Raw genomic sequence first — 72089 nt, forward strand, 5'->3', positions numbered from 1 at the left:
CCACCACAGGATTCAGCAAACAAGTTTTGAGGAGGAACAACTTCATCAGTACTGCCATATCATCCACGAGATGTTTCTTCTTTCTTTCCCAGCAAACTGTTCCATCAGTAGCTTTCCTTCCACTGGCAGTTGTTCAGTGTGTGACACCGGAATGGAGATCTCTGGCTCAGTCAAAGAAGTAGCAGTACACTCTCCTTCATTAATCATGATTTCCTTAATGTCAGCACCTGCATTCTCATTTAATTCTGCAGCATGGTCATCAAACTCACAATTAATAGCATCTGTTATACGCTTAGAATCTGTCTGTAACACATAATCAATTTCAATACAAATCGGGCAAGAACCAGATTCACAATCACATTCAAAGTTCTCAGAGAACTGTGTCAGATCAAAGTTCAGTCCTAACTCTATAGAGTTATCAGATTGCACAGTTTCCACCTCAAAATCAATATTGATATATGCATCATCAACAGAATCAAAGGTCAGTTCAAGGCTATTATCATTCAAAATTTCATCACGGCAATCATGTCCATTCAAAACAACCCTTAGACCAATGGGTTCAATGGCTGATACTGAATCAAAAATTTTAGAATGGTCAATCAAATCTGTATCAGTATCAGTCATGAATCCTATAGAATCAGTGTGCATCAAATCACAGGCATTTGAATGCATAAGCAAATCAGGTAAAGTGTTTGGAATCTCAAGTTCAGAATAAACCTGTTTTTGCTCATTGAAAATTTTCTTACCAATCTCCAAGTCATCAGCTGCATCCTCAAGGCTATCATTTAAATCAAGGTCAGTGCAAGGATAGTGAACATCAGGTATGTCAATGTGCTCTACAGGGAATAATGAATCCACAACATGAGTGTGCACATGTGTATCAATATCAGAATCCAGAACAGGCTTAAATGGTTCAAGTTTTACCAATTCAAAAGCATTAAAATTTACTTGAACCTCAGATACATGAGTAGGGATTTCAAGTTTACAGTAAACCTGCTCAGGTTTTTCCTTTACTACCTCACTTGGATTTTGACCCGCCAGCTTGCAGAGCAACTTCTTTGCCTCTGTTGGAGTTCTGTCCATCAAAGATCCACCAGCAGCTACATCCACTAATATCCTTTCATTGTCCAGGAGCCCTTCATAAAAGTAAATCAAGAGCAAATGCTCTGAAATTTGGTGGTTTGGACAGGCTGTGCAGAGCCTGTTAAACCTCTCCCAATAATCTGCCAGGCTTTCTTCTTGAAATTGCTCAATGGTAGTGATCTCCCTCCTAATGCTGATTACCTTTGCTGCTGGAAAGAACTTGTTGAGGAATCTCTGTTGTGTTTCCTGCCAACTATCAAAAGGATACTGGTATAGGAACCAGTCTCTTGCTGCACCTTGAAGGGACATTGGAAACACTTTCATCAACACTGTCTCCTTTGAAACACCAGGAGGCCTCATCGACAAACACACCAAACAAAACTCCTTGAGGTGCCTGTATGGATCTTCATGTGCCAACCCATGGAATTTGGGAAGACTCTTGATCAGATCATATATCCAGTCTTGAGAATCTGTCATCTCCTCTATTGTAGTGCAAAACCTGTCTCAGACCTGGACTTCCACTTCAAACAAAGATTAAACCAAACATATAGAAACATAACATGGGGGAAAACCATTATTTACATAATTTGAAACTTCCAGAAACAACAACTAAATGCACAAAATACAAAAAATGATAAAAATCTAAAAACACAAAAATCGATAAAAGAAGTAAACCCAAACAAGACTAACTAAACATCCTAAAACACATCACACAACACAAGACACTGACACAACAAAAGACCTAAGACTGAACCGTTGGTCCCCAGCAGCGGCGCCATTTTGATGAGAGGGTCGCACCTCCCACAAAAGTTGTGCATAAAAGAATGCAGTATAAACTAGGAAGTGACTCCTAGGTCGTCTCACAAGGACCAATTTGGGTTCAGTCTCAGATCAACACGTAGTGGGGGGGTTTCAAAAGGTTGCTTTGTTTTTGGTACGGAAAAATTAAAATTTAAAATCAAACACAACCTAATATGACTAAAAACATTAAAATGAAAATTGCTTAGAACAAATTAAACATGCAACAAATCGAAAGGTATCAAACTGACGATTCCATAAACGCAAGTAGGCGCCAACTCATACGCACATAATTAAGCAAAATAAAAAAATGCGAAAGTTGGTAATTGGAATGCACCAAAAGTCAATCACGCTTCAATTGGGATGTATGCTAAGAAAAAAAAAAAGGGAATCCACTTCCGTGCACCCCTGTTATTCTCGTCCAAGTGCTCCCTTCTACTTCAAAGCAATTGAATAAAAATTCCCTTTCTCAAGCTTACCACCGTACACCTACCACATCTAATCACTTCTTCAATCTCAAACAAGAAAACCTATTCTCTTTTCTTCCAGCCGTGACCCTACTACCGTGACAACACCCCATCTATTCTTCATTTCTCAATCACCATGCACATTACACTACTCCCATCTAATCACCTTGTCACCACTTTGCTGGATCAGCTGCTGCCCGTCCCATCACCTAAAACTCCCACCTAATCTTCTCTTCATCTATTCCCCTCACACGTCCACGTGCACACCGCTTCTCCTCTCAATCTCCATTTCATTCTGCCTCTGCATCCAAAAATCACCAACCCGTGAGCTGCTTCTGTGTGCCTTCCTGCTCCACGTGAATCAACGTACGCCTGGACAAAGGAAAAGAAATGCCTTTCCCCTGTCCGCACACCATGCTCCAACACGCACACACATTGCTCTACGTTCCCGTGCACACCTCCAGGCCGTGACACCTTGCGCGTGCCTGCTCCTATTCTAGTCTTGACCGAGCTGCTTCCAACACGTTCCAGCGCAACACGCCTCTGCATCCACTTCCCGTGCACAGCTCAACACGCGTGATTTTCAAAATGGAAGAAACCGTGCACATCTTATGCACACCACTGCTACTTGCCACTTCATTCTCCCATGTCGTGAAACAACACTCCCATTCTATGCTGGATGTGTTTCTCTCAACAACGTTCCACTTCCCCAATCATTTAGAGCATCAATCAACAATGCAATCAAATAATGAAAATACCATTAAGATTCAGCCAAGAAAAATAAAATTAAGCTCTTCATTCCATTCGTTCAAAGACCACGTTCCATTCTCCTCATTTTTTCAAAACCGAGAGCCCCCAAAACAAAGGAGTAACCCGTGCCAAAAGCTCAAAACCGAGAGAGTGTGGGAGCGTGTTTTTCAAGTGGTGGCTGGGCTCTCTTGTCTTAAGGCCGTGTGTCCCTTTTTTAGGGTAGGGTCCACACACTAAAATCCTAGGGTCCAAGTCACTAACTTCTAATTTTTGGGTCTAAATTAGGTTACCAAAAATTGACCCAAAATGTAAGAGTTGATACAGAAATTCTAAACTACTGAATTACAATTTAATTAATTCAAAAATGTCTGTCTGGAGAGTCTTGAATTTATTTGGCATTCTTCCTGATGTCCCAAAATGTATTTCCAAAATTTTCCTGCATTTCAAAAATGCACTTAATCAGCTCAAAAAATCCAAATTAGCACAATTACAAATTTCTGACCGAATTAAGCGGAATTCGGAAAACGGGGAAATAACAAACAATTAAACACAATTCCCTGGTTTATTTAAGTGCAATAAACTAAATATAATTCAAGAAATAACGACTCATCACTTTCCATCACTATAGACCCCTATAGGAGGTGGTAATGTTAGGTAAGTACTTACTCATGTTATGTAAGTACTTAGTTATGTTATAATGAGTACACATGGTTGGATACTCTGGGGTGTTGTTTGTGTACGTTAAAGTGTCATGGATGCACTTTAAAATCATGTATATTGTGGGTATGTTGTCCAAGAGTGCGGGTAAGAGGGTTTGGAGTATTCTCTTCCATTGTTTGAAGAGAAAAGAACTAGTTTTAACTATGACAGGAGGGAAAGTGAGGTTTTAGTGAGTAGGGGTTGAGAAGGAGAACAAAATGTGGGATAGCTTTGGCTTCAGTACAAAAATGTTAGAGATAAACATAAGAAAAAAAAAAGGAGACGGTGAACATGTTGCAGTGCTTGACGTTAAAAGAGGAAGGAAGATAGGTGCTTGCTTTTGACGTCAAATGGGAGAGGAGAATGAGAGAGCTTTTGAGATTGAGAAATGGTGATGTACAGCTGCACATAAATAGCTATGTGCATATTAATTTAGAGTGATGTGAGAAATGGTGATGTGCATAAATAGCTATCTGCACATAAGGACAAAATAATTGTGCAGTTTGGATTGTTTGGAGCAGCACTGTATATAACAGAAGAAAGCATAAAGGACAAAAGAGAAGTAACCTTTGTGGGTGGCAGGAAGAACAGAATAGAACAAGTGACTAAGAAGGATGAAAAAATTAACCAAAAAAAAGAAGACAAAATGAGAATAAGATGCATATCTTGTTCATCACAAAGGGAACACACCCACAGTGTAACATCATACTACAAATTAACTAAAATAGAAACAACACATGTTAAAATTAACATACTTTACTACATCCATAACCAAATTTAAGAGACTAACGACAATGACACAATGCAATTGAACATCAAACAATCACAAGGCAAATTTATCTCCCCATACTAAATACAAATAAAAGGTTAGAACCACTTACTTGAGTGTTGATGTCACTGTTTTTGCTACAAAATTGGTGGAAATTTTTACCTAATAATTAACATACTTCAGAGTCAACAAAAAATAGGAGAGACTGACTAAAATAATAATCATCAAAACTATTTATTACTTCAAAGATGGTAGGACTATAACATTAAGCATACCTTTCAGGAATTGTGGACAATCTTCTTTGCTTGTTGCCTTTCCCTAATCACACCTTCGTACACTACCACCTTCAAATCACAATTGAAAAAGAATGTAAGACAAAAGCAAACAGAGGAGCCTTTGCAAGATGGATTGTGCCTAAGGAAAAGATTGAGAGAAACTAATATAAGGGCCATAGTGTGACCTGCACAACTATAATAGAACACTATGACTAATGATGACATGACCTAACCAGGATACAACTTCAAACAGAGGATGACAAACTGAAACCATGTTACCAATTTTTTGACAAAATAGGATGAACTAATAACAAATAAAGTGTTGTAAAGGTTGATTATGAGAAATATGATTGAGTTAGATGAGATTTCCTACATCACATGATTGAAAAAGTAAGCTTCTACTCTAAATTTATAAACTGGACAAGGAATGTTTGGGGTATTGTTTACTAAAGAGTCAAAGTAATAAGTAAGGATTCCAAACCAACCAGTGGGTGCTGCTTGCAACACTCATTCTAATGTGCAAGAATTTTTGAAACATGTCATATATTGAGCACAAAACAAAATTCAACCAAGGTTATAAATTGTTGATGACGGCCTATGGTGATGAGCCAAAAAAAATACAATAACAATATGGCAGAAGGCATTATAGCCAACAGCAGACAAAAAGAATAATAAATATATCTATAAAAGCTAAATATAGAAAATAGAATAAAAGAAACATAAATTAATTAAAGAAGACAAAATCATTTACTAAAGTCCAAGAAAACATCACAACTCCAACATTACTTTGGGAACTTGACCTTGTAGCTTTGATAAAATAAAAAACACTCACACACACACAACATGATTCTGAACTTCTAAAATCAGAAACATAAATTTAAAAAAAACAAGACCATAAAAGCATGAAACAAATCAAGAATCAGAATAGCCACCATGGGAATGAGAGAAACCGAAATGAGAATAGACCACAAAATTATTCATCTCTTCATTGCAGATTAACAAAAGAAACAGTATATAGCACTCTATCTCCTGAGATATCAGTACTACATTATCCTCTGCTCATACTAAGCTCAAAGTTTAAAGGATTTCATGGCTATTTTTGTATTCATTTGGTGAATATATATATATATATATTATATATATATATATATATATATACACCCACACACATATAAGTAATATTAATTTTATTTTAGATATTAGTCATGCAGAATATATTGTTTTGGTTTATCTTGAGGGATGCATTATCTTGAGGAATCATTACTCAGGCTCTTTTCTTTGCTTTGAGATATCATATAACAACATAGTATTAATTTGCCTGCTGTAATGGACAAACAATGATTGATTAGCATAATGAATAAATGAGCAGTACATTGTGACTTAAGGAAATTTACCCTTCCTCTTTTGACAAAATTCTTTTGTTTTGGGCAAAAATACATGCCCTGTGGCAGCAAATTTCCAGACTCAAAGTTTCGAATTTATACTACTCCACCCAATTCTACCCACATGATCAGGAAATGAATTATATCTTAGTTAGGAAATGAATTATATCTTATTTTAACTTATGCTTCGGCAAGGTTGAGGACATTGTTATTATACATTTTGCGTGTTAGTGGTCTATTGTTAAGAATATTTGTTCATGTCATCTTTCGTATTCTATATGATCTACGAAGCATAAATTTTGCTAATATTTTTGTGTGGTTATTGTGTCAGTGTTGTCTTGTTTGTGTTCCAACCTCGTCACATTCAACAACTTGAACTTCATCTCTGGCTTAATATTATTTTGCTTAAATTTTGTATTAGTTTCTCCATCATCCTCTCACTGAAATCTTTTACCTTTGTCATTGTTGGACTGTTTTATTATTAGTAAATTTGCTGATTATTGGGAAGTTATTTGAGACATTGGATTCGGCATACTGATAGTACGTTATTTTTCTTCTTATATGTGGTTATTTGACATCAAATTGTTATGACAGGTTTCTTACTGCTAACATGTAACCCTATTTGATGTAATGAAATCATACAATACTTCCCTATATACCCAACACAAATTCAACAGGATTTGGAAACCTAATTAATCAAACATACAATGATTAATAACAGCCATACATGTGAATTGAAGATAACTAATATGTCAAAACTAATAACACCCATACATGTGAATTGAAGACAACTAATCAGAACACAAGACAGTAAAGGATAACGATGAACAACATGTGAATTGAAGACAACTAATAACAGCCATACAGATCAACACAACACTGAATCAAACAAACACAGAATTGTAATAGTCCAAACGAACTCACTCACCTTTGCTTCCTTCACTAAGGGCCTTCGCAACTCCAAATAGTATATGTCTTCCTCCTTAATACGAGTAACAATCTTCTTAAACCGCCACACAGTACCCTCAATGGATGCTTCCTAACACTCCAACCACGGCTTGGGAGCCGAACCACAAATATGTCAAAAAAAAACACCAGATTAGGGTTCGACATTTTCACTATTTAAGATCAATTGCTCAAAATTAGGATTTAATTACCAGATGCAGGTACTCTTTCAACACCGAACCGAACCGAACAATGACGCCCAATAACAGTGTTTGATGAAGGAGACAGCTCGAGAGAGAGGATGAAGAACCAGAGCGCGATGGACAACGAAAGTGGAAAGGGCTCGAGACAGGGACAGCCAGACGAAAGAGGGCTCGAGACAGGGACAACCAAAGCTCCAACAGAGAAAGATCAAAATGCTACTGCCACACTGCAACTCAGCTGCGACAGCTCAACGAAGAAAAAAGCAATCTCGTGATTGGGAGAATCGAAGGACAAGTAAGAGGGAGCATTTTAGGTTTTCTGAAGAAAGAGCTTTGTCGAGAAAGAAAGGGGAAACATTTCGAGAGAGAGAGCACATAGCATTTTTGGCACACTTTCAATTTTTTAATTTTTTTTCCTTATATCCGTATGTATTATCAGCCGGTAAGATTTTAACCCCTTTCATACGGAAAATACATACGGTTTATCCTTGGGAAACTCCGCAGTCAAAGGTGCCAACCTTACATACAGATTTTATATACGGCAATTCCGTATGTAAATATTTTCTGTCATTATATACGGAATTTTCCGTATGTAACTCATCCGTATATCACATCCGTATATAATGAATATATTATATACGGATCTGAATCCGTATATAGTGATCCGCAGATAACTGACTAATTTCTTGTAGTGTTCATAATTCCATATCTACCACAATAACATGAATTCATCAGAAATTTCCATTTCAACAAGATTTAAGTTAAAAGCTTGTCGAGTAGACTTCTAAGAAAGAGATGTGCGTCACAATGGACAACTTAAGTACCAAGTCTTTTCTTAGCCAAAGTGTTCCTCAACTAGTTTTAACAAATTTCTTATTTACAGATTCAAAACGACAACATATAATATTAACACAGAAATTCAATATAGATAGATATCCAGTAAGCATTAACAATATTCACACAGAATTTCAAGACATGAATAGTAATAAAACAATACTAAATCATAATATAAAAGCTTAGAAAGGTTAGCTCCCGTACCTCTATTCCAGACTTCTCTTGCTCCGAATTTGTTTTCCCCGAAAACCCTCTAGAGCCTCTACTCCTCTTGAAACTAAAAATTTCTTCCCAACTCTTTCTTCTTTATTTCTCAAGGTTTCTCACTTGATTCTTCCCCTCCTTGTGCAAAATAGCCTCCTCTCTCATGGCTATTTATAGTCCAAAAATTTTAATTGTTACTATTAAGGTAAATATTTTTCATGGGTGTTTATGTTGCTGACAGGGTAGTTGGAGAGTTAACTTTTTCAGCCATGTAAACGTTCGTTAGAGGACCCCGACGTTTATAATATTATAGACGTCCGGCCCCCCCACAACGGACGTTTATGTTGCTGACAAGGTAGTGGAAGAGTAACTTTTTCAACCACTTAAACGTCTGTTAGAGCGCCCCGACGTTTATAATATTATAGACGTCCGGCCCCCCCACAATGGACGTCTAGAGTACCACTTATTTACGAATATGCCACAGGTCAATTATTTATGTTGGTGTTTTGGTGGACGGACGTCTATTGGGTGACGTTAAAGGTCAATTCTACACTAGTGAAGGAGACAAAGTTTTTAAAGAGTGATGAGATTATCTGAAAATCAAATCAAGGAAGTATACCAAAGGTAGTGTTTTTTTTCATTGTTGTGTTTTATTTAGCTAATCTTTGAATTGAAACTAATTGAATTTTTAAACACACCTTTATTAGGAATTACAGCATTGTCTTTTCGGACATCATAATAAGGTGGTGGAGGAGTCTACATGGACTTCACGTAATTCTCTCCTCTTATTTTCTTGAGCTCCACTCTCATAGATGAAGTTGTTCATGCAACAAAACGTTTATTTTGAACACTATTAATTGGTTCGACGCTGTGGACACTCAATGGTGGATCAGTTTTCGGGGATTCCTCGCCAATTAAGGTACGCTGCTTTTACATTATTTTTACATTTCACCAATTCACGCCGCTCTTGGTGTGAGAAATTAAGCCATTCTATTTTCAACAGTCACCTTCATCAACTATAACTTAGGACGACATTGAGCGATGATAATATCTTATAAATTATGTGGGCTTGTATGTAGCTTGTGGGGTAAATGCAAAAATTCCAAACATGTTTGGTGGACCACAAAAAGGATTTGGTTAAGTAGGAAAGATATTATGTCTATGAAATCCCTAGGTGTGGTGACTGAAAAGACATGTTTTGGTGATGGTCTGTGTGTGGACATCGGAGTTTGCTGGAGACTACATAGACAAGACTAACCAACTTTATGACCATGAAATTGTTAACCATAAGAAGAAGACCTAACATGCTGACATTAAGATTGAGGCTTTAGTGGAATGACATATTATGGGAAGGGAATGAAAATTGGTTATAAATAGAAAAGAAACACACGAGTAAATGGTTTAGGAATTAAACTTACATTATCACTATATTTCGGTTGGGGAGGTGATACATAATGGATTGTAGGTTAATGTAGCATTGCATATAAGAAAAATCGTAATTGTTATCTTTCGTAGGGTATGAGATTAAACAACTCACTCTATAGAAAAAATTAATGGCTTTGAGATCATAATTCCACCAAAAGATATCTAGGATTGATCATATTCCATTAGAAAAATGGACTCAAGCATACAACGATGGTAAGAGGTACGACCACATGCTGACAAACCTAGCCAAATGCATGAATTCAATTTTAAAGGCCACACAATCCTTACCAATTTATTCTCTAGTCAAAGTGACATTTGAAAGAACAATATCTTGATTTCTTGAACAAGTACCAAAGATCGAGTGCATGTTATGAGTAGGACATAAATATCTGAAAGATATTACCACTATATCGAGAAAAATGATCAACAATCTATAATCTATCATGTGCAAAGATTTTATCGATAAAATTCAGAATTTCTTGTTCAAGAGATCGCATCTCCCCAACTTAGACAACAGAATAATGCTTGATACAAGGAACAAAAAGCTCTATGTGGTATCTGGACAGTGGTTGCTCAAGACATATGACAAGAGATCCAACAAAGTTCATTAGTATATCTCAGAAGACTTCTAGTTATGTCACATACGGCGACAACAACAAAGGAAAGACCATTGGTATAGGTAAAATCAAAACTCCTTCTTCTTATGAAATTAAAAATGTACTTGTTGTTGAAGGGTTAAAGCACAATCTACTCAGCATCAGTCAACTATGTGATAGAGGGTTGAAGATTACTTTTGAACGTAAATATTGTCTAATCAGCAACGATTCAACTGATGAGTTATTACTTGTGGGGAAAAGGCATAATAATATCTACATAATCGACTTCAAAGAAATGTCATTCAAATTTGTCGTTTGTTTGATAACTAAGGAAGATGATACTTGGCTATGGCACAAGAGGCTGACACACATTAGGTCAACTGAACAAGCTTGCATGAAATGATCTTGTCATTGGTCTTCCCAACATTCACTACGCTTCTGAGAGATTATGTAATGCATGCCGAAAGGGAAAACAAACTAGGAAGTCCTTCAAGAACAAAAGAGAGATGTCAACTTCTAGACCTCTACAACTTCTACACATGGATTTATTCGGTCCCTCAAGGGTGAAAAGTATAGGTGGAAATTCTTATGGATTAGTAATTATGGATGACTATTCTCGCTTCACTTGGACCTTCTTCATCCCTGTCAAGTGTGACACATTCAAAGTGTTTAAGAAGTTTGCTGCCATTATTAAAAATGAGAAGGAACTCAGAATCAAATCGATTAGAAGTAACCACGACAAAGAATTTCATAATGAAGCATTTGATGAATATTGTGCGGATATGGGAATATCCACAACTTCTCAACACCTAGAATACCTCAACAAAATGATGTGGTTGAAAGAAAGAATAGGGCACTAGAAGAGCTAGCAAGAACAATACTGAATGAAAGGAACATGCCAAAGTATTTCTGGGAAGATGCAGTAAGTACAACATGCTATGTGTTGAACAGAACTGTAATAAGATCAATGTTGAAAGTAACTCCATTGAAATTTTCAAAATGAAAGCCAAATATATCACATCTAAGGATCTTCGGATGCAAATGTTTTGTACTAAACAATGGAAAGGAAAACCTTGGTAAGTTTGACTCCAAGGCTGATGCAGCAATTTTTATTGCATATTCACTTACAAGCAAAGCTTATCGGGTATACAACAAGAGAACAATGTGTGTTGAAGAATCAATTCACATTGCGTTTGACGAGTATGTTGAAACAATGGTTAATTCTCAACAGAATAGAAAATCTATAGAAGCTGACAACTCTGCTGGAGAAGAGGAAGAAAATTAGGAAATTTCAGAAAAAGAGAATTTTGACGACGTAATCAATTCTCCCAGAACCTAATCGATTAAGGAATGGAAAGTTCCTAAAAATGTCTCTATAGGCAACATAATTGGTGATATTACAAGAGGTGTGTCTACAAGAAGGAAATTGAATCAGTTCTGCATGAATGTTGCATATGTGTCTAAGATTGAACCAAAAAGGGTTGAAGATGCTCTTGTAGATGAAAATTGGATGATGGCCATGCAAGAGGAACTTAACCAGTTTAAGAGGAATAATGTATGGGAACTGGTACCAAGAACAGATAACCTGCATGTCATAGGCACAAAATGGGTTTTCAGAATTAAGATGGATGATTCAGGAGAAATCATAAAAAATAAAGCAAGATTAGTTGCAAAAGACTATTGCCAAAAGGAAGGAATCAATTATGATGAAACATATGCAACCGTAGCTAGACTGGAGGCAATAAGAATTCTTCATGCTATTGCATCAGTGATGAAATTCAAGCTATATCAAATGGATGTCAAAAGTGAATTTCTAAATGGATATATTAAAGAGGAAGTTTATGTGGAAAAGCCACCAGGATTTGAGGATTTTGAACATCCAGACCATGTCTTCAAGCTCAAAAAGGTGTTGTATGGGTTAAAGCAAGCGCCAAGGTCATGGTATGAGCGACTAAGTGAGTTTCTGGTAAAGAAAGGATTCTCCAGGGGTAAAGTCGACTCAACTCTGTTCATTAAAAGTTCAAATAAAGATAAATTGTATGTTCAAATTTATGTTGATGACATTATCTTCGGATCAACTAATCCTACTTTGTGCAAAGAATTTTCAAAGACTATGCAGGATGAGTTTGAGATGTCCATGATGGGAGAGCTTAATTACTTTCTTGATCTTCAAGTCAAGCAAGCTAAAAATGGTATTTTCATTCACCAATCCAAGTATTGTACTGATCTGTTAAAGAAATTCAAAATGTTGGATTACAAGGAAGCTGCAACTCCTATGGCTACAAACTGCTACCTAGATCTTGATGAAGCTGGTAAGGACGTTGATCAAAATATGTAAAGAGGTATGATCGGATCTTTGTTATATCTAACTACTAGTAGACCTAACATCATACACAATGTATGTCTTTGTGCTAGATTTCAGTCTTCACCTAAAGAATCACACCTAACTGCTGTAAAAAGAATTTTGAAATATCTTAAAGGAACCAAAAGTCTCGGACTGTGGTATCCAAACGGTACAAATATTTTTCTTGAAGGTTATAGTGATTATGACTTTAGAGACTGTAAGCTAGATAGAAAGAGCACTAGTGGCACTTATCATCTACTTGGATCTTCTTTAGTCTCTTGGCATTCAAAGAAACAAGCTTGTGTGACATTATCTACAACAGAAGCTGAATACATAGCAGTTGGTAGCTGTTGTGCTCAGTGTCTTTGGATCAAGAGCCAACTGGAAGATTATGGTATATCACTAGATCACATTCCATTAAAATGTGATAACACAAGTGTAATAAATTTGACTAAAAATCTTGTTCTTCATTGTAAAAATAAGCATATTGAAATAAGGCATCCCTTCATACGAGACCACATCCTCAAGGGTGAAATTAAGGTCAAATGTGAAGATACCTTACATCAATGGGTTGATGTTTTTACTAAACCATTGAACAGAGAAAGATTTTATACTATTCGAAATGAACTAGGAATCTTAAATGACAGTAGTATAAAATAATGATCTAAATCTGATTTAAATCGTTGTGTGGTGTATGAAGTTGATTGCTTTAATGTTTATCATTGCACTTATACATTTACATACACAAAATATACCTGTAATAATTCTTGTATTAAAATGATTCTAAAATGCTTGATCTGGAAAGGTTTTGTAGGAACATTGCTTCTGGATTAATTAATGGAGATACAATTCAAATGGAAAGCAATGAAGTCGATTGCAACAGTGGATCAATCAATTACTGATTAACAGGGGTTATAAATTCCATGATTTGGAATTTGGTTATTCTGCTATTTGATCATATACTGTTGATTGTTTCATTTTCAATATATCTCTATTCTTATTACTCACTCAAATTACTTTAGATAATATTGAGATTGTTGATTGATATTGTATCTATGCTTCATTGATGTGTTTGCACTATTTCTGATTTGATACAATATTGTCACTTGCTCATACATGCTATGAAATGTTATGTGCAAACGACATTGTGCATTTGGATTTTGTTTATAAAACGTGCATAATGGTAGGGGGAGCATTGCATAGGATTTTAGATAATTTCACATGCCTACACTTTAGGGGGAGATTATATCTTTATCTTGTGATTATCTGTGATAGGGGGAGCATCATTATTTGATTAATATGATTTACTGATGCATCTCTGAATATCTGTTTGTCAGCATATCATTATCATAAGGCATACCATTTTTGCTAATGCACAAAGAGGGAGGATGCTTTATTCTGATATATTCTGTTTACTCTTATATGTTCTGACCGGGAGAATACTTTGATATATTTTGATTTATTATGTATTTTTTAAGCTGAATCAAATGAGTATATCTCAATGTTTGCTTTGATACATTTTGATCATTTACTAATCTTTTGCACTGATACATTTTGACAAGATATGATTTGATTTGTACAACATGGTTGTTTATTAATCATGGTTGTGCATCATAAAGAAACGAGGAGATTATTGATAGGAGAGCACTGGTTTAGCTGAACCTACAATCTCAAAGCTTCTGGTTTTTTATGATGACCACATAATTAATAACACATGATTGATTATGTGTTACATGTTTTATTCCTTACATGCTATATGTTTTAATCAATGTGTAAATATGTTTAAAGCATTGAGAACATGATTGTTTTGATACATCGCATTTCACTGTGCTATATAATTGATTTTATTGCTGAATGTATGTATGATGTTTTATAGAAGGAAAACCACAAGCATTCACTAGTGTAAAAACAACGTATAATGTCACACATTCAACGTCGGACCACTCAATAGCCAACGTTAAAAATGACCGGTGGCATTTTTGTAAATAAATACAATTATTAAACGTTGTTTAGAATTGTAATCCGACGTAAAATAATATAAAACGTCGAATGCCCCAACGTTAAATGTCATAATTAGTGAATTCAATAAAAATTTAAGTGGGAGATTCAAAATTCATTCACTTTATCTTAGCGCGAGACCCTCTTCTCTGCTCAAACTTTTCACGAACGAAGTTTGACGACCATCACATGTAATATTTCTTTCATTTGATACAAATGCATGTTAATTTACTACTTTAGGTATGATTTTTGTTTGTTTTGACCGATTATTTTCGTGTTGTTATCCTTCATAGGCGCATTCTGCTTTCTTTCTCATGTGTGACAACACTTTATTCCGATGAACCAAGGTTAGTTTTCGTTTTCGTTTTGAAGAACTTATTTGTTGAACTTGTTTCTTGTTATTTTTTGTTGAACTTGTTTGTTGTTATTGTTTGGGTGAACTTGTTTGTTGTTGTTATTTGATTGAACTTGTTTGTTGTTTGATTGGACTTGTTTGTTGTTTGTCATTGTTGTTTGTTGTTGATACTATATTACACGTTCATAATTCATGCTTTACAAAATACCAAAAACTGAAATTTGTTATTTTTCTGCTTTTCAGATCTCGTAGAGTTGTAAAAAAGGATCACAATTAATTTTAAAAAATAAAAAAATTGATTAACGTTGTTTATTGATAAAATTTGACGTCAATTTAACGTCTCCCGATATGACGTCGTTCTCGAATTCGACGTGAAAGGTCCAAAACATTCAACGTTTTACGCTATTTTTGTACTAGTGACTTATGTTAAACTTTTAATTGTGTGGAAAAACAACAATTTTAAGTCGACTTCATTATGAAGTGAGTCAATTAAAACTCGGGGCTTTGCAAAAACCATTTTTCAAAACTTTGTTTAACTGTCTTACATAGTCGATTACATGCAACCTGCATTCGACTAAGTCTCTTATAGTTTTGAAATTTTGTTAATGCTTGTATTAAATGATACAACAACTATATTTTAAAATATGTTGACAAAGCATTAAATGTGATTCGACTACATTAAATGTACATTCAATTAACTGCATTGATTGCTGCTAACTATTATAACAGAATTGTTATATTCGACTACATTAGTAACTAAGTCGATTAGAATGCGTCAGAATTGTGAAAATCTATATATTGACGCGAACTTGATTTCTGTAAGAACTTTTGTGAATCTAACAGTTTTGTGATATCTTTTGTAGAAGGTGCATACTTATAGAAAGAGAGAAAGAGCTCCAAGAAACAAGAAGTGACCGTGGTGATCATCTTCTTGTGGATTCTTGAAGAGCAAGTTAACTACACTTACAAAGGCAGATCAAATATGCACATTGGGTGTAACTGAGAGCTTAGAGGCTGCAATCTTGTGAAGATTGGATTTAGGTTCCCTGTTGTGATTACAAGAAGAAGAGCATGTTGCGTTCTTGACTTTGAGGGTGGCTCAAAGGGTGTAGACTGAAGGGGAGGGGATCCTTGCTGCTGGTCCGTTTGTATATGCCTATATTTTGATTAGAGGGTTAGAAAGGTGTTTTATATTTTTGACGTGAGGCCGCTATAAAAACCTTGTTGTAAAAACCTTGATCATTATAGTGCATTGGCTTCCTACAGTTGGAAGGACACTTGATGTAGGCTTGGCTGAACCAGTATAAAAACTCAGCGGTTGATCTTTCTATCCCTGCACTCTTTTTTTCAGTCAACTTCTTACTATACTTAATCGATTATATTTCCGCTGCATAAATAAATCCTTTTCCTTGCGTTTCAAGAAAGTTTTTAAAGGCATCCACTTTGCGAAAAAGATTTAAAGAAAACATTGTTTTTACATTTCACCAATTCACCCCCTCTTAGTGTGAGAAATTAAGACATTCTATTTTCAACAGTCACCTTCATCAACTATACCTTAGGACGACATTGAGTGATGATAATATCCTAAAAATTATGTGGGATTGTATGTAGCTTGTGGGGTAAATGCAAAAATTCCAAACATGTTTGGTGGACCACAAAAAGGATTTGGTTGAGTAGGAAAAATATTATGTATATGAAATTCCTAGGTGTAGTGACTGAAAAGACATGTTTTGGTGATGGCACTAGTGCAATCAAGGTATACCGCCTCGATCATTTTCACTTATAGACACCGGTTCTACGACCGGTGCATATTCAGACGAGGTAAAAAGAATGAATTTTTTGGCTCGGTTCTGAACCGAATCAAAAGGATTCAGATTCTGACTCGGTTCACAGACAACCGAGGCAGTAAAGTTTTTTAATTTTTTTATTTTCAACCGAGATCAGTGTTGTTATGTTTGTTTATTCTCTTTGTGGTTAAACTTCTTTCTCTTTTCTGCAATTTTTTTCATCCATGTCTTTGGACAAAATTACTTTGACAAACAAACTCAAATGTCTAACAAGGGGGAACAGGAAGCAGAGAGAGCAGATGGGAGATCCAAACCAAAATCAGAGATCCAAACCAAAAACAAAAAATCAGAGATCCATTTCGCCATCCAGCTACAAAGAAATAGAACCAAAAACCAAAAATCAAAAACCAAAAAATGCAGAAAAGGGTTTCCGCCATTGCAGCCGTCGTCGCGGGCTGTCTCGCCGCACTATCGCGTGCTGTCTCGCCGCACTGTCGTGTGCTGTCTCGCCGTACCGTCGAGATCTCTCTCGCCTCGCCGCGCCGTCGGAGCTCTCACGCCTCGCCGCACCGTCGCGATCCGTCTCGCCTCGTCGCACCGTCGCGAGATCTGTCCTCGTCGCACCGTCTCGTCACCGTCATCGCCTCGTCTCGTCATATCTCATCTCGTCTCGTCTCGCCTCGCCGCATCGTCCTGGGGATGTAGAGGGAGAAGTCATCTGGTGAGAGAATGATGGAGTTGAGGGAGAGGGGACTGGAGAATGGGAGGGGTTGTAGGAGAGGAGGGAGGGGTTGTAGGAGAGGAGGGAGGGGTTGCAGGAGAGGAGGGGAGGGGATGAGGGAAAGTGAAACGTGAAATGGGAAATGAAACATTTAGAGTAGAAGTAAGAATAATGGAAGGGTTTGAATGGAAAGCCTGGCTCACTGAAAAGGTGCAACACGTTACGCCTCGGTTCTGTTATTAACCGAGACCGTAGCTCTTTCTGTCAGATGGAAACCTTGCTTTACTGGAAAACGTGCAGGTCCTTGTGCCTCGGTCTTGCATCAACCGAAGCAGTATTAGATCCTTATGCCTCGATCCTCCATCAACCAGTGTCGTAAACGTTTTATGTCTCGGTTCTTTCTATACCCGAAGCATATAACTTCATCTTAATTTCCAAACTGCCATCGTGTCTTTAAATGCTTTGGTTTTTACAAAACCGCGGCATATATCACAAGTTAAAAAGGTGTTTTTTTACTAGTGTGGTATGTGTGTGAACAACGGAGTTTGCTGGAGACTAGATAGACTAGACTAACCAACTTTATGACCATGAAATTGTTAACCATAAGAAGAAGGCCTAACATGTTGATATTGAGATTGAGGCTTTGGTGGAATGGCATATTATGGGAAGAGAATGAAAATTGGTTATAAATAGGAAAGAAACACACGAGTAAATGGTTTAGGAATTAAACTTACATTATCACTACATTTCGGTTGGGGAGGCGATACATAATAGATTGTAGGTAGGTTAACGTAGCATTGCATATAAGAAAAATCGTAATTGTTATCTTTCGTGGGGTATGAGATGAAACAACTCACTCTAAAAAAAGAATGAGATCATAATTTCACCAGACAATATCTTGGATATATCAAATTCCACTAAAAAATTGACTCAAGCATACAAGATGGTAAGAGATATGACCACATGCCGACAAACCTAGCCAAATGCATGAATTCAATTTTAAAGGACGCAATCCTTACCAATTTTATGCTCTAGTCAAAGTAACATTTGAAAGAACAATATCATGATTTGTTGAACTAAGTACCAAAGATTGAGTGCATGTTATGATTAACCCACACAATTTTCAGCAATCATGCCCCATTCCATTTTTCATGTATTGTCGTTTCAAACACCCTTTTAACCTATTGTAGCATCCTTAATTATTTAATGAATTCGTATATAGTATAGGATTTCTATCTATCAATCTATGTTAGATCACCCTATCCACTTAGCATCCCAAAATCTCATCTTATATTTCCTTTTCCAACTCTCCAAAACAATTTTCCTCGTAACACACCTTTCAGATATCTCTCCTTCACCAAGATTGATACTTTCAATTAAAACTACGTTGAAGAGCAATAAAAAAAAATCTGATTGAAATTTCCTTATCTCCTTTCCCATACGTGCCGGGCATTTTGAAAACCCATAACAAGAAATATAATTACCGTCATGTTAGATTCTCTTACTTATATTTACTCCTGACTTTTATCTGACACTAAATAAATTAAATATATGAATGAATAATTCGCAACTATATCATATACATCACATCAAAGTACTATACTTTCTGCATCATGTTATGTTAAAGTTAAATTGAACAAAATTTATTTACTTAAGGTAAAGTAAAATTTAATTAGAGGTTACTAGAATACTCGCTAAAATCATTAGGTTTATACATAATATATACTTAAGTGTCTCAATTCTTATATATATATATATATATATATATATATAGATCAACATGTGAAATGATTGATCAGACATTAAAACAAAGTTTATCATTTTTTATTTTCGAAAGACCAACAAGACCACCTTGTATACTAATACTCTTATTGTGTCAATACATCATCTTATACATAGATAAGTAATCTTTTACAACAATGCAAATACATGTAATTGGCAAAAATTAATTATAGATAAATGCAGCATTTTTAATGAGAATTTGCTTCTCCTTTATATTATCATTTGATCATATTAGAGTTCAATACAGTGAAGATTTCGATTTGCGTCCTCGTGGTATAGTAGCGTCTTTTCTCCATTTGGTTTGCACTTTTCCCGGCTTTCCCAGTATTCTTTTTGTTTTCAACATTTTCTCCATTTTTCTCTATTATTTGCCAGTATTCACCTATTTATTGTAATATTTCCAACCCAAACTGACAATGAAGAAAATAACTTGAACCTGCACAGTTTAAGCACAGAGACGAAATTCATCAATTGATAAATTTAGAGCTTCAACTTCAGTGAAATTTGAAGCAACTGCAATCAAAGTTTTCAGTTAATATAAATTACTTGCCTACAACATTGCTAGAAGTAAAAGTTGAAACTAACCACTTAAAAACAACCTTCATCCATTGATGTTCGTTCCGTTAGTCAAAAGGTTTTATCCAAAATCAGAAATATACAGTAAAATCAGTAGCATGATCATAGTGTCAGCTTAATATCAATGCAATTTTTTATGAAAACTAATTTATATTATTGTGAGCACAAAATAACAAAACAAAAAATATGCATACAAACAAATATTGGTGTTGAATAAGAGTAACTAGAAATCAGGTACCTTTGGTACTTCCCTAATTTGATTTTGAGAAGAATATCCTCACTCTTGGAAAAATATATGTTTTCGATCGCTTTATTTTCTTCATTTTTGCTTAATTGTTTCTGTTCAGAACTCTGAGAATATCCTCTTTATATAGATACAAAACGAAACATATGAGATGAATAGCTCAAATAATAGTTATTGATATTAATTATATATTTTAATAATTTTAATTTTTTTAAAGTGAGTCATTATTATTATTAAATTATCATTTCAGTTTCGTTGAGACTTCTATGAATCTCCGTTTCATAGTATTTATTATTAAGCATCATCTATTAATTCTTTATATAAATTTAATATATATTCATATGTTACTTTTTCATGGTTTTAATTTTAAGTATAACTTGTTCTTTCCAATCTTTTAATTGTGTAATATGAAGATAATATATAAATATTGTAGACAGTTTATTACAATAAAATTACAATAAACATTAAATAATATAATTATTACATTTAGCAACTAGAACGTGTAATTAAGATTTATTCTTTTTGTAATATACATATTTAATATTTATTTTATGGAAGCAATAATCATAGTATTAATGATCTTATTAATTAACTATGTGTGCATGTGTATGTGTCTGGTAGGTGTGTACCTGTGAGTATGTTTGTGTATTGTATGTGTGTATCCGTGCCGGTGTGTAATATGAAGATAATATATAAATATTGTAGACAGTTTATTACTATAAAATTACAATAAACATTAAATATAATTATTACATTAAGCAACTAGCAATTAATATTTATTCTTTTTGTAACACACATATTTAATATTTATTTTATCGAAGCAATATCATAGTATTAATGATCTTATTAATTAAATATGTGTGTGTGTTGGGGTGTGTGTGATTGTGTATGTATGTGCGTGTATACGTATATGTGTATATGGTTGGGTGTGGGTGAATATGTGCATGTGTGTATGTGGGTGTATACGTGTGTTGGTGTGTGTGTGTTTGTATGTGTATGTGTGTGTTTAGTTTTAATGATAATTTGACACTTATATATGTTAATCATCCCAATTTTACGTGTTTTGTTGGTTTTGATTAAATTCACGAGTCAAAGTTTAATTTATGAAGATAATAGAGAAAGTCTAAGTATTTTACAACAACTCCTTAACAAACAATCTATCAGACGACTCCTTAACAGACGACTTCTTACCAGACGGCTCTTTATCAAACGACTCCTTATCAGACGATTCCTTACTAGACGATCTACCAGACAAGTCCTTTCTAGATGACTCCTTTCCAAACGACTCCTTCCTAGACGACTCCTTCCAAAACGATTTCTTCTCAAACGACTCATTACTAGACGACTGCTTCCCAAATGACTCCTTACCAAATGATCTACTAGATTTTTAGTACAATAAGAGACCAACTAAGCCCGAAATGGCCCTAAGACCGTTCTCAAAACTACAGACTTTCCCCAAAACTGTAGACTTTGTCCAAAACCCCGATCTTAGAAATTTTATGTGTCATGACTAGGGATGATAGCAGATCGGGTCAAGTACGGATAGTGTGATACTCGAATCCGACCCACATGTAAAAAACTGTATTCGTACCTGTCCCGCTACTTGTCGGATACTCGCACAAAAAAATCCGAGGATTTTTTTCAACCCGCAGATACCCGTTTCAACCCGCAAATTTAAAGAAAAATATTTTATGATTTTTTAAAAATGTTTAAATTAAATTAAAATAAAAAAACATATAACTTTATGAAACAAAATTGGGCCAATGTTCAAATAATTTATTTTATGAAAATAGGTCAAAGGTGCAAATCATCCTTTTTATTATTAATTTTTTTCTTGAAAATGGGTCAAGCCCAAACCCTTCTTTAGGGTTTCCTCCTCAACTTCAAAGTAGTGGTCCTTTTCCTCCCCCATCTGGTGCTGTACGAAAGTAGGGGAAGGATGCCACGTGGTAGTCCTCATTCTCGCCCAAAAGATTAGGGTTCAAGAATGTAGAGAGCTTGCGGCGCAAATTGGACCAAGGTAAGGATGCTTCATGGCAGTTGTAGGAAATTTTTCCCACGTTCGAGGTTCTCTCGTGATGCTAGGGTTTCGCCTCTTCTCTTCTGTAGTGATGGCTCCTTCAAAGAAGGTGGTGGCGACACAAGTTGCGTTTTTTTTTTCTATAAATCTGTATTGATTTAGGGTTTGAAAAGGGTAGACGACGAGATCTGTGGAGAACAACTAGAGGAAATCCTAGGAGGAAACCCTAGGATTGAACTTCGTTTTTTTCTCTCTTTCTCTAACGATAATGTGAATGAAAGGAGAGTGTAGAAGAAAAAAATTGAGATTTAGGGTTTGACGGCAGAGACAGGATACAACACCTATTTAGAAAATAATTTAATGGACGAAGGATAAAATTGTAAATTTATTTTTCAGATGGATAACAGATACCCACATATACGAATAATGTGATACCTAAATCCGACTCATTAGCAATCGGGTATTAAAATACCTGCTACCTGCGGATACCTCTTATCCACAAGTACTAAATACCTCTTATCCACAAGGGTTTCAGCGACAAGTTGCTTCAATTGACATTGGAACAGAAGGCTTTGGTGCCACAATGCGATGTTACTGGAGTGCTCGCTTAGGCTCTTGGATATCTATACTCCTGCTAAAGATTGCCTTCTGAAATCAAAGGAAAGCTTGAGTTTGCTTTCCAATCTTGATTTGTTAGCACTCATTGATGTTTGGTTAAGATGTGAGACTCCTTGCATATCTTCAATAATTATATTTTACTATTATCTATGTATCTTATGTATCTTGTAGATATATGATTTGTGACTGAAATACTTATAAATAGAATCACACATTAAATGCTTAAACACTTCGATTTCTAACTTGAAGTATTATTAATTTTGAATCATATTATTCGGTCTTTGTATTTTTCATCCACGATTGTCAGCTTTTTAAAGGAACAGTAGTGAAACAAAGTCTTGCTGTCATTTGTTTGATTGAATCAATAAATCGACGTATAAGACGTAAACTCATATTATCTTTTATTGTTTGTTAAATAAACTGTTATATTACATGAAAATATAAATTTACTTTTTAAATATTATCAAACATAATGTAATTGCAGTTGGTCATACATTTAGTTTTAAAGCATTAACGTTCTTTATATTGCAATGCAATTAAAGTTAACTTAGCTCACCCTTATACAACAATAAATATTAATTAATTTAAAATAAAGTTTAAGAAAAATTATTTTCAACTTTTTTAATAAATAAATATATGTTTTCATGTCGGCTTAACGAATACAAAGTTAAATAAATATTAAAATAAATAAGTTAGAGTTGTCATATCTTTAACTATACATTACTAAAACAATATCTAAGTAATCACCTACCTTTAGTGAATGTTATATGAATTATAATTGGGAGAACTACCTTCAATCACTTGGATAAAATTTTAGAGATGATATTAAATTGAAAACTTAAAATTACACTTAAAAGGAGTAAAAGTAGAAATTACATTTAAATTATGACTTCTTTTTTGTTCTTACATGATAATTACTATGGAAAAAAAAATAACATTACATTAAAAAGCTAAAATGGCGTTGTAAATTCAGAATCTCCTCTCGTCTTTCTTTTCACCAAATCATATCCTTTATATTGCGCAACCCATTTCTATTGATCTCATCACATTTTTCAATAATATGAGGATTCATGGGCTGCGAGTACATTGAACATATTGCTCATCTGGATTCCTCATCCTTCCTACAAACATATTAAGCATGTTGAGATAATAATCAAATACTCTTAAATAACATGAAGGAATGTGTAGATATAACATTACATATCAAATAAGATCATACATTAATCAAGAATGATCTTACCCTTATATGTTGCACATCGAATTAAGAGAATTGTGGATGTGAAATTTGGGGCAACTGTAATAAAAGTTGTTGGTTAATAGAAAGTAGTTGTTTGTGATGTAATATGAAAGAAGAGAAGAAGAAAACCTAAATATAAAAGTGAAGTAAGAACTAACCATTTAATGGAGGAAGAACCCTTAACCTTTAATCGGAAGATTATCCCTCCGATCATAAAGGTTTCTCCTAATTTAAAAAAAGATATAGAAAAATCAGTATGTTAAACAAATTATAAGATGCAGCGTTGCTTTAAAGTTGGTTTTGTGTTGAGTGTGATTAACTATAAATCAGATACCTTTGGTATTTCCTTGATTTGATTTTGAGATTAGGATCTCATTCTTCAAAAAGTATACATTTTTCTCCTTCTCCTCTTCTTCATCTTTGCTTAGGCCCATTTCATAACTTGCCTGACAGCTCTTTCAATCTCACCTATATATAGATGAAATAAGTAGGTTAAAAAGATTAAATTATTTTAGTAATTCCTTTTAAAATGAATTATTATTTTCATTAAATTATTATTTATTATTGAATAATCAATTATGTTTTTTTATAAGTTATATATATTCCTCTTAAATTTAAATGGTTGGTTTTTTAATAAAAATTGTTCAGTCTTGTTTATCATTTTCTAATATCAAGATAATATTTTTATTTCATACCTTTAATTTATACAAACAGAAAAAATTTCTTTTTTTATTATTCTAATTTTATATTTTTCATAAGCAATTTAGTAAGATGTAGGATAAGTTCATAACCACATTACTCAATTATTGAAAAAACTATAAGTAAAGAGCGAATTGAAAAAATATAAAAATTCTAAATACTTCATATATAAAATAAATTAATAAAACATTAATTGAAAATAGTTATATCTATGAGAAATTTAAAACTTAATTAAGAATTAAATTAATACAAACATTAAATAAAGTTTATTTAATTCATCAACTGTAACATGTAGCAATTAGAAATTAATATTCTGCAGTTTAAAATACACGCGATTGTTTATTTATTCAATGGGTGCATTCATATCAAACTCAATAATATTAATTATTATATTAATTAAAAGTAACGTATAATTAAGCTTAATATATATATATATATATATATATATATATATATATATATATACATATATATATACATATACATATACATATACATATACATATACATATACATATACATATACATATACATATACATATATACATATATACATATATACATATATACATATATACATATATACATATATACATATATACATATATACATATATACATATATACATATATACATATATACATATATACATATATACATATATACATATATATATATATATATACATATATATATATATACATATATATATATATACATACATGGAGTTTGCCAACATAGATATAAGTTCTTTTTTTAGTTGATATATTTTAACAAAGTGTACTGGATTTTAGTAGACAAATGTATGTAAACTCTTTTTTCAGTTGTCTTTTAAAAAATATTTCTAGACAACTTAATAGTCAACATATCAACTCTCTCTGAAAATAAACTAGTAATTTTAAAATTTAAAAACAAAATTTAATAACAATCAAAACGAAAAAGGTATAACACAATCCTCCAATCAAAAATCAACATCAACATCACACTAGTGCAGTCAGAAAAAACGACAACGGTTATTTTCGCCCATTGGCAGCGGTTCTTGAACCGAGACATATACTGGCGAGACAAAAACTCTAGACTTTTATGCCTCGGTTCATAACCAAGGCAAAAAGATAGACGATTTTGCCTTGGTTCAAAGTCAACCGAAGCATTATGTCTTTTTTTTTAATTTTTTTTCGCAGGAGTTTAAGTAACATCATTGGAATGATACAAAATGTAACAAAGTATGGACTAAAGTACCAAACCTTAAGGGGAACCCATGCAAGCTTTTTAACTGTAGCAGTAGATCTTCCAGTAACATCATATGTGTTGAAGAGAACTATTAAAAAAGAAATTGCTTTAGCATACATTTATATAACAAAATGGGTTGAAACATTGAGGTTCTTACCAATCTACTACATGTCTAAGAGGGCTGGGAGGAGACTTGTGCAATGAACAAAACCAAACAACAGTGTTCTCCGGTATTGAGATCACAAGTAGCTGCCAATGACGCCTGAAATTGGTAATAACTTAATTGTCATATACCAAAATTAATAAATGAAACTTTAAAGTTAACAAACTTCACTACCCAAGTATATAAGGGAGAAAATATATTTCCTTCCCCATTGCAAAGCAGGTGGTGATGCATGTTTGGATATCATCAAATTTGTTTCTTTCATGAGTCATAGAGGAGTCAATGAACCCATATACATTATTAAACCCCTTCTTGTTACTAACATCAAACATATACCTAAAATGAAGAAATAATCTGATATAAGTAACTTGATAAAAAATAATTATGTAAAAAAGTTTTTATAAACTTACATCATCCACAGCTGAATGAGTGTAATATTAATCTCTTCTCTCCCCAACGCAAGCTCCCTAACATCTTGATGATGCAAGTACAATGGGATTTGAGCTTCTCTTCCGAATGTAGTAGAATCCTAGTGTACATTCATCGGCGCATCTGAAATGATTTTAGCAAGCTCGTCTAACGCATCAAGAGGGTCATCCCGAGATAAATGAGTCTTCTTCGGTGTAGGACTTCCCTCATGACCTCCTATCTGCTGTTACATGAAAAAATGGTTATGTTATAACGTCAATTAGAAGTAAATTTTAAAATTGAGAAGTATATAGTACGAGTGTTTACCGGGGAATTAGATACATCACCAACCAAATGTCTAGGCCAGGCGACAAAGGACTTAAATTCCTCTTCCACAGTGAAGAACTCATCTGTAGGCACAGGAAGAACGACATCTGGTATGACAACTTCATCCACTGTGACCTTGACCTTATCTTCTGCAAGTTGTACACCATGCACTACAGTGGTTGTCTCATAAATTGTACCACGAGCCACTAGCATGGTCCTAGTATCAGAGAGAATATATAACTGACATGGACGAGTGTCATCCATGTCGTCCCCTAGGGCACCGGTAGTTGAACAACTTCCTTTACTGCTTCTACCTGTCAAATTAAATGTTAGGTTATACAAAAAGTAAATTAATAAACAAAAATCATTAAGTTTACCTGTAGGGGGCACATGTTCCGCTATAGGAGATGGCAGAGGACGATTGCCATAATCCTCATAATGCTATTGGAACTAGCACGCAACCATTTCAGCAACTTCATCATACAACTCTTCCTGAACCTTCTTTGTGATCTCCTGCGTCATCTCTTTTCTTATGTCCTCTTCATCTTTTCGTATGAATATGGACGCGAGGAAGACCCAAAAAACTGTTGTATGCCTATGCCAGTCCCAACACCACGCACCCGTCGTGGGTGCTCAAGTCGTCCAATAGCTGTGGCAAAAATATCCTGACGACCTTCTTGTGTGAATTGACCTTGGGAGCTCTGCTCAACCAAGGAGTCCTGTCACATAACAAAACTTCAAAATCATTTGAAAGATCTATGTAATATATATAACAAAAATGTTGTAAAAATAGGAGAAATGACATCTTACAATTCTTTCAAATATCTCTTTGGCAGAGTCGAAAGTGTAGGAGCCCAATGGTCTTATAGGGGCTAACTTCCACTTCTCGTGCCGAGATGGTGGTGAAGGAGGAGGAGGAGGGTCACCACCCTCAGAAAGTGGAAGTCTACTATCTGACTTCTGCTTCATTATTTTTTCCTCAAGCTTCCTATATTCACCACGACATAGTAGGTGTGAATTTGTATTCTGAGCACTTATTCCTTGTGCTTTTGACCTTTTTTCCTGTGAAAAACTGAAACAATTGTTATAAAAAATAATTATAAATGATGAATTGAATGATTTTACCTACATTTACCTGCCACGTCTCGGATGAAAGAAGCTCTACAAATTGATGCCATGTTTCTTCGTCAATTGCTGAATATTTGGAACATGTCATTACTTTTTGGTCCAAATATATATCTGGACGTCAATTTTGTCTTAAACCCTCGAAATCTTTCTGCAATTGCAGATAAACACCTATTCCTTAAGCTCTCTACATTTGGCATATCAAATGTCATCTACAACAAAGAAAGTAATAACCTTATATCAATACAAATTTATCAATATAATGAATCTAGAATTTGGAGCAATATTGTTTAATTTACCAATAGATCTTGCCAAATGGGATTCCTATCAGCCTCAAATACATGGTCAAAGGATTGAGTAAGTATAGAGATACGATCACGTGTTAGTACTCCAAGGTAAGACCTAAATACATCTGCATTTGGGCCAGATGCAACTCTAGTGACCACGTCAATAATGAAAGGTGTCCTCTCACCTGCATTTCTTTTAAGTATAAGCTGTCGTAACCTCGTTGCTCCTCTCGTTCGTCTAGAAGTGGTGGGGACTTCATCTGTCACATATATTTGTCACAATAAATAAGATGAAAGATTAATAAAAGACTTATAAAATAACATATATTATTTAACAAAAGCCATAAGTATTTACACAAACATGAAATTCATACATAATCATATGGGTTGTCATCAATTAGAGGGTCGTCATCCAAATTTATTGTCGTTTTAAATGGATGGTTGTCAACAATATGAAGATTACTTAGATTTTCTTCTTTATCTTCAATTTGTCTTTTTCCTTGAAGAGCAACATACCAATGGTCAGACGCATGATCTTTGACATAAAAAACCTGACTTGCTTGATATGCCATGATAAACGGTTTTGTCTCCATAACCAACCTTTCGAAAATCAACAAGTGTCATACCAGATTCATCTATTTTGACACCACTCTTATTGTCGACCTACTTACATTGGAAGAGTGCAACGGAAAACTTAGTGTAATCAACCTCCCATATCTCTTCAATTCTACTATAATATCTCATGGATCCAATTACATGATTTTGATCTTTGGATGTGGAAAATTGTAGCGACTCAGCTTCTAGACTGACGCCACTATTTTGTACTATGCTTTTATCATCCAAAGTCTTTGTATAGAATGTGAAATTATTAATTTCGTAACTTGTACAACATACAACATCAAACTTCAAACCATTTGCTAGCCACAACAAAGTCTCAGAGCACCGTGATTCTTTCAAAACTTCAGATTTGAATCAGGACAAGAATGTTCTGTTATGCTCCACCAACTGTCATTTCTCTGATTGTCTTGGATACTTGTGCTTTACAACGGCTTTGTGTGCTTCCAAAAATGGGATCACTTCATCTGTGTTGTTTAATATGTACAGATGTGCTTGCATCAATTCTTCAGGACTTTTCATCACCACATTCACACCTTGGATGCTTTTACTTGTAGAATATCTATTCAACCATGATGTCCGAGGGACTCCTATCAGATTTACTTTACTCATATAATCAGAGCAAAACTCAATACTTTCTTCAGCAATATATCTTTCAATCATTGAACCTTCTGAACGATATTGATTTTTGACGTACCCTTTCAAAAGCTTCATATAACGCTTAATAGGGTACATCCATCTTAAGTATACTAGTCCACACAACTTTATTTCTCTGACCAAATGAACAAGTAAATGCACCATGATGTCAAAAAAGGATGGAGAGAAAAACATTTCTAGTTGACACAAGATGATGATAATTTCGCTTTGAAGTTCATCTAACTTTATAGGATCGACGACTTTACTACAAATTGACGAGAAAAATTAGCACAATTGAGTTATGGTCTGCCTAACTTTTTTGGGCAAAATTCTACGAATTGCCACCGGTAACAATTGTCGCATTAAGACGTGGCAATCGTGAGACTTCAGTCCAACAAGCTTTAAGTCCTGCATTGACACTAAGCTCTTGATATTTGAAGAGTATCCTTGTGGTACCTTGATACTCCTTAAACAAAGACAAAAACTTATCTTCTCTTGTCTGGACATTGTGTAACATGCAGGGGGAAGATAAGTACGTTTACCAATCTCTCTTGGTGCCAACTCTTCTCGGATCTTCATGTCAACCAAATCCAAACGCGCATTCAGTCCATGTTTTGTTTTTCCCTGAATGTTTAGTAGTGTATCAATCAAGCTATCACAAACATTTTTCTCTACACTCATGACATCTATGCAATGTCTAACATCTAACTTTGACCAATATGGAAGATCAAAGAATATTGATTTCTTCTTCCAAGGGGTCGTTACAGAAGACTTCTTCGACGTTATCCCAAATACATGATGTACTCTATTAACTTTTTCAAGAACATCAAGTCCAGTAAGTGGAATGGGTGCATTGTCTTTCTCTTGTTCTCCATTGAATGGGTCCATGTACTCTATTAACTTTCACTCATTCTTGGGTGTGATGCCTTTATTTCATTAACGTGTTGAGAAATGTAAGCAATCACATCAACAATGTTGTTTAAGATGTACAAATGAGCCTGATCAACTTCTTTTCTACTAACACTTTCAATTCTCACACCTCGAACACCCTTACCTTCACATTTTTCTTCATGTCTGCTCTTAGGAAGACCCACTAGTTCACAACTTGGCATATAACTTCAACAAAATTCAATGGCTTCTTCCTCAACGTACCACTCTATGATTGAAGCTTCTAGTCGATACTGATTCTTGACATATCCCTTTAAGATCTTCATGTATCTTTCAAGATGGTACATCCACCTTAAGAAAACTGGTCCACATATTAGAATTTTTCTAACTAGATGAATAATAAAATGAACCATGATATCAAAAAAAGAAGGTGGAAAATACATCTCAAATTCACACAATAGTCTTATTCCTTCATTCTTCATTTGATCTAAACTTCTAGGGTCAACAACTTTCTTGCAAATGAAATTAAAGAACAAACTCAGACGTGTTAGAATACCTCTAACAGTAGCAGGTAATATGCCCGAATAATAACTTGTAACAATTGTTGCATCAATACATGACAATCGTGAGATTTTAAACCAACTAACTTTAACTCTTGCATAGAAACAAGGTTACTAATATTTGAAGAATAACCTTGTGGAACCTTCACACTTCTTAAAGAGTTGCAAAAAAATTGTTTTTGTTTTTTAGAAAGAGTGTGATAGGCTGGGGGCAGATAAGTGCGTCTTCCAATTGTCTGTGGATGTAACTCAAAACAGATTCCCATTTCAGCCAAATCTTGTTGTGCTTTTATTCCGTCTTTGGTCTTCCCTTTCATGTTTAATAAAGTTCTGATGACACTATCACAAAATATTTTTTCAACGTGCATCACATCTATACAATGTCTAACATCAAGTTTACACTAGTATGGAAGATTAAAAAATATTGATCGTTTCTTCCAAATATTTTTTGTAAAGGTACTTTTATGATCTTTTCCGAAGACAATGTCAATGTTTTTGACTTCGTTGTACACTTCTTCACCATGGCGGGGTCTGGACACAACCTCATCCTTAGTACTTCCATTAAATGTTTTTTTCAATCTACAGAAGGGTGATTACGAGGAAGGAATTTTCGATGTCTTATATATAATGTCTTTTGACCATGCTTCAATTGAAGGTAACTAATGTTTTCTTTACAAATGGGACATGCAAAATGACTATTAACACTGTAGCCGCTCAAGTTTCCATATGTTGGGAAATCATTTATAATGCTAAAATAACATTGCACACAAACAAAAACTTTCTTGAACATCTGAATTGAATACTTTGACCCCTTCTTCCCACAACATTTTTAAATCATCAATTAATGGTTTCAAGTAAACATCAATGCATTTCCAGGTTGTCTAGGACCCGATATCATAATGGACAACATCACATATTTTCTCTTCACAAAAAAGGAGAAAGATTGTATATCATCAACATAAGTGGCCATGAACTGTGTTTGCTACTTAACTTCCCATAAGGATTCACACCATCAGTTGCAAGTGCAAGTCTTAAGTTTCTTGGATCTGCACCAACTTATGGAAATGTTTCATCAATCTTCTTCCATTGTGGTGAATCAGTTGGGTGTTGAAGAAGATTATCGCACTTTCTTCCGGCAACGTGCCATTTAAAGTTCTTTGCATCTTCTTTAATAGAGAACATATGTTTCAACCCAGGTATTATTGGAAAATACCACATCACCTTGGCAGGTGCACCATCATTACCTTCATCACCATTTTTTCTGTTATCTTTCTTTTTAAAACGAGATAAACCACATGTTGGATAATACTTTAGCGAAGCAAACTCCTTTGTGTACAAAACACAATCATTAGAACAAGCATGTATCTTTTGATATTCGAGACTCATTGGGCATAAAAATTTATTTCCCTCGTAATGACGAATAGGAAGAATATTATTTTCTGGAAGCATCTCCTTCAACAACTCTGTGAAAATTTTATTGATCCATCCATTCCTGGCTTTTAAACTAAACAACTTCAAAGTTGCAGACATACGTGTAAAGTTGAAGCATCTTGGGATTAACGTTTGCTTTGAATCATGTATAAGAGAATCATATTAATTAGCTCTTCCAAAATTATCTTCACCAACATCACGTATCATGTCCTCTAACTGATCACTCAATCATTCTTCCACATAATTTGTTCCTCATGACATGATAGGCTGGTTCAGTACTTCTCCATGCCAAGTCCAAATGGTATAAGTTCTCATTATGCCGAACATGAATAGATGGTCACGCATATTGCCTGAGTCTTGGAGTGTTTGATTAAGACAACGAACACAAGGAGAAAAATATGTCTCGTTCATAGACTATGCATTTTGTTCAACATATTGCAAGAACTTCAACGTTCATTCATACTGATGCGATGTTCATTCATACAACACAAATAATTTGAACCGAAATTTTATCAATCTTATCCATAAACTCCAACATACATGTTATAGCAATCGGACAACATACATGAACCGAAATAATTTTCCCAAACTGTCCAATCGGACAATTCAAAATTTAATACAAACGATTAAAAGATTAATCGTTTGTGTTAAATTTCAAACGGGAACTAAGTTTTACTCAATTTGATATTAATAATCTAACATACCAATCATAATAACACAACAAAACTTTATCACATGCATATTCAAAAGCCAATAACATGCATACGCAAAATCCAATAACATGCATACACAAAAGTAAATAACATGTATATATCCAAAAGCCAACAACATGCAAATCCAAAAGCCAATAACATGCATATCCAAATGCCGAAAACATGCATATCGAAAAGTCAATAACATGCATAAACAAAAACTTTTAAACAAGAATGCTAACCTTGTTAACAAATTAAAAACTTAGTGGAGGGAAATGGAGGAGACCAATGCAGGAAATTACCGCCAAGAACACAAGAAATCGCCGCCCAAGGACACAAGCAAAACTGCACCAAAACACAACGAAAATGCATTTTAATCGGTTCAAATGAAAGATAATTCATCAAAGACTAATTTAATCAGAACAAAACAACGTTTAAACAGTCCAAAAGAGAGAAAATGCACCTGGAAAATGCAACCCGGAGAGAGAAAACAAGAGGAGGAAGATGATGAACAGTGTGCGTAACCGCCCGCGAGTTTGCGCTGCTATTCTAAAATGCTTATAGACGTCGGGGGCCCTACAAATCAGACGTCTACAAACATTTAAACATCGGGGCCCTCCAAAGCATACGTTTAAAGCCTTTAAACATTTAAATTTTCCAGAGCCTTTAGGCGTCCGATATAAGGGGCCTCGACGTCTATGGTCCATTTAGAAATCAGGTTTCTCCACCAAACGTTTAAGAGCACTGGAACAGTCTCTTTTTACCTACTTCTGCAGGCCATTTGGCGTCCGGCATAGGGGCTATGACGTCTAATTCAGTATTTAGACATCTGGGGTGGCGGGGTCGGACGTCTAAATGACGAAAAAAATGACGTTTGAGATTCTGGCGCGACCATCTTGGCGTCCGATGGATCTGTCTGACGTCTAAAATAGACTATAGACGTCTGACCTCCCATATCAAACGTCTAATATGAATAAAAAAATCATTTTTTTTACTTTTGCGTATCTTTTTTACGTCAAATAGAGATGTCTGACTTCTAAATAGACTATGGACGTTCAACCCCCGTAGATCAAATGTCTAAATACTGTCTTTAATTATAAAAATGCCACCGGATCATTTTTTACGTTAGATATTTGGGAGTCAGACATCTGCACGGTGACGTCAAAGGCCTTTAGAAATAAGCTTGGAGATGCCCTTTCTTAAAATCTCCTTGGTAAAACAAAAAAGCAAAAGAGATGATTCTCCTATCTAATCGCTCTACCGCAAGTGAACTAATAAGCCAAACCACCATTAACACGGGTAAAAAGATGAGAAAATTATAAAATATTAAGAATACACGTCAAAAAGCCTTCATAAAACCAAAACAACCCACCACTTGAATTAAGAAATGCCTAAGAAACTTTATTCTCACTATCATTCATCATACAATTAAAATAGAAAACAAATGTTTAATTTTTTTTAATTATTTTATTAAAATTTTCAAAATTTAGAAAAATATTAGTTATTTTTTAATAGCTTTTATGATCAATAATTAAATTATGTATTCTAGTTAAATGTAATGATAATAATTATAATAATTTTTTCACATAAAAAATGGATAGTCTGATTGTAGAATATAACAAAAAAACTAATCTTAGACATATAATTAGACAATATTGAAAGTCAGAAGTTTAGCTTTCTTAATAAAGTTACTAAATCAATATTATTTTAGACAAAGTATTTAACTGTATGTATTATAAATTATCTCACATTCTCAATAGGATAGTAAATTAGTTTAGTGACTTTATAAATATCACAATGTAAAATTAGTTTACTCTATATATTACACGTTATTCAAGTAAATAAACAATATACTCTATAGATATTACACTTTATTCAAGTAATAAACAATATACTCTATAGATATTACACTTTATGATTTACCATTCTCAATAGGATGGTAGATCTTTTCCACTCTCTTCATTTTGTGAAAGAAAAGTATATCATGTTAATCTATCTAAACAATATAGATATTACACTTTATTCAAGTAATAAACAATATAATATTATTTGATATGAAAACTATAATATATAGTTAGAATATTACTTGCACTACCAAACATCGTACTCAATTCAGGAGAATATGTACTTTGTGTTTTATGCATCGAAATATTTAGTTGTATTTTGTAACATTAATTATTCCATAATTGTTAGCATATTCTGAGCAATTTAGTTGGATAAACTTTATAGATAGTTTTTTTATACTAGAAGTCCGTTATGCATACAGGTCTAAATTATCAATCCTATCAACCTCTCCTCTTTGGGAATAATCTCAAGTTGAGTAAGAGTCAATTGGTTGTGAAAACAATATATATTGCACTGAACATATGAATGATCTTGTAATACTTCTCATAAATGAAACCACAATCTTGAATGTGTATTATATTTAGTGTAGCTTCTTGAATTTTGAGGTGCACATCCTCAAAGGTATTTCTTTCTATTCTAAATTTGAAAAGTTTGCTTAGTCACATTAGCTTTTGCTTAAAACAAAAACACACGGCAAACAACTAGTGCTTTATTCAAGACATTTTGTACGAAGGTTTACGGATGCCATAAAGAACCGAAACTCATGGTTAATGGAAACGCTTATGTTAAAACACAGTCTAGATCAATAAAAAGAGAGAAGAAAATTTTATATTATGATTGGTTAAAAACATTCAGTGTCAACTACGAATTCATGAAATTTACTGGAATAGTTTGAAGATCAAATTAATATTACACTCAACTGATAATTACTATGAAATGTAGTATTACATTGAAAAGTTATAATATTTACAAAAGATCAATAAATGTTTCTCTTATTCTCTCTTTTCAGAGAAGCCTCCAACCATTCAACAGTGCTCAAAATATTCTCTCTTTTCAGCAACTCTCAGACACTTAACATCCTTATCTTATTCTCCTGATAAATTTCCATCTGATGTTGGAGCTGAAGATATTTGACAGATGGGAAATTACTAATGAAATGGGGGAATCCTACGTTGACATCTTTGACAGCAAAACTATCCCCATTTCTAAATAATCCCAAATCGTCATCCTGTCATTCATAAAAAAATGGCTTCTGTTAGAAATTAGAATCATTTTGAAATCAAAGATTATGCTGCACTCATTCATATATGTTAAGGTTGACATGTTTATAATCTCCATTTTCATGTACGTTTTTTGACAGAAAAATTCTGAAACAGTTCTCAATATGTGTGTCTCATTAAAAAATGCAATGTTCAGTAAACGAAATGTTTTTAATTTGAAAAACTAAATAAAACAAAAGAATGAAAAAAGTGGAGGATCTAGTTATATATACGATACCTTTGGTATACTTCCTTGATTTGATTTTGAGATAATCTCATCACTCTTTCAAAACTTTATGTCTGCGTCTTCCTCGTCTTCATCATTTTCCATGATGATGCCCATTTCTCTGAACTCTAAATATTCAGAGACAGCAAAAGAATTGCTGTTGACAATGGTTTAAACTTCGACAATAGTTTAAGGGAAGAGGATTAATATTAATTTTTATAGTATTTCCCGTTTCATAAAGATTTAAAATAAGAAAAGTAATAAATGAATGCATTTGATTAATAAATAATGTCATTAATGTAATAAATTAATGCATGCGTTATAATATTTATGCAATATCATTAAATATGTTACACCAAATTAATGTATATATTAATGTAACATAAATAACCTTAATTCATTTATTTATTTATTGGTTTAAATATTAATATATGTATACATTCTATTTATTATATGATTAGTTTAAACACAAGCGCTTTATGCATTTTTTAAATATTTTCAAACTTTTAAATTTTAAATATAGTAATTGGAATGATAAAATTAAATAAGCATAAAATATATATAGTTATAAATATATATTTATAAATATTACTATAGATAAATTAATTTTAGTTATAAGTAATATTGTGTAAAGAATTATTTTTTATTACAATTATTTAAATTTGAAAAAATAATTCTTAAAGTGATAAAACTGAGAAATAATTTTCTACTGAATAATTATTTAAAATTAAAAACTAATTATTAAAAAAGTAAATTTGAAAAATAAAATAGGATACCTATTTATATAATATAGTTATAGCTTAATAATGTAAAACATTAACGGTTATGTCTCTTCTCCCTCTCACTTACTCCATACACAAAAACTTGTTCATATCTTTTATCTTGACTCTAATATTATCTACTTTCATACTAATTACCCAGGATGGAGCATTATGAGAGTCTGAGGTGCTCTTGTTTCCGACTCTATCAAATGATTTTTTTTTGAAGGAAAGAAGAGAGAGTTAAATATAAAATGTAAAATCCTACTTTTATTTCTTATTAGTTTTGTTTTGTTATTGAAGAAAAAAAAAGTAATTCTCTCTTATCTATTTGATAGGAAAATATTACTTTCAAGTATACTATATATATATATATATATATATATATATATATATATATATATATATATATATATATATATATATATATATATATATATATATATATATATATATATATATATATATATATATATATATATATATATATATATATATATATATATATATATATATATATATATATATATATATATATATATATATATATATATATATATATATATATATATATATATATATTTTAATGAACATTTTGTAAGTAATTCTTTTATGAATGTAAAATGAGAAGTTAACTCGTGTTTTTTCATCCGTTTTTAATTTTGAATTTATTTTCTAAAAGAATTTATTTGTTTTTAAAATAGTTATATTGGTCAAGAATAAAAGAATAAATTTATTTTTAAAAGTGATAAAAGGAAAGCTCCATATGTGAAAACAAAACAACATAAATTTAATTTATTTATCTATTTTAAAGCATGATACTAATGATCTAATTATTCAATTAGAAATTAATCTTCTTAAGATTCAAAAAATAACAAGTGAGGTATTTTATATTAATTTATTTGAAATGTGATACAAAAAACGTTCTTAAATATGAGAATATCCAATGAGTGAAAAAGATTATGAAATTAGAAAAACTTATTTAAAATGAGGTTTATATCAAATATAAATTCAAAATTATCATTTTTGTAAAGAAAAACATCCAGAAGATTTCAATACTAAATTATGTACTTCTGTTATATTAACAACAATAATTAAATATTTAAATTTTGAGTATATTTTTTTGACCATTCCAAAATTGTTATCAAAGATCTGCCATTGCTAATTATGATAAAAAAGAAGAAGAAAATATCACAAAATCATATAAAACGTTGGTGAATATTACATACTACATCATTAAAAAGATATAATTCAATATATATAAATACAGACAATAGATCACTCACAAATTTTCAATTACATCTCAATGGTTTCCAGAAATTAATTTATCACATTCGAAAAACCTTCTAAAAATGTTTCACCAGAGACTAACTTATAGCTCATTCTAATTGCCTTTTGGTCCGCAAAACTCAATTGAATGGTGTTAGTCACAAAAGGACTATCACAATAATAGTGAAAGAATATCCCTTTTCTTATCAGTACTTCAAATCTTAATCTACGGGATTTAAACTATTAGTGAATGAGAGAATCTCCTTTCTTTAACAAGTTTTTTTAAATAAAATAAATTTGTATTTTTTTCCTAGTAAAAAATATTGTTAGTAAATATTGGTTGTTATTTTTACTTATTCTTAGGAGTTAGTTCACTTATTTTTTAATCAATTTATAAGCAAGAGAATAATTATTCTCTATTTTTTATAAAGTTCTTCTCACTTTTACAGTGATATTAGAGCTCACAGTAAGATAGAGAATAAAATTGTAGCTTTATTCTCTTAGTTGCAATACTAAACTTGGAAGGGGAGTGTAGTAGCACATGTCAATGACTTCTAATAATTTTGTGCAACCAGTTATTCCTCGTTTTGATAGTTATAATATGATCATTGAAGTATATATATGCTGCTAATGGAGAATTTTTCGAGGTCCAAAGAATTTTGGCAAGTAATGGAATATGGTGTGCCTAAAGTTAGTGTGGTGCTCACTAATACGAATAAAAAAAGAGTTGAGACCATGAAGTTGAAAGATTTGAAAGCTAAGAACTATCTATTTTAAACCATTGATAGATCGATCATGGATATACCATTCTACACAAAAAGTCTTCCGAAGATATTTGGGAGTCAATGAAGAAGAAATATCAAGGGTCTACAAAATCGAAGAGGCAACAACTCCAAGTTCTCTGTGCAATATTTGAAACAAATCAAATGAAATCAAGTGAATCAATTTCAAATTACTTATCTCGTGTGATGGCAATTGTGAATAAGATGCGCATCAATGGAGACAATTGAAAAAGGCATTGTTGTTGAAAAAAATATTTCAGTCTTTGTCACCAAATTTCAACTTTTTTGTGTGTTATCGAAGAGTCTAAAGACATTGATGAGCTCTACTTGAAAAACTGCAAAGTTCATTGCTAGTGCATAAGCATAAGCTCAAACAACTAGATATTGAGGAGCAAGCTATGAAGGCTTCTACCAATACTCATTCCAATAGCTTTAGAGGTAGAGGTAGAGGGAGAGGGAGAGGGAGAGGACGAGGAGGAGACATGAATTCCTACAAGAATTAGAGAGATAATAGTGACAAATTTCAATACAAAGTAGAGGAGAGGTACACGACAAGTCCAAGTGCGTTATATGCCATAACTTTGGACATTACGCTTTTGAATATTATACCAATTGCCTTATCACAACATGGAAACAAGGGAAAGTTCAACTTTTGTGGAGATAAATGAAGAAGAGACTTTGCTGATTGACAAAGAATGTTGAGCCAAATATTTGGTATGTGGTTATAGGCTACAGTAATGACATGACGAGTAACAAGTCTTCTTTTTCTTAGTTTATATGAAAATTTTCACTCCATTGTAAGCTTTGGTGATTGCTCTAGTGTGTAGCTGATGGGAATTAGGAAAGCTTTTCAAGACCCTTCGCACAGATCGTGATGGAGAATATTACTCTAATGCGTTTGCAATTTTTTTAAGAGCATGGAATTCAAAGGGAGTTGACAACAACATATACACCACAACAAAATGGTGTATCAGAAAGGAAAAACAATACCATTCTCAACATGGTGAGGACTATTTTGACAATAAGTAGCACCTCTAAAAGTTTTTTGCTTGAAACATTCAATTGGATTCTGAATAGAAGTTCAATATTAGCAGTTAAAAATAAGGCACCAAAGGAAGCAAGAGTGATATGAGACTAGATGTTAGCCACTTTAAAAAATTTGGGAGTATTGCATGTGCTCACATTTTGATATCAACAAAGGAGCAAGTTGGACAATAGAGGAGATAAGTGTATTTTTTTTATGTTAGTCATATTTCAAAGGCTTTTATAAATTTTATAATCCAAACACTAACAAAATTGTCATAAACCGAGATGTTGTATTTGATGAAGAGTTTTTTTGGAATTGTAAGGAAAATGCAAGTCAATAAGGTCAACAACTTATTTTTCCAAATCTTGATGATGAAAACCAAAAAGCACTTCACAAGATGAGAAAGTGCAACCCAACAAATTTTGGCAACTACAAGAGACTTGTGACCACCATACAATAGAAGGAGACCTGCATGGATGAGTGATTTTGAAGTGGTAGGAATTACCCAATCCGATGATCCACTTATTCACTTTGTCTTCTTTCCTAATTGTGATTTAATATCCTTTGAGGAAGCGACAAATGAGTAAAAATGGAGACAAGCAATAGATGATGAAATCGTAGCCATACAAAAAATAATGTGGGAGTTAATAGAACTTCCAACAGGGAAAAATATAATTGGTGTTAAATAGGTGTACAAGACAAAACTGAAAGACAATGGAGAGATTGATGAGCCCAAGATGCGTTTAGTGGCAAAAGGCTACAAGCAAGAATTTGGTGTGGATTAATTATAGATAAGTTTTTTTTCTAGTTGCTCGACATGATACAATTAGACTTGTGAATTCTTTGGTGGCACAAAACTCTTGGCCTAACTTTTCAAATGAATGTGAAATCAACTTTCTTACATGGAGAACTTGCAGAGCATGTAATCATTGATCAACCTCTGGGCTATATTAAGTCTGAAAATGAGCATAAGGTTTATATGTTAAATAAAGCCTTGTATGGATTAAAACAAGCTTCACGAGATTCGTATAATCAAATTGACACTTATTTTTGAAGGACAGATTTAAAAAATCCTATATGAACACACATAAGAAGGATTTTTTTTTTGTCAAGATTGGCGATGGAAGGAGAATGTTAATTGTGTGTTTATACGTTGATGATTTAATCTTCATTAAAAATGATGGTGTTATGTTTGCGAATTTCAAGAAGTTTATTATTTGATATGACAGATTGAAAAATTGCATTATTTTTTGGGTATTGAAGTAAAATAATCAACTACATGAACTTTTATCTCAAAAAGTATATGTGCATGAAATTTTGAACAGATTCAAAATGAAGTATTGTAATCCAATTAGCACACCTATGGAAACAGATTTGAAGTTGGTTAAAGAATCTAAAGATAAGAAGGTTGACAACACTATTTACAACCAAGTTATGGGAAGTCTAATGTACCTGACAATGATAAGTCTAGACATAATGAATGTTGTAAGTATTACTAGCAGATACATGGAATGTTCGAAAGAGATACATCTTCTTGAAGCAAAAAGAATTTTTTCTTACTTGAAAGGAAACATTGAATATGGCTTATTCTATCATAGGGGTGAAAAGTCATATTTGTTTAGTTTCATAGATATTGATTATGCAATTGATCTTTGTGATAGAAAAAGTACGACAAGATATGTATTCATGATGGGTTCAACAACCATTTCATTATGCTAAAAAAAGTAACCAATTGTCACTTTATCAATAATTGAGGTTGAATTAGTAATTACAAAAATTGGGGCATGCCAAGCTATTTGGTTGATAAATATACTTATGGACCAACAATTGTTTATTGTGATAATATATAACTCAACCACAAAATTGTGTAAGAATAATATTTTGCATGGAAGAAGCAAGCACATTTTTATCAAGTATTTCCTTAGAGATCTAGTAAAAGATGAAGTTATTAATCTTGTTTACAATAGAAGTGAGGATCATAATAGAAGTGAGGATCATGTTGCAAATTTTTTTCTTTTCCATTACTCAATCAAATTTTATCATAGTTATTAATATATGCTTATTTAAACGACTTATTTCTTAATCTACTTACAAACAAAATAATACCTCCCAATTATTCTGTATTTTAAACATCTTGACACTTCTACAGTTCTCGTCTTATGAATTTGGTGTCACGATATCATTTTAGGTATCCATTACCATAAACCTATAAAGAGTCACCACCTAAATCATATGTAACTTACATTACTAGTATATCATACGAGTGCTTACGTCAATTAATCTTAATTACATATATTCACACACTTGCTTGTCACCATTACAAAACCACACCATGTTATGTTGAGTTTATTGAGGATGAGATTCACTAGGGAGACACAACATCAATGAGATCTAAACCCAACCACATAAGAGATTGACACCGCTCTCAACCCAAAACCTTAAGACAATGGGTTAATGATAAGGATTTTTCCACTTTTCTAAGCAATCATATCTAATGCCAAAGTGAGAAAAGAGAAACGACATGGTTGTCCCTTATCCCATGCAATCATTGAAGCGGGTTCGAAAATAGAAGGTTTTTGCTTCAGTCTCAAAACTTGCTTTTTCAGTCCATCGGTAATTACCGACAAAAAAAAGTTATTGATAAACATCGCGATCTGGTTTATCTTCATCCTCTTCCCTCCTTCCTTTTCTTCTTTTATTTTCCAATTTCATCTTCATTTTTCTATCAATCCAACATTCACGGTCTCAAGCAACATAAATGTCCATTAAAACCAAATCACCTTCTCCAATATTAACCTGCGTAGTTTTTTTGTTTGTAGTAACGGTGATGAACCAACTACTCTATTACAACCTCGGTGGTGACAGTGAGTTACGATAGTGATGAAGAGTAGTGGTAGTGATTGCCTCGGTATGTCAATGTCGAAGAAGAAGAAAAAAAGGTGAAACCATTATTCATGAAAGGAGAGGCAACATATTATTAACACTGACGAGTTAGTGGAACGCACAAGCGCACTTGCGGTGGGCGTCAGAACGGTCTATGGTGGCCACAAACTTTGAGAAAGAAGACACATGCTTCTTGTGAGAAAGGAGATCGAAGAAGTTGATTTGCATTTCGTCTACAATAGTGTACATTTTCACACCTCATTTCAACACTTATGCACCTACTACGCTATTGTGGGCAAGAAATTTGTCATTCATTTTACTGACAAATTTTTCTTGACAAATTTATCTATCGATAATAAACATTTTAAATTATCGACGAATTTTACCGATAAATTTAAAAATTTGTATCTATTGTGTAATATTAACTAAGTGTTTATATGAGTTTTTGATATGTTTTATTTTATTATAGTAGTTGGTATGAGAGGTAATATTACATGTTAAGATAAAAGTTGCAAAATTATGTATAAATTAAAGTAAGGCATGTATTAATACATGTCCAACAAACAACTATCACTAGGATAGCATGTTAGGAGGTTTGCACCCACTTATAAACTATGAATTGGCCTTATCTCTAGTCGATGTGGGACTTCAAACACACCCCTTCACACCGAGGTATATACATATCGAGTGTTGATAGAGTTATTATGGCCGTTCGTCCTCATCTGGTTGTTGCCGCTCGTCTTATCGCTCGACAGGTACGATCGTCATCGTGCCTGTCAGTCGTCCCGTTCGTTATTGATCATCTCTGTCCAGCCGTTACCGCTCGTCCGAGTGTCTGTCGCTCACACTACTCGACAGGAACGCTCGTCCTTTGCTCTGTCGTTCGTTCCATTTCGTTTTGTTTCCGTTTGACTTTAGGACGTTCGGTCTAGGAAGCCTTTCATTGTTTTCTTTTCTTCCTGTATATATACCTTTACCTTATTGTATTTTTTGCAATTTTTCTTCAATACAATTCTTTTCTTCTTTGCTCTCTGGTTCTCTTTTTCTCTTTTCTCTGTTCTCTTACATGGTATCAGTAGACAAATACTTTTCTCATGGCTTTCTCCAATTCTACCACTGATTATCTTTCCAATCCTACCAACCCTCTGTTTCTGCATCCCGGTGAGAATCCCGCTCTCATTCTTGTTACTCCTCTTCTTTCTGACAACAACTATCAACAATGGCGTCATGATATGCTCGTTGCTCTGGAAACCAAGAATAAAGAAAAATTCGTTCTTGGCACTATTCCTTGCCCTGCTGCTGATGATATTCTTCACGAAGCCTGGAAACGTTGTAACAAGATGGTGATTTCATGGCTGACACGATCCATGACGCTTCCTATTAAACAATCTGTTATGTGGATGGAATCTGCATATGAAATTTGGATTGATCTTCTTCAACGTTTTTCTCATGGTGATAAGTTTCGTATTGCTGATCTTCAAGAAGCCATTCATTCTTGCAAACAAGGTGATTCCACTGTATCTCAGTATTATACTCGTCTTCAAATAATTTGGAAAGAGCTTTCTCTATATCAAACCATTCTTGTATGTACCTGCCATTCTCCTTGCAATTGTGGATTGTTAATCAAGATTCAACAAGATCGTAATGATGATTCTGTAATCAAGTTTCTCCGTGGGTTAAACGATGAATTCTCTTCTGTACGTTCTCAAATCATGCTAATGGAACCCATGCCAAATCTTACCAAAACCTTTTCTTTGATTCTTCAACAAGAACGTGAATTTCATAATTCGTCCTCACAAACTCCACAAGATTCTATGGCCAATTTCAATTCTTACGATCCTCAACACAAGCCTTATAAGACTGATCGTTCTGGTACTTTTTCTGGTCGTGGACGAGGACGCAATATTAAATTTGGTGGTCGTTCTAAGTACTGTGATCATTGCAAAAGAACTAATCATACTTCTGATAATTGCTGGTTCAAATATGGCCTTCCTCAAGGTTATAAACCCGTCATCAAACCTCATTTAGCTATCTCCAATTCTTCTGCCAACATGACTAATGGTGATTCACACACCTCCATTGATACTTCTAATGATGATTCTTCTGCTGATAAAACTCAACCTCAATACACTTTTTCTCAAGATCAGTATAACGCCATTCTTGGTTTATTGAAACAATCTCAATCTCCTACTACTAGGGAGGCCAGTGTTAATCAATGCACTCCACAGTCATCAGGTTCTTTTTCTTCATTTAATCTTTCTTCTTGGATTATAGATAGTGGCGTTACTGATCATATATGTTCTTCTAAATTTCTTTTTCATTCCTTACATCCCATTACTCCTATTTCAATACGTTTACCAAATCACAGTTTTGTTACTGCTGAATTTTCTGGCACTGTCATTTTAGGCAATTTGATTTTACATAATACTCTTTTTGTTCCTAACTTCTCTGTTCATCTTATTTCTATTTCCAAATTATTACATTCAAATAATTTCTTCATTGTTTTTCATCAAGATAGCTGTCTCATTGTGCAGATGAATACTTACCAGACGATTGGAGTAGCTAAGAAATACAAGGGTCTTTTTTATCTTCTTAGTAATAATGTCACAACTACTTCTGAATTGAATATTTCTCATTCTGCTTTTCATAACAGTTCTAATGATTCTTGTAATTTGTGGCATATGAAACTTGGACATCCTTCAAATAAAGTTCTTCAACGTTTAGCCTCTCAATATACTGATATTTCCTTTCAATCTTTTGATGCTTGTGACGCCTGTGCTTTTGCTAAACAAAAACGTCTTCAATTTTCTGTTAGCAAAACTAAATCTTCTTGTTTCTTTCATCTAATTCATGTTGATATTTGGGGTCCCCTCTCTATTTCTTCTATTGATGGATACAAATATTTTTTAACTATAGTTGATGACTATAGCCGTTTTACATGGATTCTTCTTTTAAAACAAAAATCTGATGTTAAAAACTTACTTCCAAAATTTATTCTCTTAACTGAAAATCAGTTTTCCTGTAAACTTAAAATTCTAAGGTCTGACAATGGCAAAGAATTTTTTCTTAATGACTTTTACTCTACTAAAGGTATTTTTCATGAAACCTCTTGTGTTGCTACTCCTCAACAAAATGGCATTGTTGAAAGGAAGCATCAACATATTCTTAATGTTTGTCGTTCTCTACTTTTTCAGTCTAAAGTTCCTAATATTTTCTGGTCTTATGCTGTCAAACTTGCCATTCACATCATTAATAGACTTCCAACACCTTTTCTTCACAATCAATCTCCTTATGAATTAGTTTATTCCATCAAACCTGATTTTTCAAATCTAAAAGTTTTTGGCTGTTTATCTTACTCCAGCTTTGCCACTGCAGGACGTACAAAACTTGATTCCAGAAGCAATAAATGTATTTTTCTTAGATATAAATCTGGAACCAAAGGGTTTGTACTGTATGATCTGTATTCACATTCCATTATCGTTTCTCGAAATGTCATTTTTCATGAAAATATTTTTCCCTATAAAAATTGTTCTACTTCCCATTCCTCTCCTACAAATGATGATAATTCTGATGTTATTCTCTTTGATTTTCCTACTGTTCTACCTTTTTCCACTGCTCCAAATCATTCTCCTTGTAACATTTCTCACCCCACTGATAATATCATTACTCCTACTGTTGAACAACGAATCTCCCTTAGAAATAAAACTCGACCTAAATATCTAGATCACTATTACTGTGGTACCACTTCTACTATTCAACCACCTCATACTACCCCATATCCCATGCATTTGTTTCTTTCTTATAATAATTGTTCCTCTAACCACACTTCTTTTTGTCATAATATTTCTGCTCAAGTTGAACCTTCTTCTTTTAAAGAAGCTAGCAAGTTTGAATGTTGGCAACAGGCTATGAATTCTGAACTTGCTGCCCTTGAAAGAAATCAGACATGGACTTTGGTTAATCTTCCTATTGGAAAGAAACCTATCAGTTGTCGTTGGGTATATCGTATTAAACACAAACCGGATGGCTCTATTGATAGATATAAAGCTCGTTTAGTGGCAAGAGGCTTCACTCAAACTGAAGGATTGGATTACTATGAAACATTTTCACCTGTTGTTAAAATCACTACTGTTCGGCTCGTTCTTGCTCTTGCTGCCATCAATAAATGGTTTCTCCATCAATTGGATGTCGACAATGCTTTTCTTCATGGTGATTTATCTGAAGAGATATACATGAGGCCTCCTCCTGGTCTTCGTTCTTCTGCTCCTAATCTTGTCTGCAAACTTAACAAGTCTCTTTATGGTTTAAAACAAGCCAGTAGGAACTGGAATCATAAACTCACATATGAGTTGGTTTCTCTTGGTTTTAAACAAAGCACTGCTGACCACTCTCTTTTTATCAAACATTCTCCTACTGCTATCACTGTTCTTCTGGTATATGTTGATGATATACTTCTTTCTGGAAATAACCTATCTGAAATCACCACTGTCAAAGATCATCTAAACAACAAGTTTCACATCAAAAATCTTGGAGATCTCAAATTTTTTCTGGGTTTTGAAATTGCTAGATCTCAAGCTGGGATATGTATTAATCAAAGAAAATATTGTCTTGAATTAATCTCTGAAGCTGGTATGTTAGGTTGTAAACCTGCTTCTACTCCTACTGATCCTTCCATCAAACTTCATGCTGATGAAGGCCCTCTTCTCACTGATCCTTTTTCTTATCGCCGTCTCATTGGTCGTCTTCTTTATCTCACTCATACACGGCCCGACATTACCTTTGCTGTTCAACAACTTAGTCAGTTTATCTCCACTCCTCGCCAACCTCACATGCAACAAGCCATGAGAATTATTAGATATTTAAAGAATGCTCCCGGTTCTGGTCTTTTATATGCTGCAAATAATTCTTTCCGCATTCACGCATATTCTGACTCTGATTGGGCTACCTGTGCTACCACTAGAAGATCCATCTCTGGTTTTTGCGTTTTTCTTGGCACTGCTCTTATCTCCTGGAAATCAAAGAAACAAACCACCGTTTCCAAATCTTCTTCTGAAGCTGAATACAGGTCTTTGGCTTCATTAACCTGTGAATTACAATGGCTGCAATATCTTTTACAAGATTTGCATATACCGTGCCCGACACCTTATTTTATTTACTGTGACAACAACTCTGCTATTCACATTGCCAAGAATCCCACCTTTCATGAACGAACAAAGCATATTGATATAGACTGGCATGTCACTCGACAAAAGCTTCAAGATGGTTTCATCAAACTTCTGCATGTTTCCTCTACCAGTCAAGTTGCAGATGTTTTCACTAAATCTCTTTATCCTTCTCCTTTCAATATGGTCACTTCCAAGCTAAACATGCATAACATTCATGTTCATCTTGAGGGGGGATGATAGAGTTATTATGGCCGTTCGTCCTCATCTGGTTGTTGCCGCTCGTCTTATCGCTCGACAGGTACGATCGTCATCGTGCCTGTCAGTCGTCCCGTTCGTTATTGACCATCTCTGTCCAGCCGTTAACGCTCGTCCGAGTGTCTGTCGCTCACACTGCTCGACAGGAACGCTCGTCCTTTGCTCTGTCGTTCGTTCCATTTCGTTTTGTTTCCGTTTGACTTTAGGACGTTCGGTCTAGGAAGCCTTTCATTGTTTTCTTTTCTTCCTGTATATATACCTTTACCTTATTGTATTTTTTGTAATTTTTCTTCAATACAATTCTTTTCTTCTTTGCTCTCTGGTTCTCTTTTTCTCTTTTCTCTGTTCTCTTACAAGTGTGGGATTAAACATTTTTAATGGATGGTCCGATAGCGACCCGGAACAATATGTCCAGCAAACAACAACTTATCGCTAGGATAGGCTCTAACCTCTTATACCATGTTAAAAGTGGACTTTAAGCTTAACTCAATCCCACAAAACCGGCTTGTAGAGTGAGGTTTGCACCCACATAATATATATATATATATATATATATATATATATATATATATATATATATATATATATATATATATATATATATATATATATATATATATATATATATATATATATATATATATATATATATTGATTTCGTGTGATATGTTTAATGATATTACAAAAATAATATAAGGCCTACATTAATTTATTAATCAATGTATTACATTAATGACAAGATTTAATAATTAAATTATATATCAATTACTTTTCTTATTTTAAATATGTATTTAAAACAAAAATTATATTAGGACTTGTAAGGGAAGACGTTTAAGAGTTTTGAATAAGTCCATATAACACATGACACCACTTGTAACTCGAAACTTATATTAAAGCAATAAGTATATGGTATTTTACTTATATTGGTTAATTTATTTATTTTTATCAAATATGAGACTTTTAATTATTTGAATTTTAAACAATCTCTTCCTTAAGTTTCACTCCATCCATATTAGAACACCTCTCTCTCAAGCATAAGTATTTTTTTGTTAATTATCATTCCATTGTAAACTGTTTTACAAAACACACTTTCATGAAATGAAAGACTTTCAACATAAGGGATCCTAAAAGTTTAGGATTCTTTTACTACTTTATACTATATTATTCCAAGCCATAATTAGGATAAATCATTAACTCTAATATTACTATGAAAATTTCTTATGGAGAGATTCTAGAAGATACAATGCCAACAAGTCGTGAACAAATCCATATAAACAATCACAACATCACTTCTAATATAAAACAATAAGAAAATGAATTTATGATTCTTTCTACTAATATATTAGTTATCTACTTATTTTTATTTAACGTGAAACTTCTAACAACTCATCTTAAAGTCCTAACAAGTTATTCAAAAAGTTAAAATTAACGCTCTTTCAATTAATCATCTCTTTTTTCTTCATCTATATAAAGGGCAGATTTGTAGAGTTTTCTCATTGAAATAGTCAAACTTTAACCATTGACAAAAATATTTTTTACTGTCGCTAATTAATGTCCAGAGTTTAGAGAAATGGCCAACAACATGCACAAAGATGAAGACGAGGAAGACGAAGATATAAAGTTTCAAACGAGTGATGAGATTATCTCAAAATCAAATCAAGGAAGTATACCAAAGGTATTGTGTATAAAACCATTTGATTAATTATATCCACACCTTTTCTATTCAGTACTATTTCACAATGTTTTTTTCTCAAAAAAGGAAAAAGAAAAAGAGACTTCTAAATGGAGATTATGTTCATAAAACATGTCAAAATGAACATATATTACCCCTGGAGTGAGGATAGTCTAATCTTTGTCTTCAAATTCATTATATTCTTTTAACACAAATCTTTATTTGAATTACAGCATTACGACTTCGGACAGAAGAGACAGAAGAAGATAATGTTCAGTGTGATTTGAGTTATGAATAATAAGAGAAACATTTATTGATGGTTTATAAAAATACATGTAATCTTAACCTCTCAATGTAATGCTACATTTCATAGTAATTATCATTTAAGACGAAAAAATGTTCCAGTGTTGATTTGAGTTATGAATGTAATGTCAATTGTTATTGTTTTTGATTGTATCCCATTAAGATTACTCAATGATGCCAATATTCCAAAGAAGGTCATCTATATATATGCACTAAATATTGTGCTTTTGTGATCTTCATAGAAGTTGAAACAAAATCTTTAGTCCAAACAAAAACAAGAAAGATTTTGAAAGACAAATTCCAAACTGAAACCACCAAAACCTTCTCATATCCTCAAGCAAAGAAAAGGAAAACTCAGAGAACTTTTGTCAAAAGAATTTCCATTGACCTAAGTGCTTTCAGGCCAGATCAAGTTACTTACATAGATCTAAATTCTAAGAGGTTCATCCTCTTTTGTTAACAAAATACGCGTATCCAAATGATTTTTGCACTCCTAAGACTAATATGATAAACTTTTTCAAAGATTTGCACCAAGAAGATGTTTTCCTTTATAAGGAGAATGTAATTAGTATAAAGGATTATCAAAAATATTATTAAGAATATGGAAAAAGTATGTTTTTGTGCCCGAAGAAGTTTGAGTCAAATAGGGTTTTTCCTGATCTTCTAAGCAATCCCAAGGGATATAAAACCCCAAAGAAGAAGGTATATCTACCGGCCTTCCCTCCAACCAACCAAAACAAGAAAACTAACAAGATTTGGAATCAGCCCTACACCACACCCCCTACATGAAACGCATAACCCATACTGAATTATTTATATTTTTCAACTGAATTCTTGTCATTTAATTGTTTTCATTAAGTTGGTCACGTGGTTATCTTAACCCGACCTCTTTCTTACTTGTCTCCATACATTAAAAAACATAAATTTTTGTAGTTATTACAAAATAATATGGTGGATAATATAAAATGATGGGTGACTTTTGTTGCTATCGTTGAAAACGTGTCAAATGATAAGGACAATTTATTAATTGTGGTGAAGGGGGTCATCCATTGGTGAATAAGTTATACCATGAAAGTCGTTGAAAAACATAACTATCTCCAATACATTTTGAATGAGCGTAATAAAGTTCATTTTTCGTTTTACATTAACCAAAATATTAGATTTCATTCACTTACTTCTATTGCATTCACAAACATCTCAATTTCAATTTCATGTTAAAATCAATTCACATATATATTGATATCATATCCCTAGAGACTTTGAATATGTGATAAATCATCAAAGTCCAATCGCTCGCATAATCAACAAGTGAAATAATGTATTAAGTTCAAAAGTTCTTAGGATTACTGATGAAACTACTTCTCTCCCTATATATAATTTGTATTATGTATTTAATTTCAATTCTAGATTGAAAAGACATTTTCCAACACCTCAAAAGTCACCGTCAAGCCACAACAAACATTTGTTATGATATTGACAGATGTAGTAAATTGTGTAAGTAATAAAAATGAAAAGTTCATATATTGTTTTCCAAGGAGAGTAGTGTTGATTGGTGAAATTATGATTATTTAGTGATTTAGGGGAAAGAAGTTGAAGTAATGAAAAATTAGAAATTAGAATCAATTTCAAGGCAAAGATCATCCATTACATGTATGTTTTTTGACATAGAAAAGTACTCAATATGTGTATCACTAAAAAAATTGCAAAAAAAATGCAATCTTCAGTGAATGAAATGTTTTTTTTATTTGAACAACTAAATAAAACAAAACAATGAAAAAAATTTGAGGATATTGGTAAAATTGTGATTGGTAATAATCTCGTGTTTGTTTTGGAATTTGTAAGTATGTCTTCATTAATCATAAAAAAGTAGTTTAATGTTGTATTCAATAATTTATTTTATTATTTCTTTATATTAAAGGTATTTGCATAATCTTTGTATCAAGAAGAATGTTAATATTTATGAATTCTTTTTACCTTGTTATTATAGTGTTGGAAATAAATAGAATGAGATGTAAAATTACTTAATAGAAATATTTGAAAAAGGTCACAAAGAAGTGTATTTACACCATTGTTGAATTATAGGTATCTAATTTAAAATTTATTTTTAATTAATATTATTCTAACTTGTAGGACTCAATGAAAGCTGCTAATCATTCTTCCTAATTGTTCTTTTATGGTTCTCTTGTGTTCTTTGTATAAGAAAGCTAATAAATTGTCCATCAAAAATATATCAAATGCGTAAATGTTTTATGGTAGTTTCTTTCCTTCCAATGTGATCTATATGATTTAATGAATATCTACTTTTTTTGTATGTTTTTGGAAACTCGTTCAAGGTTGCGGGATGTTCCATTTGTATGTAGGAAGAAGATGCAAATAATTGTAGCTAAATTAATTTATATGTCTGACTATAGTTTAAGTTGTAATATAAAACATATTATAATTATTTGTATTTGATTTGCAATGTTGATGTTAATTGGAGAGCTATTAGTGTGAGTATTATGTCATGAAACACACGCACACGATTATATGTACAAACATTACTAACTCATGTAATAAGATAATAAAAAACTGACTAAATACTTAAATAGTTGTGAATTATAATATTGTTTAACTTCATAATGTTTTTATAGATATTTAATGATTTATCCCCATTGAAAGATAGTACAAATTAAAACTGTTACCTTCATTTCTTTTGAGTGTTGCTAATAACTTGTAGAAATATCTTAGTTTTATAGTATTTTACAATCTTTTGGAGAGTATTTGTAAAAGTTGTCAATGTTGTAGGTTTATGTATATACAATTTCATGTTTTAAAATTTGTTGGATAACTTAACTTTATGAATTGATTTGCTTGAGAGTTGTTTGGTTTGATGATATGAATTGTCTGAGACTTGCAGTTAAATTGAATGAATAGAAAAATAATAAAACAAAAAAAAAATCATTAAAAAAAATCTAATTTACAATGACGAATTTTGCATTAGCTGTCATAGTACCTTTAAACGTATTATGATTGGCCTAGTTATACTTGTTATAATAAGTTCACTTACTATAGCAAGTGTGATAGAAGCAGCTCCACTCTTCAAGAATGAGCAGCTCCTCGAACCAAAAAATGGCAGCGGAATGAAAGAAGTGACTGGTGAAGGTAGTGCACGGTAGGTGTTTGTGAAAATGTTTGGTGCGGTTTTGGAAGTGTGTATGCAGTGGTTCTAACTCAGAAAGACTTCCAAGAGGGAAGGAAGCTAGAGAATGAGTGTGCTAAAGTGGCACAAGACCGAGAACTTGAAGAAGAAGTGGCTAGAAACAATTCAACAGTAATTCACTATATCAATTTAAGTTGAATTTACATGAGCTTGGAAGCGTGCAAGGAAAGCTATATAAGCTACATATTAGAAACGTGCAGGAATCTAAATGCAATTTGCAGGAGCAGCTTCCAAAGGTGGCCTTGTGTTCCATGCGGCAAATGTTGAAAACATGTGCATTTGAATAAGCTCATGGCTGGATGTTTTTCATGTGGTACATGCGGAAAATGTGTTTCACGGTTGGCTGCCATATGCTTTCCTACTTGTTTCCTTGTCTCTCCTTTGCTTGGCGAGAAAATTACTTATTTTTCTTAAGTATCAGTGTTTAATATTGTTGGCTAGAATTGATCTTGTTAAATATGTTGAGAATTTAGTTATTTCTGTGACTTCATAAATTTTCTTAGTTGTTGTTCTTTTGACTAGAGGGACTTCAGCTACAAAATTTTATTGCACAAAAAATTTGGTGTATGGTGTATAGGATAGAACGAATGGTTAGCATTCGTAATTGTTCGGTCTATTTCTAGGGTCAATAATAAAACAGATTAAATCTTGGCTAAGCGCATAAGTTATTTATATTAGGCCATAATTGAGTCAGCGCTTAGGATATTGTTATTGGACCAATGGTTTGAGCAAATAAACAATAAATTAATAACAAAATGATAACAATCAAAGATATTGATAACTAATTGCAGATTAAGGAAGTTGTTTATGAGTAACCGACCGAATTTAAAGGTAAGTTCGTTTTATTGGACCTATGCCAGTTTAGGATCCATGAAATAACTTATAAATAGAAGCTGCTAAGGTAAGAAGGTTGAACTAATTCTGAGTACTCATTCTCTGAACTCTGACTCGAGTCTCTTCGACCAAACGGTCTCCCTTGCTTGGTTGTCAAACCTTGTATCCTAAGTCTTTTTTATATTAATTCTCGAACCTCATAAATGCGTTAGTGCGAATCCCAAACTTTTTCTGACAAGTTCAAATTCGAATTGATATTTTTTCTTCAGTGCAGATGACAAAACCCTGCATTTAAACCATTCGCCTAACTGGATCCTACCACTCAATGGGGAACATTCTCAATGAACTCCTAGTCCAAACCGAGAGGTGATAAAAGTTCTCAATGAACTGTCACTCTCGTCCACTAGGGACCGTTCTCAATGAACCCCTAGCCCAAACCGAGAGGTGATAAAAGTTCTAATTGAACTGTCACTCTCGTCCGCTTGGGAACATTCTCAATGAACTCCTAGTTGAAACCGAGAGGTAATAAAAGTTCTCAATGAACTATCACTCTCGTCCACTAAGGAACATTTTCAATGAACTCCTAGTCCAAACCGAGAGGTGATAAAAGTTCTCAATGAATTGTCAGTCTCGTTCACTAGGGAACATTCTCAATGAACCCCTAGTCCAAACCGAGAGGTGATAAAAGTTCTCAATGAACTGTCACTCTCGTCCATTAGGGAACATTCTCAATGAACTCCTAGTCCAAACTGAGAGGTGATAAAAGTTCTCAATGAACTGTCACTCTCATCCACTAGGGAACGTTCTCAATGAATTCCTAGTCCAAACCGAGAAGTGATAAAAGTTCTTAATGAGTTGTCACTCTTGTTTGCTAGTGAACATTCTCAATGAACTCCTAGTCCAAATCGAGGGGTGAGGAACAGTCTCAACGAACTCTCACTCTCGTTCACTGAGCCTTGGAAACGTTCTTAATGAACCCCTAGTCTAAACTGAGTAGTAGGTAAGTAATAAATATTTCAATTACGCTCTGATCTTCAAAATCGAGGCTATGGTCTTCATAAATAAGCTTGTTCATTTCAGCAATTTGTAGATCTTAGGCTAGCATTGTTGCAGCCAGGGCATCCTTTTCAACTCGGATATTACGGCAAGTCGTGCCAAGGTTTTTACTATAGGGCATCAGCTCAGTTGCTCTTCAGAGTCATAATGATTGTAGTGTGCTCTTTGTCTAGCTTCTTAAGGTCCTCTTTTGTTTTTGCAAGTTTCTCATTCTGACCTTTAAGTTAACGAATAACCTTGTATGCATCTCCCACTATGTGTTGGCATCAACCAATACTTGGACAGATTATTTTTTGTTTCTTTTCACATTATTCCAATTCGCCAGTGCCGCTCGACAAGATAACTCAAGAGCTGAGTGGGCCAGGTTGTGATCAAATATATGTTCAATTACATTTTTCTCGTCTTCGGCCAGGTTAAAGTCTTTCTTGTGGCCTAAACATAAGGTAAAGCTCCAAATACCACCAGGGAGAAAACGAGAAGGAGTAATAGCTTTCTTATACTTCTTACCAGCACCATCCTTCTCAAAATATTGTTCAACAATGCACAATTCTCTTCTTATGGAAAAAGCGGTTACAGTATTGAGCCTAAATATTTATGCCTATTATAAGTCCTATAGTTAACCTTGGCTTAGGCCGAATGGTTAACTCGGACTTGGGGGACATATGTATGGTATGTAGGATAGAACGAACGGTTAACATTCGTAACTGTTCGGTTTATTCATTCAGTCAACAATCAAGTAGATTAAATGTTGGGCCACAATTGGGCCAATGATCAGGATATTGTTATTGGACCAATGGTTTTGGCAAATAAACAATAAATTAATAACAGAATGATAATGATCAAAGATATTGATAACTGATTGTAGATTAAGAAAGCTATTTATGAGTAATGGACCGAATTTAAAGGTTAATTCGTTTTATTGGACCTATGTCACTTTAGGGTCCATGAAATAACTTATAAATAGAAAGCTAAGCCGCAAAGGTAAACATATTGAACTAATTATGAGTATTTACTTTCTATTGAATATTATCACTATTATCACGCAAAGTCACTGATTTAAACGTCGGAGGACGAAGGAATTTGAAGTAAGAGATTCAGAAATCAAAAGGTTAAGAAAGCGACAAAGAGAAAGGTGTGTCTCTTGACTCTACACAATTATATAAAAAACACTTGGTAACAATAATATATCATGTATAAGAAATTTTATAAGAATTGAACAGTTTCATATACGCGTATTAATAAAGTAAAAGATGGTCGGTTTTTTCAAGCTACTCAAAACCTTTACCCCATCACGACCTACCGTGTCCCTCAATTGGTAATTGCTCAATAGTATAATATAAAATCTAAATTTAATATTTAAGTTTGAGTCGTAATAACCGACGCTTAATATTTTGACTTTACTTTTTTATTTTTATAAAGATTTTGAGTTCCTACCACCGACTCTAATATTTAGATTTACTTTTATATTATTTTTGTGTCTGTTTGACCGACAACATTAATTTTCCAATGCTCGACGCAAAAATGTGGAATCTATTTCTAAGAATTCTATATATACATTTTTGTCTGTTATTGGTTCAGAACTAGTTTTGCTTGCATTACACAGATGATTGTGCGTTGCAATCTACAAGGTTTTGAATATGCAGATCTTTTAGTTCATATGATCTCTCAGACATATCTTACGCTGGAACATATACAAGGGCATGGACTTTGTTAATTTTACATCTTCACATTATAAAAGGGAGAGAGTTTTTCTTAGAGAGTGAAAGTAATGGGATACAAACAAAAACAATAACAATTAAAATTACATTCATAACTCAAATCACACTTTCAGACTTTTTCTTCTCCTTAATTACATTATAATTACAATCAAATCTGGTATTACATTGAAAAGTTAAAATCACGCGTATATTTATAAATTATCAATAAATGTTTCTCTTATTCCCCTTTAATCCTTCCCATCACATCAAACTTGTTGAAGTATTGTTTGATGACACGTATATTTACAAATTATCATTAAATGTTTCTCTTATTCTCCTTTAAGGTCCTATTCTCTTGAGTGGATTTGAGAGAATGGATTTGAGAGGATTTGAAAATAATTTTTTTTATCGTTTTTTTGAGCGAATTTGGAGGTAAATGAGAGTGAATTTGAAAATAAAATTTGTGAGAATTAGTATAGAATTGTATTGACATGACATGTTAAAAAAAATTATTTTTAAATTCACTCTCATTTACCTCCAAATTTGCTCAAAAAAACGATAAAGAAAATTATCTTCAAATCCTCTCAAATCCTTTCAAATCCATTTCCTCAAATCCACTCGAGGGCCTTAATGCTTTTCAGGAGCTCTCGGCCATGTCCTATTTAATTGGCATTTCATCCTAAAGATAAAATAGCACATTCTTTAAGCAAATGGCAGCAGAGGTTCTCCTTAAGCATATAGAAACTGGCACCCAGTTTCTTTGAGCCCACTGAGACTTTCTTCAGACCATCGAGAGCTCCAAACCAACCGACAAGCCTCAAAAATCTTGTCATTTTTGGTCGTTCCTACAAACAAAGCCAGCATAATCTTAGGTTTCACATCTTTTATGACAACAATCATCACTTTTAATCGTGCTTTAGAAAACAAACTGACAAATATTGTTCAATATATGCAAAAACTGCAATTTTCTTTAAACGAAATGTTTTTTAGTTTAATAACAAAATTTAAACTAACTAAGAGTGAAAAAGATATATGTAAACTATCAATCCTATTAATCAAAAGACTATATAATACCTTTGGTACTTCCTTAATTTGATTTTATCACTCTTAGAAAGAAGTATATGTTTGCGTTTTCATCGTCTTCATCATTATTGCCCATGGTACTGATATTTGCCCGAACTCTAAATATTAAGGGATACCTGGAAATATTGGCTTTGTCACTGATGAAATTTCGATTACTTGGTTGAGAAAACTCTTCCAATATCCACTTTATATAGATGCAGAAGAGGAGATGAGAGGTTCAGAAAGAGGATTAACTTTAACTAATGTGTTTGTAGTTTTCCTTTTGAACTGATTATATAAATAGATTTAAAATAAAAATAAAATTAAGTGATACGCATATTTAACTATTAAATACTGTATTAATGTAATATATTAATGTATGCATTGTATTATTTAAGTGGTATCATTAAATATATTGCACGAAATCAATAGATGCATTAATATCTTAACCTATATGTAACGTCAATATCCATAATTACGCATTCAATTACTTGCGTAATATATTAATATATGCATTAATTTAATCTATTATATGCAATTATAATATAGTAAAACTTACTGATAACATTCACAAATACTCTTTTGGTTCTATATGTCTATCTATTTATGCATGTATTTATCTATATACTTATTGTTATTATAGCAGTAGGAGAGGTTTTAAGAAAACTTTTATCGAAGGAGTTGAAAAATTTGTTCAGACGGCTTGACAATATAAATATTATGCTCTTGATAGAGGGATTAGATGCTCATGCATCAAGTACGAATGTAAAAGAATTTTGAAAGATGAAGTGATAAAAGTTCACCTATACTAAAAAGGGTTCATGCCAAATTGCAAGATTTGAATATTTCATGGTAAAGAAATTTCCTCTACCTTAACTACTTGTGAAAATTAGCAGCCGTCAAGTTCTAACACTTTTGTACAGATCTTTGAAATGGATCAATTTATGCATATGAAAGAGATGGTCAATAATGCTCTTAGTCGACATGTTGAACAATAACAAGTCGTTTAGAAGACTCTCCGATATAATCTGTTAGATTTCACCAGATATCATTGTATGCTTAAGAGGGGAAAATTACTCTATAATAATTGATTATGTAAGTTGTATAATCGATTAAAACAGATAGCCATGCCATTATATGTTTCATCTGTGATATATCTGTTTAAAATGAAAATTAGATTGAAAATTTGTTTAAATACATGATTAATCCATTGTATAATTAGTTAAATCAATTTACTTTGTTTAAACCCATTTCATTTAATAGCTTAAACTATCACAATGGTCAAATGAATTTATAATTGAGTAGTATGATTAAATATCAATTACATTTTTAGAATAACATGTTAAAATAGAAACAAACTTGTTAAAGAAAAGGGAAAAATTTAACCGAATACATAAATACCTTAATTGATTATAATGCGTTAAGATTCATAAAATCATATATATATATATATATATATATATATATATATATATATATATATATATATATATATATATATATATATGTGTGTGTGTGTGTGTGGGACAATGTATCCAACCCATGGAGTAAATATTAAACGCGCTTCATTACTATAAAATTAATACAAACATTAAACAATATTTATGAGATATGTGTTGTCCTTAACAATTAATATTGTACTGTTTACAATGAATACATATATTTATTGAATGGGAGCATTCATCAAAATTTCAATAATATTTATTAAATGTAATATATAATTTAATGCATTATATATATATATATATATATATATATATATATATATATATATATATATATATAAAAGATAATGTATTTAATCCATGGAGTTAATATTATACACACTTTGTTAGTATAAAATTGATACAAACATTAAAAAATATTTACGAGCTATAACATCTAGCAATTAATATTCTGCAGTTTATAATATACCCGTTTATTTCTTTTATTGATTTAAAGGGCGCATTCATCATAATTACAATAATATTAATGATTATATTAATATATTTTTAATTATTTTTGTTTTTATTTTTTTATTTTTTAAAATAAAACTTTATCACGTGTAACATTGTGTTACATAATAATACACTGTGATGTGACCATAATGGTTCCAAACATCACTATCATGTTAATTGTGATTGTTTTTATTTCGTATTTTAATTTTTTCTCAATTTAGATATAATTTTTTTAATTAAATAATTTCACTATAGTTTAAATTAAAACCAAATTTAATTTTTAAATTAATATTTTTTATTAAAGTTGATATTTTTATAAATACTTTTAACAAAATTAAGTTAATTTATATTTATATCTTATATTAAATTTTATTTAAAATTATTTTAAAGTTGTTAAAAGAAAGTAATATTTATTGAAAAAATTCAAAATTAATTTCAACTAACAAATGTTAAATTTGTTTATCAATTGCATCTCATAAAATAAAAATTTTTATTAACTTTTCTTATTATTTTAAATAGATGTATATTTTTAAAATGTGACGAATTCAATAATTTCTATTTAAATCTTTGAGTTGACTTACAAATAACAATTTTATTAATTTTAAAATAATTTTAAACAATTTTACAACAACTTAAAACAAATAAATTTAAAAATTGGAAACAAATTTTAAATAAAGTTCAGTATAAAATATAAATGTAAATAAATTAAACCTTGTTAAAAATTTTTAAATAAAACTATCAATTTTAATAAAAATATTAGTATATCATTGATAAGTTTCAAATTCTAAAAGAGATAAAATTGTTTCAGTTTAAAAAAATTAGAATTTAATTGAGACAAAATAAAAATATATAGATCAATTTAAGATTAAGACAATAACACATGAATGACACATGATACTGTCACATTATTACTATCATATGACGTGACATTAGCTTGATAGGTAAGAAAATTAAAATTAAAAATAATTAAAAGAAAAAACTAAAATTGACACATAATACACCTATTTAATGTTGTTAATATAATACTAAAGGAAAAAACTTGCATCAAATTTTTCGAAAATGAAACTAAATTTAAACACATAAAAAGTAAAAGACTGATTAAAAATTTCTCTAAAAGAAAAATGAATGATATGATTTAACTAGTAAAAATCGATGTTTATAACCAATAGTGTTAGATTTGTGTCGTACATGAGTACAACTTTAAAGTTATAAACATTAATTCATCAGTGTTAGCTTTTGAAAGTTAACTGAGGCTAATTTATTACTAATTTTAAAATTATTTTTTTTAATTAAAATAATGTAGCACCAACTAAAAACACTAAGGTTAGTTTATTTAAAATTTAATTGATTGTTACTCTAGCCGACGATACTAATGATAATAATTCCAAAAAGAAATTTATCATATAACACTTTCATCTTTAAAATAATAAAATACAAACAAAAGAATAGAAAAACCATTATAATAAATGAAAGAAATTAGTTTTAATGAAGGAGATGAATGTAAATGAAGAATATGAATATGAATAAAGATGAGAAGAAAAATGTAAATAAAAAAGATGAGTGAGGAAGAAAAAAATTAATGTAAACATGTATATAAGAGATGAGAGAAAATAATTATCAAGAAAAAAGTTTGTTACTTTTAAATCTTCGAATGGGGAGGAGATGCAAAAGTTTTGCCTGAATCTTCTCTCTCATAAACATGACAGTCTAATTCAATGTGTTTGGTTCGCTCATGGAAGCTTTGGTTGTGAGCTATGTGCTTGGCAAAGTTGTTGTCGCAGTAAAGAACAGCGGTAGCAGTAGGTTGAATGTGGAGATCTTGAAGAAGGTAGTGAAGCCACTGTATTTCACATACGGTGGCATCGAGAGCACGATACTCAGTTTTTGTAGAGGATCTCGAAACAGTACTCTGTTTCTTTGACTTCCATGTGATGAGGGAGGAACCTAGGACGATGCAGAAGCCTGTGGTGGATCTTCTGGTGTTGGGACAAGTAGCCCAATCAGAATCACTAAAGACCTTTATTTGAATATCAGAGTTAGTAGCAAAGAAGAGTCCTTCTGAAGGGCTTGATTTTATGTATCTTAGAACATGCTACAAAGCCTGATAATGATAATTAGTGGGCTCCTGCACACACTAGTGCAGAAAGGGCATTTAACATTTGTTATTTTGGCCTTTTAACGTCAGTTCCAGAACCGACGTCTTTGTGGTGACGTTAATCAAACGTCGAACTCAAACAGGTCGAACGTCTTTATAGACGTCCATTACTGTATGACCCCGACGTCTAAGGAGCTCCATAGATGTCGGTTAATGCAATGTCCGATATCTAAAGGGACTCCATGGACGTCGGACAATGCAATATCTGACATCTATGGGCCCCTTAGACATCGAACATTGCATTAACCGACGTTTACTGCAACTCATGTTTTTGGGTAGAGTAGTGTAGCCCCTTCTTCCCTTTGCTATAGTTTCGTCATAGAAAAAGTTGAGTCTTTTGGATCTCTCATGGCATTTCAACCGAAAACCGAATCTGAGTCCTTGCCTAGTTCCATTAAAACCGACAATGAAAAGGAACGGTGACAATAGAACTAGACAAGGACCGAAGTTCGGTTTTAGGTTGAAACATTATAAGACATCCAAAAGACGCAAGCTTTTCTTACGAGGAAACTAGCAAAGGGAGAATGCGGTACAACGCTACCCAAAGACACGAGAAAAACTGCACCAAAACACAACAAAAACTCATTTTAATCGGTTCAATAGAAAGATAATCAACCAAAGACTAATATAATCAGACTAAAAGTACGTTTAAACAGTTCAAAAGAGACAAAAACGCTCCTGAAAAAGCAATGTCGCGGAGAGAAAAGGCGAGAAGGAAGACGATGAAGTGCTCGTAACAGCGGGTTTGATGTATTATTTAACAGCAAACTAGAAGTCGGCTCCCTAGGTAAACCGACGTCTATTCTAAACTAGACGTCGGGGTCCTCACTAATATGATGTCTAAAACAACTTTCATAGGCCATTTATACGTTGGTTGGAGTGATCGGACGTCTGTACAATTGAAAAAAATAACTTTCCATTTGCCTTTCAGACATATACACGTCTGTTAGGAGGGGCACCGATGTCTATAATTGAATATAGACGTCGGGGTGGCGGGATCAGACGTCTCGAAAGCAGAAAAAATTGACTTTTCACCTAACTGTCAAGCATTAAGACGTCTCTTAGGAGGGCCCCGACGTCTATAATATTATAGACGTCTGGGCCCCTCCTAACAGATGTCTATATGCCCACTTATTTACGAACATGCCACTGGTCAATAATTTACGTTAGTTATTTTGTTGTCCGACGTCTATGGGGTGACGTTAAAGCCTAATTCTACACTGGTGTGCATAAACTGACTTAGAAAATTGATAGTAAAGCACAAATAAGGTGTAGTATTAGTAAGATAGAGTAACTTCCCAATCAATCTGCAATAAAAACTGGGATTATCAAAGTAATTTTCAGTCTTGTATAAAGAACTTGTGTTGCTAAAATGGGGTGGAGCAAGGCTTGCTTCCCATCATTCCTGTTTCTTCAAGGATATCAAGAGCATAATTTCTTTGACAAAGATGTATGCCTTTCTGATATATAGCAACTTAAAAACCTAGGAAGTATTTGAGTTCTCCTAGATTCTTTATACTAAATTGATGATGCAGAAGAGTTTTAATGTGAGTAATTTTAGCCATAGAATTCCATGCCAAAACAATATCATCTACATACACAAGTAAAGATGTGAAATCTGTAGATGTTTTTGATAAAGAGAGAATGAATAAATTTGGATTGGACGTAACTATTACAAATGAGAAAGGTAGATAGTTTGTCAAACCATTGCCTACTGGCCTGTTTTAGACCATAGAGAGATTTAGTCAGTTTGCAAACCCGTCCTTTAGTATCAACATTCAAACTAGGTGGAGGTTCCATATAGACATCTTCATTTAGGTCCCCATGTAGAAAGGCATTATCCACATCTAGTTGATGTAGGAACCAGTTCTTTGAGGCAGCAAGGGCAAGAATTAATTTGACAGAGGTAAGCTTAGCAACAGGAGAAAAAGTGTTTAGAAAATCTATTCCTTCTTGTTGAGTATAGCCTTTTGCCATCAAACGAGCCTTATATCTTTCTATAGTACCATCAACTCTATGTTTGATTTTGTAAACCCATCTACACCCAATGGGTTTCTTTACAGGAGGAAGTTGAGTTAAAAACCAGGTGCCATTGTCTTGTAAGGCTTTGATTTCTTTTTACATAGCATTTGTCCATTCATGACTATTTCTAGCTTCATCATAGGAACTGGGTTCATTGCTGGCAGTTATAGCTAGAGTGTATTTTAAGTGTTTCTTAGACAAAGACCTATAAGATAAAATGTTAGAGATAGGGTAAGGAGTTTTCAAACCGTTTTTGACACACAAAGATGTAGATGAAGGCTGGTCTGTTTCAAGAATGTATTCCTTCAAATTTCAGGAGTTCTTTTAATTCTGTTGGACTTTCTTTGGCTGTGAACTTCCTCATTCTCCATAGGATTATTGTTGTCAGTACTGATATTGGCATTCTCGGTGGTATTTTGCTCATTTGTGCCATTCTCAACCAAGTTCCGCTTATTTATAGAATCATAACTACAGGACAGATCATTAAGGAAAGACATTCTATCTTCTTCATTATTATGAGCTTCTTGATTGTTTTGTTTACTTTTGTATGGGAAAACATCTTCATAAAAAATCACATTTACGCTTATAAAGATCTCTCTAGTGTTAATGTCTAGAATAATGTAACCCTTCATACCATTTTTATATCCTAGAAAAATACCTTTTCTAGCCCTAGAATCAAATTTCTATTATTTTCTAATGTAGAGGCATAACATAAGCAACCAAAAACCTTTAAGTTTAGATATGTAGGAGGGTTATTATATAACATATCAAAAGGAGTTCTTCCATTAATAACAGGAGATGAGAGCCTATTCATTAAATATATGGCATGGGACACAGCATAAGACCAATAAGCATAGGGGATATTAGATTGGAAGAGTAAGCTACGGGTTATATTCAATATATGTTGGTGTTTTCGCTCTACAACAGAATTTTGTTGTGGGGTTTCAACACAACTAGTTTGATGTTCAATTCCATGAGATTCATACATATTAGTGCAATTAAACTCAGGTCCATTATCAGTTCTAATGATCTTAATGGTTTTGTCAAACTGAGTTTTAATCTTTACAATGAAATTCTGTAGTAAATTTCTAGCCTGACCTTTATTTTGCATAAGAAAAGCCCAAGTGTGTCTACTACAATCATCAACTATGGTGAGGAAGTATTTATGCCCATCAATAGAGGGAATAGAGATAGGTCCCCATATATCACAGTGTATAATTTCAAAACAATTAGTAGAAACAGAAGTACTTTTGGGAAAAGGGTAATTTGTGTTGTTTGGCATAATGACATATATCACAAGCATCATTAGAAGTAGTTTGAACATAAGGAAAATTCTTGCATATCTTTTCAACAATTCTGTGTCCAGGATGGCCTAGCCTATAATGTCACAAGTTTATGTTTACATGTTCATAGGAGAAAACAGACTTAAGCATTAAATCTTTGTCAGAAACAGGGAAAGATTGAAAGTAGTAAAGGCCTTCGTAGACATTAACACATCCAATCATCTTCAATGTGGAGTTGTCCTATATTTGACACAACTTAGAAGAAAAGGTTAGTGTGCAGTGTATGTCCCTGGTTAAACTTTGGATAGATATTAGGTTGAAAGAAAACTCAGGTATGTATAGAACATTAAAGATAATAAAATCCTTTGAGAATTGAACAGTTCCAACATAATGGGCATTGACAATGTCATTATTTGGCAGCCTAACAGATATAGGTTTAATTTTATAGAAAGTGACAAAGCTATTTTTGTCATGGGTCACATGATTAGTGGCCCTTGTGTCTATAATCCAGGAAAACATACCTTGTTTGTCCTTCATGGTGTTTCTTTGTATTTGATTTATGCTGTGAGACGGGTTGTCAACCTTTTCTATCATCTGTAATAATCTTTGTATCTGTTCTGGAGTAAAAGTATTAGGAGCCGAATTAGTGCTGGTCTGGGCAGTGTTAGAATGAGTTTCTGCAGAGGCAGAATTGACAAAACTCCATTCATTCTGTCCTCCTTTTTCTTGGTTGTTGTTGTCACCCTTTTTGTACCAAGGTGGATAACAATGCTTGGAGTAACAATCATCCACAGTATGGTTCATCTTATAACAGTAAAAACATTGTTTTCCATAATTTGGATTTCTTCCTCTCTCTTCCTTGACTGCGAGGCCCATTACTACATCCATGAGGCTTCCAATTTTGATCATTTCTCCACTGATTTTGTTTGTCAGTAGTGTTGGCAAGAACCTTAATTTCAGCATTCTGGTTGTTGTTTCCAAAATCATGTCTTTCTTGCCTTTCTTGTTGTATGATGAGGGAAAAGGCACGATTAATACTAGGGAGGGGCTCCATTAGCAAAATTTGAGTTCTCACAGTATTGTAGCAATCATTCAAACCTTTTAAGAAGCAAACAACATGCTCCATTTCTCTATATTTGTGAAAAATCTTGGACAAATCACAACTGCAAGGAATTTTACATGTACAACAAAGTATGGGTCTAAGGGACTCTAATTCTTCTCATAAGATCTTCAAATTAATAAAAAATTGACTTACGGTTCTTTCTCTTGTTTGATGGAGTGAATCTCTCGAAGTAAATTAGAAATCTTGAAGTAGTCTCCTTTAGAAAACCTTTTTTAAGTTCTTCCCATAGAACTCTTGTATCTTCCACATGTATAACACTTTTTCCAATTTGTGATGAAAGAATCTTGATGATCCAAAAAAGCACCATCATGTTGCACCTCTCCAAGGAATCAAAATGAGATCATCTCTATGGGGTTTTTGAATCCGTCCATCAATGAACTTTAACTTATTCTTGAAGAGAAGAGCTCTTCTCATGTTTCTACTCCAAGAAGCATAATTGGTCTCATTAAAAACCTGAGAGATGAGAGTAAGACCAGGATTTTCTCCTGGGTGTAGATAGAAAAGGCTAGAAGGGTTGTTAGTCTGGTCTGAATGTTCCATGACTCCAAGAATTGCTAAGGGAATAGGATAAAACCCAAGAGCAAGGCGCAGCAGAGGCAGAGAGCAGGTACTAGACCTGCTCTGATACCGAACCGATACTTAGGACTGCCGAAGAGAGTGAGGCTCGTGCAGTGAAGAGCTCTGGAGGTTTCCATGGCAAGCGAAGCACCGGAGAAGCTGAGAAAAAAGCAGAGAAAGAAGAAGGAGGAACGAGAAAAGGTAAACACTTTATTACTCTGTATTGTTTCAATCTATACTGAAAAGAAAAGAAATATAGGGTTCCTGTAAAACAGGAAGAAGAGGGATTTTTTGTAGAAATCCCTAACCTATAACAGAAAAACAAAGAAAACCCAACAACTAATTGCTGCAATAAATGAGTAACAAACTAAACAAAGAGCGTTAATAATTTATTTATTACAAAATTAAAGATAAAACTAATTTTATGTTTTTTAATTTTTTAAATAAACATTTTTGTGTTGCGTTAGAATCGACTAGACCGACTTTCATATATAGTGTCCAACATGAAGTGGATTCTATTAATATTGGCTAAGACAATGTTAAATAACATATAGATTTATTTTTGTAGCTTCTACTCATCTTTGCATTAATCTTCATGTTTAGCTACCTTTTCTCCATAAAATTTGCTTACTACATAGACTTTAAGCACTGTGTAGGACATAAACACCATTCCAAATATGAAAATTTCGCCTTAGAATTTTTGTCTACTGAGCTAAACTGAAATTTTCTTCTATATCTATTTTTTTTTTAAATCTGGCATTGCTTCTTATTTTCTAAGTATCCAAAACACTACCGATATGATTCTGTTCAGAAAAGAATTAATATTACGAGCAAGACATCAATATTTAGAAAATATTATTGTTGTATTAAGAAAAATTATCAATAATTTACAATGTTTCATGTGCAAGGATTTGATTAAAAAAAATTAGAATTTGTTGTTCAAGTGATTGTCACTCCCCAATTTGGAAGTCACCTCATGTCATGTTTTGATAAATTAAATGAATGATGGTGTTATTGTCGTAAGTTTCAAGATCATGTTTTCGTTGTTTGTTATTTTTTGTCAACTAAACTTAACGATGTTTGTTGCTCCTGTATACAGTTTTTACAATATTTTTAAGGCTTATGTGATCCAATTATCCAGTTTAAGATTATTGATCTACTTACACTAGACCATGTTTCGTACCCAACCCCACTATGAGACGTCAATTAGGAAGATCAACAATTAACATTACCAGTCAATTAGGAAGATCAATAATTAACCTTACCCATATATGAGTCAACACCTAACAAATCCATACAGTTCTCTTATTGTCAAAATGAAGGGCACAATAGAATCAATTGTCCTCATAGTCAATCATAATCATATATTTGTAATTTCAATCATTCATAAATGTTTTACTTTTTCATTCAACTTTTCTCTAATCTCTATACCATATTATCTTCTAAGATTAACAATTAAATATTATAACTCAAATTTTTAAAAATATAATACACCACGCAAGTTAAAAATTCAGAAGCAAAAATAACTATAGTGAACCCTAGACCCTAAAAATAATTATACCAAAATCATCATATGTAAGCATAGGTTCAAATTCAATTGCATTGAAGTCGTCACATGTAACTTCAACTCAAAACCAATTTAACTAATGTATAGCTTTTGTTCAACTTAGTGTTTGACAAAATTCATCACACTTAATGACGATTTTAGTTGAAATTATTTTAAAAGAAGTTGTCCCAATGACGACTTTAATTGAATTATTTTTCAAGAAATTGGCACATTCAATAAAGACTTTAGTACAACTTATTTTCTAACAAGTTGTGAATGTTTACCACGATTTAACTTTGTAGAAGTCCCAAAACCTTCACCTTAATAAGAAATTTAAATACATAATTAAATAAAATTTGATGGAAATCGTCTTTAACCCCTATGACTTCATATTAACGAAGAAGTCCTCCACTATTTTCACAACTTCATTTTCTTTCCCACACACCTGTTTAACCTATCATAGCATCCTTAATTATGTAGAGAATTCGCAAAATAGTCTAGAATTTCTATCAATCAATGTTATATCACCTATTCACTTATCATTCCAAAATCTCATCTTATCTCCTTTTCCATCTCTCCAAAAACAAGTTTCACCTATTCATGGATTCTAACTTCTTTCCATAGGTCTCGTATTTCACTTTCCAACCTCCACTTTCATTTTTCTAATAAAACTATGTTAACCCACACAATTTTCCAACCGCCGGCATTTTGAAAACCCATAACAAGAAATATATACACAGAATATAATTACCGTCATGTTAGATTCTCTTACTTATATTGACTCCTGACTTTTATCTTTCACCTCCTCTATTCACTATAATTCAACAATTAGTTCTCATTGAAACAAAAAAAATGTTATAAAACACGTCTTCTTTTATTCACGATTAAAACTGCAATCACTCAAAACCTTTTAACGATCTTTGTATAAACAAAGGTCCAGATATTGTAAGTAATAAGGTTGTTCACAATTTTATATTTACTAAAACAGTATCAAATTCAACTCTTTTATCGTAAATAAATTAAATATATGAATGAATAACTCGCAACTATATCATATACATCACATCAAAGTACTATACTTTCTGCATTTATGTTAATTCAATAAATTAAATGGCAAATAAATTTATTTACTTCATAATGAAGGTAAAGTTAAATTTAGAGGTTACTAGAATACTCGTAAAAATTATTAGGTTTATACATAATATACTTAAGTATCTCAATCCATATACATATATAGTGATCAACATATGAAATGGTTTATCAGAATCATTAAAACATATAGTTATATCATTCTCTATTTTCAAAACACCAACAAGACCTATACTTCTATATTAATACTCTTGTTGTGTCAATACATCATCTTATACAGTAAATAAGTAAACATTTACATGCAAATACATGTAATTGGAAAATTGAATTATATATAATTACAGCATTTTTTAGTGAGAATTTTCTTCTCCTTTATATTAACAGTTGATCATATTAGAGTTCAATACAATGAAGATTTGGATTTGCGTCCTCGTGGTGTAGTAGTGTCTTTTCTCCATTTGTTTTTCACTTTTCCTGGCTTTCCCAGTATTTGTGGTTCTTTATTCTTTTTGTTTTCATCATTTTCTCTATTATTCTCCAGTATTCACCTCTATTTTATTGTATATTTCGAACCTACATTGAGAATGAAGAAAAAACTTGAACCTGCATAGTTTAAGAACAGACACAAAATTCATTAATTGATAAATTTAGAGCATCAACTTCATTGAAATTTGAAGCAACTGCAGTCAAATTTTTAGTTACTATAAACTACTTGCCTGAGATATAATTTAAAATATACAAAATTGAACTATAGAAGTAAAAGTAGAAACTAACCACTTAAAAGAGAACCTTCAGCCCTTTGTGTTTGTTCCATTAGTGAAGAAGTTTTGTCCAAATTCAGAAAATATACAGTAAAATCAGTAGCATGATCATAGTGTCAGCTTTATATCAATGCAAAATAACAAAACAAAACAAAAAATATGTATACAAACTAACATTGGTGTGGAATAAGAGTAACTACAAATATCCTACTTTTGGTACTTCCCTGATTTGATTTTGAGATTTTGATTTTGAGATGAATATATCCTCACTCATGAAAAAATATATATTTTCGTATTTGATTTCTTCTTCTTTTTCTTACTTGTTTTTGTTCATAACTATGAGAATATTCATCTCTCAATCAAATCCTATTGTGTTTAATCATGTTTTTTCTTAAATCTATTAACCAAATTAAAATTTAATTAATCAAAATAAATTCTTAATTAATTATAGTTGAAATTATTACCATCAATCAAAGTACATTCTCAATTAGTAGCAAAAACTCGTTTGATCACATGAAAATTCCTAAATTCAATCAAAGTAAATTCTCAACCAAACCTAGAAACTCTTGAATTCATATGATCAATATGCATGTAGATTCAAACACCATATGATGCAAAAATCATTACTTTTAATATGACCGAGAGATGAAAGACATAGAAGAAGAACAACCGAAATCAATAATAAAAAGAAACAATTACATTAATTCAGCTTAACCTTAGAATCCATTATGAAATTACAGTGGAATAGCCCTAGAAGCTTAGCCCTCCATGAATGGAGTGGACCACATGGTAAAATAAAAGTGAGAGGAGTGATGGATGATTGCTTCCAGTGGAGGAGTCTGAGAATGAATGAGTTATCCTTTTTGCCTCCCTTGGATCTCTTTATATAGAATTGATTGAGCTTGGGCTCTGAGTATTTTGTTGATAAGATATTTTTTGTTGATATATTTCCATATTGAATCAATTATCTTAAAAATATCAACTGAATTATCTCTTAAATTTCATTAATTTCCTTCTTAAGTTTTCAAAATTATAGAAAAAACCCCTGAAAGTTTATCTAATTTCCCTTTAGCCCCATCTGAATTTCTCAAATTTCACAAAAGCCCTTCAGTTGACCAGTCTTGACTAGGATTTGTTGATTCTTTGACCA

General features: G+C 32.7%; 1 long non-coding RNA gene and 1 pseudogene across 1 annotated transcript; both read right to left on the reverse strand.

The window, feature by feature from the left end:
- Positions 1-23783: 23783 nt before the first annotated feature.
- On the reverse strand, positions 23784-24542 carry LOC148195484 (uncharacterized). Its single transcript, XR_015780719.1, has 3 exons — positions 24447-24542; positions 24271-24337; positions 23784-24169 (listed from the first exon to the last, which is right to left on the reverse strand). It is a non-coding gene; the product is annotated as an uncharacterized LOC148195484 (long non-coding RNA).
- Positions 24543-26733: 2191 nt separating this feature from the next.
- On the reverse strand, positions 26734-30283 carry LOC148195485 (uncharacterized; annotated as a pseudogene).
- Between the last annotated feature and the right edge of the window lie 41806 nt (positions 30284-72089).

The sequence above is a fragment of the Vigna umbellata genome, chromosome 7 (genome assembly GCF_029865625.1).
Source record: "Vigna umbellata cultivar VRB3 chromosome 7, Vumbellata_1.0, whole genome shotgun sequence".
In the NCBI taxonomy this organism is placed as follows: domain Eukaryota; kingdom Viridiplantae; phylum Streptophyta; class Magnoliopsida; order Fabales; family Fabaceae; genus Vigna; species Vigna umbellata.